Consider the following 60,976-nt stretch of genomic DNA (forward strand, 5'->3'; position numbering starts at 1 on the left):
AAGTCTGGGTCCAATCAACACCCCCCGCCTGAGGTTGCTGAGTTGAGTGATCAGATCGTTGACGTAAAGGAGGAATATCCAGGCAGATAACACTTCCTTGCCCCACTCCTTGTCTGATTGGGACAGTACGACTCGTGATGCCGTTGTATTGAACACAAGCAGACGCTTCTTTGTACGAGTGTCTGATCAAGTGCCACGCCTGTCCGGTAGCACCTGTATCAAACAATTTGAATAACAGACCATTATGCCAAATCCTGTGGAATACCTTTTCATTATCCAGGAATCAAAAAGATATTTGATTCTCTCTCCATGCAATATGCTATTGTCTCTTTCAGTATATGAACAGCTATGTTTGCACCGTGTTCTTTTCTAAATCCAAATTCAAGTTTGTTGGAAAGTCAGGATTAGCCGCGTGGCGATAACATAAATTGATCTTCTTAACATTATCCATTAGTTCGAAATATAGTGATTTCATTGTGATCAGAAAATGACAAGTAACGGAAATAAATAAAACTTTTAAGAAACTGTCTTATTGTCCTTCAACTACTTCAACTAGAAGAGCAGACAGTAAGTATATTAGCTAACTTTGTTTTCATTCGTTTATAAATTTATAACTTTCTTAGTCACGATATGGCTGAAATACTGCCGATGTGACTTTAAATTATAATTCACTCACTCACTCACTCAACTAGGAGAGTCCACTTTTACATCATAGGAGTGACACAAGTTCATCATTGCGTAATCAACAGTTAACAGACCATAAAATGTTCTAAGACAGAAGGCGAATTGGTACAGCTTGTTCAGCTTGACCTGATCAAGTGAATACTAATGCGTTACGTGACCGTGTCACAACTGGTTGGGTCTATTATTGTGAAGGGTTGCACCTCTGTCAGTTGATTGTCAACATGTTCGAACAGCCGAGACAAGGTCGCCGTTTAACATTCTCTGCTCCCCTATTTAATGAGGTTAACTCCACCTGCCGTTTATGCCATTTGACCTCCTGGGTCATGCATATGTAGAGTAGCTCAGGTCAAGCTGAACACGCTGTATGTAGGCGAGTACAGAACACACCATATCAGATTTAACAGTCTGGGTAATGCAATGGCAAAATATAATCAAGAAAACAAATGATGTCACGGGTACTTCACTTCCACAGACTCAAGGCGGCTGAATTTGATGTAAAGTTTCGCGGCCTCCTGCACAGAAATCCGTATTGGGGCTTCATAGAAGTTGTTGCCATCGATGAAAATCTGAAATTAATAACAATAATAATAATTAAAGTTGCAAGCAACATTGAGGGCTCCTTGGCTTGGATATTTTCTAGGCATTTGGTACCTGTCATGCAGATGTCGAAAGCAGTAAAGGCTGTAGCTGATATGGATTATATCATTGTCAGTAATGATAAATACTTCAGCAGTAAACTTTGAATTCTTATGTTTGAGGGTTAGATACAAAGGATTGTGTTGTATGGTATGGGTAATTACACTTATGGCTTTGGAAACAGCTGTTGGCTTGATTAGAAAATCGAAGAAAAAAGAATAATGCACGTTCAATTGCTAATAATTTATTTCTTTTTACTGAAAATGTGGTTGTTTTTGGTGTTTATTTTCGGGTGAGTGTAGATAACATTTCCATTTAAATACGTATCAACAACAGCCAAGTTGAAATGTGACACGAAGCGCCCGTACTCTGTATTTGTGTAGCATGTACCAATATCCACAACGCTGTTTCTCTCACGTTGAGCTTGGTGGACACATGTCATCGGTTCACAATTGCGCAAATCAATATTCATGCTGATAACCACTGGATTGTCTGGTCCAGACTCGATTATTTACAGACCGCCACCATACAGCTTGAATATTGCTGAGTGTGGCGTAAAAACTAAACTCACTCACTCACTCACTAACACGCTGACGCAAGTGAACTTGTGATTTCACAGCAATTAAGGTACTTCAGTAGTTTGTATCAGTATCCATTACACTGTTACACTCGGGCTGTTCGAACTGAATTTGTGAATCGAGAGCAGGTTTATATACTGGAAATACACGTAACACCTCGATACAGGTCACTATGAAGTTTTAAAATCCATGCAAACTGCAGAAACCCCAAATGTTACCGAAAGCGCATTACTCTTTGGGCATTGCAAAGCCGGCGAGTTGGTGGTCTTGAACGATTTTACTAGCGCTTCCTTCAGCTAGACCAGGGTTACCCCCCTTAGACCACAGCTACAACTTTTACTATGACCCGGCACGCTCATTCATTGACAGTCTTTAAAAGCTGCCTAAAAACATACCCCTTACAAAGGATTGAATTACAATGAAGATATAAAACCTATACTGCACTGTATTTTAATTTTGTGTAGCGCTAGCCCTCGTCATTGTCAATTGAAATTAACATCGTCTCCCCATATCTGCACTTAGTCCACGCTTTGCAGTGGTAGTCTCTTTATAGGAGATATTTGTTCTCCCGCGTGAGCGCTCATCTGATAGTGAACTACCTGAAGGAAGTCTGTATCATAAATTGTAAATGTGTAATGTGACTAACAAATTGCCTGCTTTTAAATTTATTGCTATGACTTTTTCTGTTTTTAAATGACACTGTAATGAATATATAGGTTTTGAAATAAAACACATTTTGACTGTGTACTTACAATGTCTATTAATGCAGACTTGTTTTCGTCACTATGTGGCTGAAATAATGCCGATGTGACGGAAAGCCCAACTCAACTTATAGGAGATATCATAAGGGGAAAAATTAATTTTGCAAAGTGGCGCCAAGGAATCCCATGCACATGTTGAGATGTAGATATAGATGTAGATGTCATGAACATGTGACTGAATACTTACGTATTAGTTTTCCATTACTATCCGTGCTGTCACGGTAAATAAACGTGTACAACTTGCCTGCGTCTGTGGGGAATCGATAACAAACAGCGCGAGAACCTGTGAAGGAGCAGCCATAATCGTCTTCGCGCTTCCTACAGACTGTTGCATGTTTTGCACGGGTAATCTGCCGTGTGTCGTAAATGTGTGAGAAACTTTTGAAACATTCGGCAATGTATCCCTGGGCCGTCGGTGATATAAAGTACTGCCATATAGCTTGAATATTGCTGAGTGCGGCGTATAACTAAACTCACTCATTCACTCACTCTAACGCTGACGCAAGTGAACTTGTGATTTCACAGCAATTAAGGTACTTCAGTAGTTTGTATTAGTATCCATTACACTGTTACACTCGGGCTGTTGCAAATGAATAGTGAATCGAGAGCAGGTATATATACTGGAAATACCCTAACCGCTCGATGATGGTCACATATGAAGTTTTCAAATCCATGCAAACTGCACAAGACAGAATTGATTGGCAAACGCGCGCATTACCCTTCGGGAATTGCAAAGCCGGCGAGTGATGGGTGTGGACATAATTTTACTAGCGCTTCCTTCAGCTAGACCAGAGTTACCCCCCTTAGACCACAGCTACAACATTTACTATGACCCGGCACGCTCATTCATTGACAATCTTTGAAAGCTGCCTAAAGACATACCCCTTACAAAAGATTGAATTACAATGAAGATATAAAACCTCTACTGCAGTGTATTTTAATTGTGTGTAGCGCTAGCTCTCGTCATTGTCAATTGAAATTGACATCGTCTCCCATATCTGCACGTTGACCACGCTTTGCAGTGGTAGTCTCTTAAAAGGAGATATCGTCCTTGCGCCTTCCTTCCGACTGTCACATGCTTTGCACGGGTAATCTGCGTGTCGTAAATCTCCGAGAAAGTTATGACACATTCCAGTCATCACAAAGTCGGCGAGTGAGTGGATATTTAGGATTTTCAGGGCTGCCTCTAACCACGAAACAGTGATACCTTTAACATGTATGTTAGAATAAAAAGTGATCAGCAAACCATACACATATACACTGACAATTTCCATAGCCCTCAGTAGAAAACCAATCAAGATTAGCAACTGTAGTGAGGAAAATAGGATATTATTTGTACCTCCGTTGTCTTTGCAGCTATGTTGCTGCAACTGGTACAAACAAGGTGCACTGGCGGCATAAAGGCATATCCAAATTTTGGTCGAAATCGGACGGTTGGTTTCAGAGATACGGGTGTTTAAAGCTGGAAAACATGAGTTCCGAGGACAAGAAAACTTGACCCCTGGTCGCCGGTCGGCGGGGGTCATGTAAAACAACTTCAGAACTGTGGGCACCATGGTGATTTTTTTCAAGCGATTCTTCAAACGACACGGTGAATAAACGTGTACAACTTGCCTGCGTCTGTGGGCAGTCGATAGAAAAACAGCTTGAGTTCGTGTTTGAAGGAGCAGACATAATCGTCCCCGCGCTTTCTTACAGACTGTCGCATGCTTTGCACGGGTAACCTGCTGTATAGTTAATGTGGGAGAAACCTATGACACATTTGGTAATATAAACCTTGGCTGTCGGTGATATAAAGTACTGCCATATAGCTTGAATATTGCTGACTGCGGCGTAAAACTAAACTCAATCAGTCAGTCACACTAACGCTCACGCAAGTGAACTTGTGATTACACAGCAGTTAAGGTACTTCAGTAGTTTTGTATCAGTATCCATTACACTGTTACACTCGGGCTGTTGCAACTGAATTTGTGAATCGAGAGCAGGTATATATACTGGAAATACACGTAACACCGCGATACAGGTCACCTATGAAGTTTTAAAATCTATGCAAACAGCACCGAATTGTTAGCAGAAGCGCATTACTCTTCGGGCTTTGCAAAACCGGAGCCGATTTTACTAGCGCTTACTTCAGCTAGACCAGAGTTACCCCCCTTAGACCACAGCTAGAACTTTTACCCTGACCCGGAACGCTCAATCACTGACAATCTTTAAAAGCTGCCTAAAGATATACCCCTTACAAAAGATTGAATTACAATGAAGGAATAGCACCTCTACTGCAGTGTATTTTAATTTTGTGTAGCGCTAGCTCTCGTCATTGTCAATTGAAATTGACATCGTCTCCCATATCTGCACGTTGACCACGCTTTGCAGTGGTAGTCTCTTTATAAGAGATATCGTCCTTGCGCTTTCCTTCAGACTGTCGCATGTTTTGCACGGGTAATCTGTCGTGCTGTAAATGTCGATTAAACTTATGATACATGGGCATCTGGGTGATTTTTTTCAAGCGATTCAGTCCACTGGTGCTCTTTGTAGGAGTGGAACAAAATCCGGCGGAATAAGAAATAATAATAATAATAATAAAAACCGAACGATTACAATAGGTCTCCTGCCTAAAGGCAAAGGAGCCCTAATAATAAAAACACGAACGATTACAATAGGTCTCCTGCCTAAAGGCAAAGGAGCCCTAATTACAAAATCGTTATTTTTGAGTTTTTCGGGGTTTTGACCCCGGAACTTGATAGTATATCAAAAATGCTTTCTAATGGTCAAGTTCACCAAGGTCACGGGGGTCAAGGTCACTTGACCGGTCCGTCACAAGACAAAAACAAGTTTTTTGGCGAGCTAAGACGCCATTGTTATTGCCTCTAGGGTGAAAGGAATTAATGTTTCTGCTTTGCCCAGACCCGATGTATCATATGCGCTGGTCAGATTTAATGACAAATATGTCCGCCGTCTGTCCGTACGTCTGTCAGCCAAAATACTGTATAGTTAGTATCTCCGGAACTATTAAACGTACAGAGTTGGGATTTTGCACACAGCATCCCCTCGACTGTGCCTCATAATGCTGTAAAATTCAAGTCATTTGGATTTCAACTTCTGTTGCTATGGTCAACCTGAAAATGAAAACTTCAATCCAAGATGGCGGCCAAACGGCTAGAGATATCGAGCTGGGACTACCAGACAAAATGATCGGCATCTCATGACCAAGTCACATACCAAATATGGAAGCGATTTGGGCAATAGTGGTGGAGTTATAAGCTGTTTTATGCCGTTTTGGACACATAATGCATTTGTGCAATTTTCAATGCCATATGGCCGCCAAACAATCAAATTTTTGATATGCATGTAAGAACACGAAATGTTAAGCATCTTATGTTGATGCATACTGCCAAGTTTTACTGTCTTCCGTGCAGAACTTGAGCAGCTATGCTGTTTATAATGTAGTATCATCAGAATCTGACGAAATCCAATATGGCCGCCAAGCAATACACGTTTTGACATGCACCCAAGAACAAAAAATGTTCAACACACTTAGTTACTACGTACTGCCAGATTCTAGCTGCATAGTTGAAATAGTTATGACGCTGCGATTTTTTGAAAATACATTTTAGTACAAAATAAACAACAGAAGCAAACATCTAGATATCCGTAACTAATTAAGATATCGCAACATAGCTTATGGGCATCAATATTTGAGGTATATATTGTATATCTGCACATTTACAGCGTTCTGCAGTTCATACATTCAGAGTTATGGATTGCGAAAATGCCTACCCCAAAATCTGCAAATTTCCGATAAACATCTTCAATCCAATATGGCCGCCGCATCACGTGACTTTTGACATAGGACCAAGAACAGAAAATGTTCAACAACCAAAGTCAACTTCAGAACAATCGTTTAAAGTGTTGTGTGTGGTAAGTTTCGTTTGGCACAGAACAGCCAAGTAGCCCGTGAAAGTTTTTGAAGACAACTTTTGCCCAAAAGTAGCGTCCAATATGGCGGCCATCATATAAACATAGGCACATTTGACGATGCTACTGTGTAGAAACATGCATAGACACAAAGTATGCAAGGTTTGAAAGCCGTAGCCCTTGTAGTTTCAGTGCAGCACATTTTGGGAGAAAAGTAGTCAGGATTTTGCTGAAAAACATTACCAAAAACTTGAATCCAAAATAGCGGCCAAACGGTGCATTTTAGCGACTCGACCGGTCAAGGCGAAATTGTAGACATTTTGATTGCGCATCTGCTCAAGAAATTTTGGTAGTCATTGGATCAGTAGTTTTGCAGATATTTGCTGCTGAAATTGAAATTTTTTAATTAATTTTCAATTATCTGCCCTTTGCTATTGGGCATAGAACCTTGAGATTTTTGCACAAACAACTTCAGCACTGTGGGCATCTGGGTGATTTTTTTCAAGCGATTCAGTCCATTGGTGCTCTTTGTAGGAGTGTCACAAAATCCGGCGGAATAAGAAATAATAATAATAATAAAAACACGAACGAACGATTAATAATCAATGAAGATTGCCTAGATCGATGCTCATTATGTTGATCACTAATGTCTGGTCCAGACTTGATGTACAGACAGCCGCCACATACATGATTGCGGCGTTAAACAACAACCAGCTTACTGTTGGACCACTGTTCATGCTTGGTGAATATCATCCTTATTGCTGTTGTCACTGTTATTTAATAACATCTTTAGGCACCCGTGAACAGCCACCTCCTCGTGGTGGGTGCTGGAGGTAACGCTAAGAGCTCTTCAACCCACCGTTGTGGACCCGGGGGTTGGTCCACCAACCCGTTTGCCGTGGGTTGCGCCCCACGGTGGAGGACGAGAGTCTGGTGGTTGAGGGCACTGGTTCCAGGAACAGCGTTCCTTTGTACACCACTTCGCCCCTTACTTCACCTAGACGGATGGTTGAATGGGCCCGGTTCAACCAATCGGCTGGTCATGCCAAGTCCTGTTCATGTCTATTTTGCTGCAATTTCAATAAACTATGTAACATTTCTGTTAGATGCATTGGCTTGCGATTATTATGTTTGAATTTCCCTTTGTAATTTGCCCAGAGTCGTATGCTCAGAAGGCGGTGGCTCATGGGCCAATCTGGTAGAATAATAAATTTATATTATTCTGCTTGAGTATATCATCCCAGTATCCTTGGTGCTGCAAGTAGGAGGTCCACTTGTTTTTAACACTGTCCTTGTGATACTCTCGAAGAGGTGGGATTGAAAAGAGACTTTACACTTGAGTATTATTTAACGTGTATATATATATTTAAAGTCACCACTTTTGTTAAACGAAGTTTTGTTATTTTAAATATGGCTAAATATTCCCACAATCGCCAGCGGATGAACTAATTGTTCAAATCCAAATAGGGCCCTTGCAGGTAGCAAAAGCACTGTAAGTCCCCATTGTCCCTAGTATGGTGGTCTACCTTCAGTTCTTGGCGATCTATAGCCCGTGTTTTGTATTGTATTGTCTTCTTTAATTAAAAGGTTTTAAATTTAATTACTAGTTTTAAATTTATATCTGTGATGATTTAGTTGTTATACTGTCCTTCACTGACAGGGTTTTATAATTTACCTATAATTGTTATTAAATTATAACTTGATATATTCACGATATGGCTGAAATACTGCCGATGTGACTAAAAAATTTAACTCATTCACTCGTTTATGAAAAAAGTGAAAGGTTTGGTATCTAACGAGCGAAAGCGAGATATTTTTTTCTAACGTTGGGAGAGTAATAAATAAAACAATAAACGATGTCCTGTGTAATACCATATTTGTGAAACTCGTGAATGGTATTTGTGTCTAACGGATCCAGACGGGATGCAGGGAGGTTTATTAAATGACCACTGAAACTCGTGAAAACGGGTGAAAATGAACTGTGCACCCCACCTACCCTTTCTCAAAAAGCTGTATCCGCCCCTGATCTAACGAGCGAAAGCGCATACTTCAAAGTTTGTTTTGTTATGAGAGTGTGTTTTTTGTATAATTTGTAATATCACATTCATTAAGTGATAATTATTATGGGTCACAAGGTTTAAAGTTTTGAGTGTGGGTTTTGGCTCGCATCTCGCATCATAAATATATTCAATGGCAATAGTATTTGTAGGGGCACGCCTTTTTGATAGCACTTCAGAGTTGCCTCCCTTGGCTGGCTTGTTAATCTTGTTGACTTCCGGCTCTCCCGGCTTAGCCTCACAGAATTCCTAAACGTTCCGAGAGGCTAATGATTCAGCCAAGCTTTGCTAGAATGCTCGAGAACTTTGTAAGAGCTATATAAAGGTTGGTTGTTGAGTTGTGCGATGGGGCTTTCACATGACTGGATTTGTACACACCTGTCTGCCATCGTCAACTTGACCAACATTTCAAGATCGACCGCGCTTGTCTATTTAACTGCTGTCATTGTAAACAAATTCAATCAGTATATCTGTTCTGACTGTAAATGTCAAGGCTGGTGAGTTTATATTTTAGATTTGTGACCCAATATTTTAGATTTGTGTCTCAATTGCATTGTACCAGAAATCTGTCATTGTCATTCATTGTAGCTTGCTCATTGTTTCTTCAATATATTATTGAATATTTTAGACTTGTATGTGTTCTATTTTGCTGGTTCAAACGGGACTCTTAAACCTTTTGTCACGGCAAATTGCTAAACGTAACAGTTTCAAGAGGAAAAACATATACTAAGCCCCAAACATGGAGAAATAAATGACATAACGCAACTACATTTTGACCTTCACCTTCACTTCGTCCAACCCCTACATAAATTATTGCTATTTTGATAAGTACAAAGTGTATAAGCCCTGACGAAAGTTGAAGAATTTTTTACATCGCTCTTCGGTGAGTGAGTGAGTAAATGTTGCTTAAAGAACGAATAATCTTTTGTTGTTGTTTTACTCTTTTAAGCATTACATAAGAAAGACTGAGCGATTAAAAGTTGCGAAAAGTCGTCTGCTTCACTCTCACCCGCCAACGAAACCACAGACAGGTTACGTAACTCTGTCGCCAGAGCACTGCAGCGAACCGGAAGTGAGGAAAGATTTTCAGTTAGTTGTATATAAAGTGTGTATAAGCTCGTCATTTCTCGACGTCAATGAAGACATGCCGAATCGTTGCGCTGCCGTCCATTGCTCCCAGGGGTCGGGTGATGGTGTCACCATGCACTGATTTCCTTCAGACCCGCAGTTCGTGCTAAATGGGTTATGCTTGTGAGTGCGGAGCGGCGTTGTGGAAGCCTGTAGTATATAATAAATCGGATTGCTCGACCCTTACCGCGCTTCCAAGATAGCAAATGCTATTTAGATTTGTTTTCATCGAGTTAAAAGATCAAAACTACTTACTAGTTGTAGTAAATGATTGATGACCGAAAGGATTTTGCATGACACAACCTGTAACATAACGATTTGTGTGTGGTGGAAGTGACAATAATATTGTAAGTAGTATTATATTGACACCCACCTCGCTTCCAAGAGAAAAATTGTTATGTTATAAGCTATGTCATGCAAAATCCCATTGGCCATCAATCAATTACATATTTTACTACCAGTAGAAAGTAGTTTTGATTTTGTTACTAGGTGAAAACAAACCTAATCTAGCATTTATTCTCAGACTGGCGGATGTTCGCGACAGGGCACCGACATTTTTAAAAATCGTGACGTCACCGACTGAAGTCAGTTCGAGAATCAATTAGATTTTGGTTTGTTTTCATCAAGTTAGAAAATCAAAACTCCTTTCTACACGTACTTAAATCTGTATTTGAATCATGACCAAATGGATTTTGCATGACACAACTTTACGACAACATTACGATTTCTTTCACGGAAGCGAGGTGGGGGTCGAAGTGACAATATTGCATGATACATAACTTACTTGCTACATTCACGTGGTTAACGTCCACTCACCAATATGTAGATACTAGTTGATCGTTTTCACTATCACTAGCGTCTGGCTTAAACAAATAAGGCTTAGCGATTGTTTCATCATTGGTATCCGAGGAACAGTCACTGCTTGAGGACTGGCTATCCATGGGAAGGGAAAGATTGTCGCTGTCTGAATTACTTCCGGACATGTCAGAGTCTTTGTACCGAAACGCCAACCCACTTAATTAACCATATCTAAATCACTTGACATAAATGGTTTAACACCCGCGCCGAGTAAATTGGCGAACAAAAGCTAAACCTAGCCAACAGGTAACCGTTATGACAACAAGCGTTTTGAAAGAATCGTTGTTGTAACTCGGAAGCTAGGCAAAGCAGGTGACAAGATTAAATGACAGTAGATTGTGTAAACATACAGCTTTCATTTTCACAACAATTGTCACGATTCTACAGCGTGCCTCACTTGCATACCTCACATTACGTCACGGAGACGCGCCCCTCTGATTGGTTGAAATTTCGTTCGCGGGAGAGAATTGTGCACTGTTGTCAAAAAGGTCGATTTATGTTAATTAAATGTCGAAATGAGTAGTTTTAATGATGGGGTTTCATTTATAACGATGCCAGTAAATCATTTATGCATTTGTACCCCTAGAGCATATATGATCTTTAAAGCTGCTTCCGCAATTTTGCATCTATTCGCTGGAAGAAAAGCAAAGTTAACATTTTCCAAAAGGATCGAATATAGAATAAAGGGGATGGCGAAGATCACAAACACTTCAGTGAGCTATCACAGTAAACACTAACATTTAGAATTTAAATCTACATTTTATCATATAGTTTAATTTCATTCAAATACTCTATTTTTTCAAAACGGTTCTGAAAAGTTCAGAAAGTTTGAAAAGTATAAAATCGTTGTCGAAAGCCCAAAATCAACACAATCCAACAAAAGGTGATTGACAGTCAAGAACTAACACGGAATACATTGAGGGGGATTTTCTCCCTTCCATGAGTGAATGAGTGAGTGAGTTAAAATTTACAGTCACATCGGCAATATATGTGACTTAAAGGTTCTAAATTAACAATAAACGCAATTAAATTATAGAAAACCTGTCGACGAAGGACAGTAAAATATACTAGGCACATAAAGAAACTGTGCATACAAAAATTTAAAATCTAAATTTATCAAACCTGTGTAGACACATAAGGATTTAAACTCAGAGATTAGTGACATGTATCCAACATGCATGCACGTGCCACGTTCCGTGACGTCAGTGGGTTCGTCCTTGAGACGTGCAATACGTTGTTGCACGTGTATTCCGGGAAAGAGAAACAGAGCAAATGAATGCCACACAAAACTGTCACTTTGGAAAGCTCAACCCCTGCCCTTGCGATCGTTCAAAAAATTAAACGGCTATTGAAACGCATAGCATGCCAAGGCTCACGTCTGCACAACGTCATGAGGCCATTGGGATGGTCCGTGGGGGAATGTCTCAACGACAAGTGGCTGCACATGTCCACTGCCACCGGAACACCATTTCTGCACTGGTGAGACGCTACCAGAACACAAATGACGTCATCGATCGGCCACGTTCTGGACGTCCACGTGTAACAACGCCAAGACAGGACAGATGGATAAGGGTGACCCATCTTCGCCACAGGTTTCAGCCTGCAGTGATGACTGCCCGAACCATCCCAGGACTTCGCCGTATCAATCCCAACACAGTTCGACAACGTTTACGTCATCACGGGATCAGACCACGACGTCCCGCCATACGGCCTATCCTGACACAACGTCATCGACAAGCTCGACGAATGTGGTGCCGAAATCATGTCCGCAGACCCTTGTTTTGGTGGAGAAATGTTGTTTTTACAGATGAGTCCAGGTTTAACATTTCCCATAGTGATGGACGTCAACGTGCCTATAGACGCGTGGGAGAACGTTATGCACAGGCCTGTGTCTTGGAGTGGAATCGCTTTGGTGGTGGTTCCGTGATGATTTTGGGTGGAAAAACAGCACGCCAAAGAACTCCTTTGGTGATTGTTCAGGGCAATTTAACTGGTGTGGGCTACAGGGATCAGATTCTTCGACCTGCGGCAATTCCTTTTCTGCAACGTCATGGCCCTGGGTTAACATTCCAACAGGACAATGCCCGCCCTCATACGGCAAAGGTTGCTATGGATTTCTTGCAACACCACAACGTTGACTTACTGCCTTGGCCTGCAAATTCACCGGATCTCTCCCCGATAGAGCATGTCTGTGACGAGATGGATCGACGTCTACGCCGTCTTCCTCATCCGCCAGATAACGTCCTTGACCTTGCAACAGAACTTGAGAGAATCTGGCGTGATATCCCACAAGCCTTCCTTGCACGTTTGATAGGCTCTATGTGTCGTCGATGCACTGCTGTTCTCAATGCCGATGGTGGACATACCCGTTATTGAGCTTGTGACATGGTCGTTTGACCCCTGTCCCGCTTGTGGACTCGTGACGTCATTGTGATTGACTTTTCAATTGAAATTCTCAGGACTTGTTATGGTCTCATGATCCCTCCATTAAAGTTTATATGTACCTTTGACATTGTTATCGGTACTTATCAACTGTGATAATATTTTAACAATGCACAGTTTCTTTATGTGGCTAGTATAACTAGAGTATCACAGTTAGAGAATTAAAGCTAGCAAGTAACTTTTAAAAGTAGACAAATAGTGCAGACAATACAATATGAAAAACGGGCTGTAGATCACTAACAACTGAAGGTAGATAACCATGCTAGGGACCATGGTACTTTTGCTACCTGCATGGACCCTAGCTGGATTTACATCAGCCCTTCAGCGTTGGTGATTCTCCCTTCAATGAAAATGAATGAGTATAATGAGGGTGTCAAATGCGACACCTTCAGATGACCACTTCAGTAAGGGTGTGATACCCTAGCAAAGGTTGTATTATCTCTATTTGGAGGAGTCCCTAGTATGATGTATATAACTGTGTTGCTGGCGTCTTCTTGCCCCATTTTTTATGCCTGAGAGCCAAACTCAGTTTTAATTTTCTACAACTAGTTTTAAAAACAAATCTGTGGTATTTTAAAATACATTATCGTATAACTTTATCAAGTCACAATATGGCTGACACGGTCAAACATGTCCTACTTGACTGTATTGATTTTTTCCATCAAAAGGGATAAACATTTCAGTGTCAAAACAATTAAGGATTCTTTTATAATGTAAATTATCATTTAATAATTGGTTTTCAAAGAAATAAAAAAATTTATTAGATAAATTCTGATTATATGCTTTGTAAATGGAAATTGGTATTTTATAACTGGTAGATTAAATTCGTAACTGAGATTGTTAGTGGCTGTATCCTCAAAGGGGGTTAAAGTAGTGTAAAGTTATTGTCCCCCTGAGAGTGTATGTAAGACCACGTCTTTCAAAGTATATTTAATCTTACCGCATTTTATCGTATAATAAATGTATGGCTAGATTTGTCGAAATGTTAATATCTGAAGGGATGGTGTAAATCCAGCTTGGGTCCATGCAGGTAGCAAAAGTATGGTCACTATAAGTATGGTGGTCTACCATCAGTTGTTGGCAATCACTGGATTGCCTGGTCCAGACTCGATTATTTACAGACCACCGCTTTATACCTGATATATTGGTGAGTGCTCCGTTGTGTCCCTTGCTTACCATGACCGTTGGACAATAAAATAACTTTTCGCTAAAATGCATATTTGCTATACATAATATAAATGTTCAGAAATATATAATTGAATATCAAAATATCAACTTAATATGGGTTTATCGTCTCTTTTTAATTATTTATTTGGAATCTATACAAGCATCCATACACCTCCAGTGTGGAATTCATTTACTAATTCAATTTGCCAAGATGATACCAGTAAACCTGGGGTACATGTGAGTGAGTGGGTTGGGTTTTACTCCGCTTTTACTAATATTCCTCCGTCATATAGCTTGAATATTGATGGGTGCGTCGTAAAACTAAACTCACTCACTACTAATATTCTAGCAATATCACGATGGGGACACTAGAAATGGTCATTACATGTTGTACCCACGTGGGGAATCGAACCGGGTCTTCGGTATGACGATCGAACTCTTTTACCACTGTCCTACTGAGCTTTAACCTTTGTCAGTTTGCAACTTCATGGTAATCAGACGAAAATACCGTTATATGACGAGAAACCGTTCTAATTTGTTTGGCAACTTGTTTGATAGCCTGTTTACTTGTAGTCATTAAGAACAGTTCGCCTACCAGGAACTGGGTTGTTGTTATTCGCACGAGGACATCAAACACCACGTTTGGAGAAAAGATGAAGCCGGATGGCCCAAGTTCAGACCCCCAGGAGCCAGACGATTGCGTGTTGAAGATTGCGTCAGGTCTTGACCAGCGGATGGACAGAAGGAACACAGTGTTTCCAGCCTCAGTCCCTCGTACGTGAATATCTGTACTGTAAAAGTAAAGATCTGGGTTAGAATTGGTGCTTGGTTGATGCATGTCATCCCATTATTTCAATGTAGAAATAGACAAATAACAGTCGTCATAACACAATAACATTGGTTAATGCTCATAACATTAGTCATTAGTTCTAGATGCCAGGGACCCGTGCAGATCCGGGGTAGAATAGGTCTTAAGCAACCCATACTTGCCACAAAAAGCGACTATGCTTGTCGTAAGAGGCGACTTACGGGATCAGGTGGTCAGGCTTGTTTGACGTGGTTGACACATGTCATTGGTTCCCAATTGCGCAGATCGATGCTCACGCTGTTGATCACTGGATTGTCTGGTCCAGACTCGATTATTTACAGACCGCCGCCATATAGCTGGAATATTGCTGAGTGCGGCCGACAGATATTGCAAAGTAAAAAAAAAGTTATTTTGATAGGTCTCTACATACCACCCGAGGGGTCGACATACTACACATCGTGTGGGAAACCAACAAGTATAGAACTACTTGATCAGTGGTTCTCAGAGAGCCTGGATATTCTTTCTGACTGTCATATAGTTATCACCAGTGATCTGAACTCCAGGGTTGGGACAGGCAATGAACCACCTGAACCACAACCAAACTCTCTGGGAGATGTGTTCCCTGACGAAGAGTTAGTGCCTCTTGACAACAGACAATCTTGTGATAACTCAATCAATAGATTTGGTAGAATGCTAATGGAAATGTGTTATACGTACAAGCTGTATATTTTAAATGGTCGTGTGCAAGGAGATAAAACTGGCAGGTTTACGTTCATATCTAGCCAGTGTTCTTCGGTAAATGATTATTGCATTGCCAATATGGATGCGTTTGAACTGATTGAATCGTTTCATGTAGAGGCCCAAGTAGAGGAAGATCATATGCCATTAACGGCAAAACTTAAACTCTATGAGCAAAGCCACCAGCTAGAAAATAATTATAATACTGACAGAAACTGCTCTGACAGAATTGTATGGAACCATACTAAGCCATACGTGTACACCGACAGCATAAAACAGCTTGCTGACACCTTTGTTGAAGCAACAAGATTAGTTGATACAGATGTTGACCACGCTCTAGACTTGTTTGTACAAACAGTACTTGGTGCAGTGGACTGTATGAAAAAACGTAACAAAAAGTGTATTTCAAATGGGGTTTTATAAATATTGTAAAAGTAAAAAATACTTCACTCGCAAAGCCTTGCGTCGATTCCAAAGAAATAAATCTGAGGAAAACTGACGTAATTATTGCAAACAGAGGAATTTATATAAGGGTATCTGTAAGCGCACAAAGCTCCCGTATGAGTGCAACAAAGCTGATGCATTAAAGCAAGCAACCAGTAACCCAAAGACGTTTTGGAGTATAGATTCGGGAAAATTTCCAACAAGCTGGACAAAGTCTATCGTTGTCCCAATACACAAAAAAGGTGATAGAAATAACCCCGACAACTACAGGGGCATATCGTTGTTAAGCGTCTTGAGCAAAATCTATACTGGTGTGCTCAATAATAGACTGAAAGTTTGGACAGAACTAAAAGATAAAGTTCCAGAAACACAGGCAGGCTTCCGATCTCGTTATTCAACCACAGATCACATATTCACACTAAATTCTATCGTCGAAAAATGCTTTATGAAAAAACGAAAAAAGCTTTATGTCGCCTTCATAGATTTCGAAAAGGCGTTTGATTATGTGAAAAGAAATAAACTTTGGTTTTGCCTTAAACAGAACGGGTTAGGGGGGAAAATGCTGTCAGCACTCAAAGCAATTTACATATCTGTACAAGCTTGCGTAAAATGCTCTTCTTCAGATATTACCGATTTATTCAATTGCCCAAATGGAGTGCGCCAAGGATTCATCCTAAGCCCGTTGTTATTCTCATTATTCATCAGTGAACTGTCAAACTCTGTAAATGAATGTGGTAGACACGGCATGCAATTATTCCCTGATTTATATGAACTATTCCTACTTCTATTTGCAGATGATGTCATCCTCGTATCTGAATCAATTGTCGGCCTTCAAAACCAGTTAAATATTCTTGAAACGTTTTCAGACAATTTGGGGTTAACTGTTAATCTTGATAAAACACATATTATTGTGTTCAGAAAAGGGGGCATTCTTTCGAATAAGGAAAAGTGGTTTTATAAAGGAAACCAAATCGCCACTGTAAATAGTTACAAGTATTTAGGTGTCTGGTTTTCAAGTAACTTAAAAATGACGAAATGCATTTCAGGCTTGGCAAGCCAGGGTAAAAGAGCATTGATGGAAATCATTGTCAAACTAAACAAGATTTGAATGATTGACCCGAATATATATTTTAAAATCTTTGATTCTCAGGTGATGCCGATATTATATGGCTGTGAGATTTGGGGAGTCAAGCAATATGAATTATTGAAAAAGGTACATCTTCTAGCCTGCAAACGATTTTTAAGGGTAGGAAAACAAACTCCTAATACTATTGTATATGGCGAATGTGGTTGCTATCAAATATATATAAATGCTTACTTACGGCTTTTACGTTATTGGCTAAACTTGCTCAAAATGAGCGAGTGTAGATTACCCAAAAAGTGTATTATATGCTAAGATATTTTGATGACATTGGAAAAAAGATTTGGGTATCGTTCATAAAAAATATTTTGTTTTCTCATGGCTTTGGATATATCTGGATTAACCAATCTGTTGGTGATGAACTTTCTTTTGTACAATGGTTTAAAACATCATTGATAAATGAATTTCCTCAAAGTTGGACTTCCACTTTGAATAACAGCTCTAGATATGTGATGTATAGAGAATATAAATTCATATTTGAACCAGAAAGATACCTGTGTATCATATTAGGAAAAAAGGTGCGCTCTACTTACACCAAATTCAGATGCAATGTCTTGCTACTACGTTATAATGAAGGTAGGTGGCTATCAATCGAACCTGGTTTACGTTTGTGTCCCATTTGCAACACCTCTGTAGGGGATGAGTATCATTTCACACTTATATGCCACTTGTACAATGAATTGAGAATAACTTTTCTTCCGGAACGCTTTTGGAAATTCCCTTCTATCCATAAATTTAAAAGGCTGATATGTACAACTCAGGAGAATTTAATCAGACGTGTACAGTATTACATTGATCATGCATAAATAAAAGAAATAGGTATTTAGAAACACTTTAGACTTCACTTGTATGCTCTTGTTAACTATGTATAGTTATATCTGGTATATGGGCCCTTGGCCTCGTTACAAATAAACTCCTTTTGACTTTGACTGCGGACTTTGTGTGCCCCTCTGATAAATGTTAATTGGAACGGCTCCCACGGCCGAAAGCTGTGAAATACACAATGCCATTTTAGAAAGTGGTCAAATGTAACATATGCTATATTTGGGATTACACTTTCTCAGTAAAGTACAGATTCTAGTACTTTTTGGGGGGTTAAGTCCCACCCGGGATTCGAACCCACACCAATCCCAAATATAACATTTTACATTTGACCACTTTCTAAAATGGCATTGTGTATTTCATCCACTTGTTATAACTGAAAGTCCACAGCACCGATACAGATCTGACGACTTGTAGTTAACTTTCGAAAACTTACTTGCTCCCTCCATCACCAGAACCTCTCACTCTTATCTCCGCCCCAGTGGATAACGGTCCAGGCAGATCAGCAAAAAATGGATTCGCCTGTCATCAAGAGAAGATACCGTGTGATTAAGATATTCTTTCATATTTGCTTGTCTGTTTGTTTGTTACAACATTCCAGCCACACTCTTCACAAGAAAGAAACGCATAGGTGAGTTTGATACAAATTTGATCCAAATGTACTGTCTGTTTCTTTCCAAAATGTCATCTTTGTGTGAATTTAAACAGCTTCAGCGCCAAAGAGTAGCAATTTTAACGTTTTGCCTTATTTTAGAAACGTTTGAGGAACGTCACCAAGACAACATACAAAACAATATGCAAGTGCAAACAAGCGGAAGAGCATGGGGTATCATCACTATAAAAAGGCACACGTTGTGTTTAATTTTGTCATTCGTTTTTGCCTGGAAAAGAGGTAATCATCATGCCACGACTGAGTGGCGCAAATCAAAACATCGCCATAGGCCGCCTTGAAGCCTGGGAGTCGCAGTCTGCAGTTGCCCGACATTTGATAGTGGCTGTTCCGTTTCTGCGGTTTCAACCCGCCCCGACAGATAACAACTCTTGCGTTTTCAATGATGATAGTTTCTTAAACAACTTTTTTGGTGGTGTCCGGAAAATTTTCAAATATAAGAAAGCTGTTGGGTATTAGTAAATGATAAACATGTGCACTATTTATATTTATGTGGCAATTTTTGTACATTGATCAAATTTGCAATTCATTGGTCCGTTTCTGACTCAAACGGACTGTAGTTAAAATGTGGTGTACTGACGATAGGATTTTATAACCTTTAAATATATTTCATACTTTTTGATTGCTGTATAAGGTTCTCTCGTCACGATATGGCTGAAATATTGCCGATGTAACAATAATTTTTCACTCACTCACTCACTCACTCACTCACTCGTTTGAGTCAGCGTGGTTTTAAACCAGTGAAAGACCGGGTAAGAATTGGTCTATAGCGACTCATGCGTGTTGTAATAAACGACAAACGGGGTCGGGTGGTCAGACTCGTTGACTAATTGCGTAGACAGATGCTCAAGCTGTTGATCACTGGATTGTCTGGTCCACACTCGAGTGCGGCGTTAAACAACAAACCAATCATAACTTATAAGCCGATATTCGTCAGTAAACCGACTGTGGCCAATACACCATCGTCAAGTAAAGAAAACAAGACGTTTGTATTCCAACATTTGTCCATAATGACATAGTTTACTTACCGAATATAAAACTGCCTTTTGTCTATTCAGACTGCACATTATACCAAAATAAAATACCAACAGTTATTTCCAAAAGGAAAATATAAGTTGTTATAGAAATAGAAGCGACAAGACCCTTTCCACATCCATAGGAAATCTCGATTGTACAGTTCTGACTGTATCATGAGCAAGTATTTGTTTCAACAGTATTACAGCTGTACGATGTTTGTGGATGATTCTGGAAGACAAAGATACAAGTTCTCTTCTCCGTACCCCTGAGAGTAAGTTTTCATACAACATGTTTTCATTCGTAGAATATATATGTTCCTTTCATGTTTGGCTAATTTGGAATACGATCGCCAACGGCCGAGATCTGTAATCACGACTATTTCTTTCTGAGGCATTTTCCTACAATCGCCAGCGGTTGAAGGGATGGTGTAAATCCAGCAGGGATCCATGTAGGCAGCAAAAGTACTGTAAGTCCCCATCGTCCCTAGTATGGTGATCTACCTTCAGTTGTTGGCGATCTATAGCCTGTTTTTATATTGTATTGTCCAAATAGTGCTTTTAGTTTTCACTATCCAGTCTAGTTTCTACCTTCAGTTTTTGGCGATCTATAACCTGTTTTTATATTGTATTGTCCAAACAGTGCTATTAGTTTTCACTTTCCAGTCTAGTTTCTACCTTCAGTTATTGGCGATCTATAGCCTGTTTTTATATTGTATTGTCCAAACAGTGCTATTAGTTTTCACTTTCCAGTCTAGTTTTAGTTGTAATTTTGATATTCTACATGTAGTTGTTATACTGTCCTCCACATATTCCATTTCAATGTCAAATATGTTCTCGTCACGATATGGCTGAAATATTGCCGATATGACGTTAAATATTAACTCACTCACTCACTCACTAGTATGTTGATCTTCCTTCAGTTGTTGGCGATGCATAGCCCGCTTTTATACTGCATTGTCCAAAATAACGATGTATTTCATATGCTTCAAATGTATTCTCTCACTGTGATATTCTAGTTTTTTTACTGTCCTTCAAACTAAATTTATTATCATAACATGGCTCTTTTTTTGACAAAATGGCTGAAATAATGGCGATGTGACTATAAATGTTAACTCACTCACTCACATTCCTGTACGTACCGGGGGCGGTGGGGTAGCCTAGTGGTTAAAGCGTTCGCTCGTCACACCGAAGACCCGGGTTCGATTTCCCACATGGGTACATTGTGTAAAGCCCATTACTGGTGTCCCCCGCCGTGATATTGCTGGAATATTGCTGAAAGTGGCGTCAACCTCACTCGCTCACTCCTCTACGTACCTGATCAGTCCAAAGTGTCTGAGCACACTTTCCTATGTCAAGGACTTCAGTGCCAAGAGGGCAGGGTAATGGAGGAGACAGCAGGTAGGTGAACCCACTTCGACAGGCAACGTCCACAGTCTGGTTTACAACTGACAGCGTCAAGGCATTCTCCAAGCGAACCTGGCTGCATTCAGCTGAATATAAATGGACAATATTTGTGAGAAATCACATGCTAAATACAAAACATCAACATCACTGAATAGCCAGCCTGTATTGGACGAAACAGGTAACACTGGGCTTTCAGGTCCGGATAAGATTTCTCGAAATAAAGTTCAGTTTTTACTCAAATTTGAAACTGAGTTTGACACTTTGAAACAGCTGAATTTTTAATTCAACTGCATTTTTAAAATAAAAAAGCTCAAGCAACTTAAGTAATCTATCCACCAAACCAGTTTAATATCGATTTCATTTAATTCTGGAAAATGCATTTTCCTGCGTTTTCTCAAATTTGAGTAAAAGCTCAAACTTAGTCAAAACTCTGACTTAGGGCCTGGTCTTCAGCAACCAGTAAGAGGCGACAGACATGATCGGGTGATCAGGACCGCTCACTTGGACACATATCATCTTATCATATTCGAACTGCATAGATCGATGTTCATGGTGATAATCACTGGATTGTCTGGTCCAGAGGCGATTATTAACAGACCGCTGCCATGCAGCTGGAATAGCCAATAAAAGAATTGTGGTCAACGGGTTAACGTAGCATGGATGTCTCTCGTCCCCATGGAGTGGGTGAGTTTAGTTTTACGCCACACTCAGCAATATTCCAGGTATATTGCGGCTGTCAGTAGTGAGTGAGTGACTTAATGTCACATCGGCAATATTGCAGCCATATCGTGACAAGAACAGTTTATATCAATATTCAAATCAATAAATGTATAACGTAAAAACCTGTCATCGAAGGACAGTAAAGCCACTAGACTATCACAGCTCTTAATTTAAAACTAGTACGCTATCATAAAAATATATCACGAGAGACAACAGTATATATAGATCTATAGATCACCAGCAACTAAAGGTTGATCACCATACTAAGGACAATGGGGACTTACAGTACCTTTGCTACCTACATGGACCCTAGTTGGATTTACATCATCCCTTCAGCAGCCAGCGATTGTAGTCAAATTTAGTCATAATTAAAATCACAAAAATTCGACGCTTAAAATCCTGGTAGGTTTGAAATTTACTTTGAGAGTTTTGGGACTAACGTACCCTCTCAGTAGGACAATAAGTTTACAATACTTTAACCCCCCTTGAGGGTACAGCCACCAACAATATGAGTTATTAATTTAAACTTCCCATCATAAAATATTAATCTATTTACAAACCTGTTAACAAATCTAAATCTATTTAAAAAGCAATAATTAAATGAGGACTTATATCAGTAAAAGGATCCTTCATAGTTCGTGATTTGAAATAGATATCCCTTGTGATGGAATATTCAACACGGTCAAGCAGGACATGCTTGACCGTGATTCTTTCATCACAAGGGATACAAAACGGAGGATCCTCACCTTTCAATAGGTACTCATGAGTATATCTTGTGTGGCCAATACGACATCGTCGTATGATGACCTCTTCAAATCTGGACTGACAACCCAAGTAGGTGTAACCACTGTAGGGTTTTATTTCATGTAATTTATTGATACCTACTTGGGTGTCCCGCTTCTTCTGCATTAGATCACAGATATAAGATCTAATGACAGCTTTATAATCAGAGTATGGAATAAGAAGTGGTGTCACAGATTTGTTGAGTGCTGCCTTGGCAGCAAGATCGGCCATTGTATTCCCAGAAATGCCAGCATGACTGGGTAACCAACAGAGGACGATGTCGTATTGGCCAGTAGCAAGATCATTATATAATTCAATAATTTCTATTAAAAGTGGATGTTTGCAAGAAAGATTTTTAATAGCCTGAAGGCATGAAAGAGAACCGGAAAAGATTATGTATTGTTTGTACTTTGGGTGTTTTTGAATATATTTTAAGGCTGTTAGTATGGCGTTTCCTACTGCTATAAAACTAGGGCCGCTATTTGGTATTCGAGAAGATATTGTTTTGGATCCAATGACAGTGGCACAAGACAGCACCACCGTCCTTGGACCCATCTGTAAATAAGGATTTGTATGTATTATATTTACTTTTTAACTGATTAAATTCTTGTTTATATTGTAAGTCATTAGTTTCTGATTTTTAAACTTTGTCAGTGTTAGACAACGTCTGGTCTCACCAATTGCCAAGGAGGAGGAGAAAGAAGACGGGAAGGAGATATTGTTCAAGGTCAATGCCAGCAGCAGAAATAAATGGTTTAATTCTGAGCACAAGAGGCGGAACAAGGGAAGATTCTTGTTGTATAAATCCTCATAGAGGGGATTGAAGACACAGTTGAAAGCAGGGTTCGATTCGTTAGAATATGTATTTGTAATATATTGTAATGATAATTTCATACGGCGTTGTGCAAGAGATGGTTCATCTGCCTCGACATAGAGACTGTCAACAGGAGATGTTCTAAAGGATCAAAGTCTTATACCTTGGTGGTGGACAGATTCTAATAGTCTGAGGTTGCTGTTACCGTTACAGGCTCCACCATACACAATAGAGCCACAGTCAAGCTTGGAGCGGACCAGTGATCTATATAGTTGAAGGAGGGTAGCTTGATCCCCTCCCCGCTTTGAATTAGAAACGACTTTCAATAAATCGAGTGCTTTCAGGCATTTAGTTTTTAAGGATTTGATATGCGGAAGAAAAGTTAAATGAGTGTCGAAAATTAGACCCAAGAATTTGGCCTCTTTGACAACTTTGATGGGAGTGCCGATTAAAAACAGTTCTGGGTTTTGGTGTGGTTTATATTTACGGCAGAAATGTATGCAATTTGTTTTTGATTTAGAAAATTTAAAGCCGTTTTCAAGACACCATTTATTTATTTTGTTTAAACACAACTGCAGTTGCCGTTCAATAGTATGCATATTCTTACCGCGACAAGAATTATTACAATCATCCACAAAAAGTGATCCATCAATTGAATCATTTAAAACCTTGGATAAACTGTTGATCTTAATACTAAATAATGTTACAGACAAATTACTGCCTTTTGGGACACCCTGATCCTGATTGTAATGGTCAGACAGGGTTGAACCCACTCGGACTTGAAATTGCCTGTCTGTTAAAAACTGTGATATAAAAAGAGGTAAACGACACCTCAAACCGAAGTCATGTAAATCTTTTTAAATGCCATGCTTCCAGGTGGTATCGTATGCTTTCTCGAGGTCAACGAATATCGATACTGCATGCTGTTTATTTACTATAGCATTTTTAACAAAGGATTTTAAACGTACCAAATGATCCATGGTACTTCGATTTTTCCTGAAACCACATTGATTATTTGTATTATTGGTTTCAAGATACCATGTTAATCTATTATTTACCATTCGTTCCATGGTTTTACAGACACAACTCGTTAAAGAGATTGATCTGTAGTTAGACGGATCAGTATGATCCCGGCCAGGTTTTGGAATGGGAACTACAATGGCATTACGCCATGAAGTTGGGAAATTCTCTGAGGTCCATATCATATCAAATATATTTAGCAACGTTTCCAAACATGATTCGGGCAAATGCTTCAAGAGCTGATAGGGGATACCATCAGCCCCTGTTCATGTATCATGAGCTTGCTCAAGGGCAGTATGTAGCTCATGTAGTGAAAATAATTCATTATAATCTTCACCATTGTCTGGGTTAGAATTGATTGTTTTCTTCTCCTGTTGTTTCTGGTGTTTTGAAACTCAGGGACATAATTTAATGATGAAAGTGTTTGGCAAGAATTTCGCCAATTTTATTTGTTATTTCAACTTTATTAGTTAAGAGATTATCACCATCCTTCAGATGGTGTACAGTAGATTAGAACTTTTGCCCTTTATTCTTTGGACCATGTTCCACACCTTTGACATCTGTGTACGTGAATTTATGTTAGAAATATAGTTCCTCCAAGACTGACGCTTATTCTGTTTAAATGAGCGCCAAACATTGGCATTCAAAATTTACAGATAAGCGCTCCAATTTTACAACCGAAGCAAAGGGCATATTTACAGCTCTAAAATACATTAATAATCAATCAAAACAGAAATAAATTGTGATGTTTTTAGATTCTCTCCCTTGTCTTCAAAAGCACTAAGTGAACACTAAGTCACTCAACAAATCTGTGACACCACTTATGATACCTCATAGGTGTTAGAAGCCTGTGTTTGGATTAGATATGGGAGATGTAATACCAGTGAATCAATAAGTTACCCGAGATTCAACTATCGATTTATTTAAAGGTGAGGAGACAATATTTAGAATCCCTTGTCTCCATACCTCTATCTAGTATGGACGCCGTTAAATATAACATGAACAATTACGTATTTACACTCTTCAAACAAAGAAACACATACGCCAAACCTAAGGAAATGTATTAAAGAGATTGAGACAATACGATGTGCCGTTGAGATTGACATCCAGTGAACGAGGGAAAAACAAAGCGCCTTTGAGCTGAGCTGGATATCGGCGCTATACAAATGTGTGTGTGTGTGTGTGTGTGTGTGTGTGTGTGTGTGTGTGTGTGTGTGTGTGTGTGTGTGTGTGTGTGTGTGTGTGTGTGTGTGTGTGTGTGTGTGTGTGTGTGTGTGTGTGTGTGTGTGTGTGTGTGTGTGTGTGTGTGTGTGTGTGTGTGTGTGTGTGTGTGTGTGTGTGTGTGTGTGTGTGTATGTATGTATGTATGTATACATGAGTCTATTACTCTTGAACATAGATGAAGAAAATTTGACACACGGATGAACATATACTTTTCAAAAACATAACATGACAATTTGAATTTTAGGAAAATATTTGACACATACCAGTCCATGCTAAATCCCAGCATGTGGAGGAATGGTTGCCGGCGACAAAACGTTTAGAAAAAGAAACGTTGAACAAAAACGTAACGTCACACTCACGTCTGTATTGAATCGCTAAAACGCTCCCTACATGAAATGCACCCCGAGCTGAAGCCTATGGCTGTAGTCTGTAAAAAGCCACATCAACGGTACCTCACATCCATTGCTTTAATCCACTATTGACGCCAGAAGAATGCCAAGACTGACAGAAGTTCAACGACACATTGCCATCGGCCGTTTACAAGGTGGGGCATCGCAGCATGAGGCGGCAAAGCACTTCGGCGTGTCCAGACAGGCAATCTCAGACCTATGGACCCGATACAAAAATACTGGGAGTGTTACCGCCGCCAAGCATCGCTACATCCGGTTGAGACATCTTCGTTCGCGCACCACGACCGCAACATCCACAACAACCCAAATCCCTGGACTGCGCCGAACCTCCGACCAGGCAGTGCGCAATCGGCTACAGGAAGCCGGACTTTTTGCCAGGAGACCAGTTCGACGTAACGTCTTGACACAACGTCACCGGGCTGAACGTCTACAATGGTACAGACAAGGAGTGAGATGGCCGCGGGCAAGATGAAGGACAAGTTTGTTCCCGGATGAATCTCGGTTTCTTCTCAGACGTGCTGATGGACGTTCACGTGTATACAGACGTCAGAATGAACGTTAAGGCGATAACTGTGTAGAGCAGGTCGATAGATTTGGTGCAGGAAGTGTCATGGTGTGGGCAGGTATCCATCATAATGGCCTGACAGCTCTTTCCAGCATGACAATGCTCGACTTCACGTTGCACGTGTTTGCCAGGACTTCCTACAAAAATCGACGTTCAGGTGTTATCACGACCTTCTCGATCACCCGAATTGTCCCCCATTGAACATCTATGGGATATTCTTGACGATTGCGCCACCTCAGACAATACAGGAACTACACACAGCACGTCAGGAAGAGTAGCAAAACATTCCTTAAGACAGCATTCGGCATCTCCTTTCTTCTACGGGCCGCCGCTGCAGCTTCCAAGCTGTTGTCGATGCTCATGGTGGTCAAACCAGATACTAACATATTACTCTGACCAAGTGGCTTTAACATCCCTCTGTAGTTTTACCAAACACTTTCTCGATAATCTTGTTTTGAAATTTGTAAAGTGATGATAGTACTGCAATTGAACAATGATGTCACGGTTGAATCAGTTATAAGCACCCATTAAATAAACTCCAAAACAGTTTGTTTTTTAAGAGTATATGTATTGTTGTCACTGTCAGTATTAAGCCAGTTCACGGGGCAGTGGGGTATCCTAGTGGTTAAAGCATTGGCTCGTCACGCCGAAGACCTGGGTTCGATTCCCCTCATGGGTACAATGTGTGAAGCCCATTTCTGGTGTACCCCGCCGTGATATTGCTGGAATATTGCTAAAAGCGGCGTAAAACTAAACTCAGTCAGTCAGTAAGCCAGTTCACTCCCTGCATATTTGTGGACACAAGGGGGCGTTCAGGTCAGTACCTGGCGACACCATCCCTTGCAGCTGTCACTGCTCGACAGCGCCTTGGAAAGGATTGCACAAGTCCTCGGATTTTTCCTTGGGGAAACTTTGCCATTCCTGGTTGGCAAGTTCTGCACGTGTCTGAGGACGATGGTGACGTTTACGGACGCGTCGGTCAAGTTCGTCCCACAGATGCTCGAACGGGTTCAGATCAGGAACCGGAGGGAAGGACACTGACGTCTGTATTGACGAGATAGGCACCTGTTACACGAGCTCTGTGTGGTCGAGCGTTGTTCTGTTGACACAACTCCCTCTTGCGGTTACAAATAGGAGATGAGGTCGCAGGATTTGGTAGATGTAGCGATTTGCTGTAAGAGTTGAACCCCCACTAGCTCTGATCTACCTGTGTAGGACATGGCTTCCAACACCATGACGCTCTCTCCACCAAATCTGTCCACCTGTCAAACGGAGTTCGGCGCAAAACGTTCGTGTAGACGTCGATAGACACGTTGTCTCCCATCCCATCGTTGCAGGAGGAGATGCGATTGATCGCTGAACCAAACACATTCCATGTGTTCCCCGGGTTCCATACCTGTATACTGTTGCACCATTGGACACGTCCTTGTCGGTTTAGTCGTGACAGGACAGGACCAACTTTTGGTCGATATGCTCGAATTCCCACTTCTCTCAGACGATTTCTGATGGTTTGGTGAAGCAAATCGGGGACGAAGGTGAAACACCGGATGAATCGGTCCTCAGCAGGAGTGGTCACTCTTAGGTCGAATTGAAGAGGGTATATCGATAGCATATTCGAGATATGGTGCTGTGGTGGACATTAAAGTGTCCTGGGAGTCCCCTGCTTCCAAACGTCCAATGGAGATATTCCGGAAAGTAGCATTCAATCTACGCATTTTTGTTATCTCAGTTTGTCATAAATTGCGTAATGAAATGATGAATTTGATTTGGCATTTCATAGTCAATGGTTCTACTCATGTGTTCGACACACTGCTCGGGCATGACGTGGAAAGCCTTTTCTGCCAACAATTTTTCATATATCGTTTAAATGTTTTTATGACAAACGTTTACAAAGACATTTTGGGATGCGTTTGCGCGCAATATATTATATTTATTTTCGGTACTGAAAGGCCACAGGCCTGTAGTACAGTGCATTTATAAATCAATATTTACACGCACGGATAATATACATGAAGAAGGGAAAATAATCAACTTTAGGTTACATTGTGTTCTGAGATATATTCTGTCCTAAACAACATGGCATAGTAAGCAAACATGGACAAGTTTTGAAGTATAGTATGGGTTTTGTTGTTCAACAATGCTGAGAATTTATAAAGGTTTGGATGGGCACAATAATATTTCTTAATATACAACTTTCTGATGGAATTATAAGCAGGGCAAATTAAAAGAAAATGATATTCATCTTCTATTTGGTTCAGATCACATAGTTTGCAAGTTCTATTTTCTTTTTTGACATTTTTAAATCTTCCACTTTCGATAGATAAATTATGCGAAGAACATCTCAATCTGCTTAACGCTATCCTATACTTTTTTACGTTTAGACATGACAGATAAGCTTCGGAGTCAAAAGTACATTTAAACATCTTATAATACAGACATTTACTGGAAAGTGATATCTTTTCAAACCATTCTTGCAAATAGATATCTTTTAATCTTTGTGTTAGTTCTAAAATAAACTTACCCTCAGAATCAACATACTGATCGTTCCATACAAAACCAAACCCTTTCGAGAATAGAAAATGTCTAACAGCAGAAACCCAATTTGTGTGTCCATTTTTATCGAATAGCATCATCATATTGTAACATTTCTTTGGTAGCCTATAAGAAGGCATCTTCAGTAATTTTAACCAGTATTTTATAACTCTGATATTTGTAAATAAGTGCATCGGGTATTTACCACATTCTCCATACACCACTGTATTCATCGTATTGGATTTAACACTAAGAAATCTGGACCCGTGAAGATCCGGGGTAGAATAGGTCTTCAGCAACTCACGTGCTTGCCATAAAAAGCGACTATCTTGTCGTAAGAGGCGACTAACGGGATCTGGTGGTCAGTTTCGCTGACTTGGTTGACACATGTCATCGGTTCCCAATTGCGCACATCGATGCTCATGCTGTTGATCACTGGATTGTCTGGTCCAGACTCGATTATTTACAGACCGCGGCCATATAGCTGGAATATTGCTGAGTGCGGCGTAAAACTAAACTCACTCACTCACTAAGAAATCTTTTACATGCTTTCAATTGAACTCTTTCAATATCACTGTAATAATTCAAACCCCATATTTCGGCTCCATACAATAAAATTGGCTTCATTTTGGCATCAAATATTTTAAAGTATGAACTTATATTTATATCACCAAGTACATTTAATTGTTTAAAGATACTTATCATGACCTTTTGTGCTTGCAAACAAGTGTAATTAACATGTGTTGTCCAAGATAAACAATTACTAAAGAACATTCCCAAATATTTGTACGAACTGGTGCAGGAGTGGTCACTCTTGGGTCGAATTGAAGAGGGTATATCGATAGCATATTCGAGATATGGTGCTGCGGTGGACGTTAAAGTGTCCTGGGAGTCCCCTGCTTTCAAACGTCCAATGGCAATATTCCGGAAAGTAGCATTCAATCTACGCATTTTTGTTATCTCAGCTTTTCATAAATTGCGTAATGAAATGATGAATTTAACTTTGGCATTTTATAGTCAATGGTTCTACTCATGTGTTCGACACACTGCTTGTGCATTACGTGGAAAGCCTTTTCTGCCAACAATTTTTCATATATCGTTCTAATTTTTTTATGACAAACGTTTACAAACACATTTTGGGATGCGTTTGCGCGCACTACACAACAACCACGACATGATTAACAGGATTCAAATATAGGAGTGAGTGAGTGAGTTAATATTTAACGTCACATCGGCAATATTTCAGCCATATCGTGACGAGGACATTTGATATTGAAAAACAATATATATATATAGATATTATAAAAACCTGCCGACAAAGGACAGTAAAGCAACTAGAGTATCACAGATATATATGTAAAACTAGTAATTGAATCTAAAACATTTTAACTATAGGGGACAACACAATATAAAAATGGGCTATAGATCGCCAACAACTGAAGGTAGATCACCATACTAGGGGCCATGGGGACTTATATTACTTTTGCTACCTGCATGGACCCTAGCTTGATTCAAATATAGGAAATGTCGATTGCTGTCAAAATATATCTGAATGAACAGCTGAAAACGCCGATGCGTGTCTTTTTGGAAGAGTGTATTTGTTTCACACTAGTTTGTTTTACATGCATATCAGTGATAATCTTGTTTGTTTAATGTTCGTTGTCAAAAGTGTTATGAAGTCAGAATGGCTTATTTATTACTGTTTCAATTCTTCCATACTTATTTTAAAATAAATTTACTTTCCAACAGATGCACTTCTGAAAGTTTAAGTTTACCTGCATAGTACTGCCAGCCCGTGTCCTCTGTTCCTCCTGTGTTGACGAACGACTTGTACATGCGGCATCGTTTGGACGTTGGGTTGTACAGCAGCATGTTACAAAGGGAGAGAAGATGACAACGTCCCGCGCACAATAACAGTCTACCTTCGACATGCTCAGAGACAAAAGCTTCGGTAAACAACAGACCGTCCAAACTTACATGACGCCGAAGATGAAGTCCACAAAATGATGAAAAGACAGATATCGGTTGACACAACACAAGAGTCAACACATAGAACTTCTCTTTGTACATAGTCATCATCATGTGATACAAGACCGGAGAAAGCCACAGCAAAGACTGACATCAGAGTCAAATCTGCCTCAGAATATACATGGCCACTGCACTTATCGTCCAGAGGAGTGCGTGATTCATTCACACGTACACTACACGGCTTTTTGAGCATCAACGAGCCATCCACACAGGTGGTGTGTTACTTCCACTAAGATTCCACTGGAGTACAAGTACATGAAATCATATCATTTGAATTCATCGATTCCTTATCACATCAATACCAATACGTTCCCTACCGATATCATGACTCGTCCGTTCTCGCGTCGTCTGTTTTGTTTCCGAATCAATAAATACATTTGCGCATAACAATGCCCCTATCCAAAGGTATCAGGTTATAGTCAACATTCTCCTGTAACGAGTCCATGAATGAAACATGCGCCCTGGTGCAAGGTATAGAGGCATACCTTTAATTTTTCCAGCCTCTAATTTTTTAGAGACAGGGACGAATTCCCAAGCGAATTTGAGAGGCAAAAGAATATCCAACAGCACATTCGTCATTCACATTTATGTGTATCATTCTTATTAATAGGCTCTAAGCAAATAGTCAGGCCAGAATGTATTGAAGCCACAAGATTAGTGACAATGGGTTACTGATCGTGTAATGTCGAGTGGAGTGGCGCTTCCTTTCATATACAGTGGTGGAATCAATAAAATCGACAAAAACATTTTCTATCTCCATTGTATAATGCGGACGTAATCACAACAGCAAGGAACATCTAACATTGAGAAAGAGGCAGTACATTTCGTTATAGAATCTCTAGAAAACAATAGAACAAGTGCCATGAAAGGGCAACGCACGCACACTAACAGATTCAGTAACAGGCCACCTTAGGGAAATGGGTTTGGTTAAATTTGCCACTGTTCACCCAGCAGAAAATGGGTACCCGGTGGCATAAGTCATATGTCTACTAACCTTCTAGCGCCTCACAGGCAGCTTGGGTTAACCCGGGTAATAATGTCCTTCATCTTGTATGCACTCAGGGCATGCCCCTGCGGCATGGAGTTCAGCGCTATGTAAGTGCCTATATTATTATTATTATGTTTTACAGATTAAACATTGTATGCAGCAGAGAGGGTTCGGGTGATCCTGGCACAGTCAGGCTGGTAAGGCTCATCATCAGCTCAGGGCCTTTGCCCCCTTCTACACGCAGCCCAGACAGCGAATGGGACTTCTCCCAGGAAACGCTGCCTAGACGAACCCACCAAGAACTTTCCGGAGAATATGAAGGCTCCCCAACACTGCAGCCTTCTGCATTACCCAGAGTGTCAGAAGGGCTGTACTCCCGGTGGAGAACCCAGGCACTCTCCTGATCATCGCCAAGAGATCAGGAGGTACCAAACCAAGGGCACCGAGAACAATGGGGACCAAGGCGACAGTGTACTTGGGATGCAAGCGAGACATTTCAAAGGCGAGGTCCGCATATTTATCATGCTTTTCCTGAATCTAGCCAATCACATTGGTGTCAAAAGGGACAGAAAATTCAATGATATAAATAAATTCATTGGCTTTATCAAAAAGGACAAGATCCGGTTTGTTGGCAGGAATTCTTCTGAGGCTGTACATGGGCCTATTCCACAGAAGTTTGAATGCATCATTTTCCATGACGCCCTGGACATGTTCAGGGTCGTACCATGGATGGACCTCGGAGTCAAAGCCACAGGCATGTCGGAGACGGTAGTAAAAGCAACGAACCATGCCATCATGTCGTTTAAGATATGCTGTTTGTGCCAAGGAAGGGCATCCACTGACAAGGTGTTGGACAGTCTCTGTGAATTCATTGTAAAGCCGACATTTCATAATGATATTTTCTTTAAGAATCACATTTAGGCGATTGCGAGTAGGAAGTGACTGGTCCTGAGCAGCAAAAAGGAAGCCCTCAGTTTCACATTTAAGACCAGCCGACTTCATCAAGGTAAAGGAGTCGGTGGGATTGCTATTCTGTTCAACACACTGCATGTACACACGATGCAATGGCTTCTCAGAAAGCTTATCCACAAAAGACCGACTCTGGGCAGACTTGGTGAAGGACTTCACCTGGTTTACTCCCATCACTGTACCGTCCAGCAGTACATCGCCATCAACAAAATCAACCTCAAATCTCAGATTCTGTCCAACAACCTTGGCACGCTTAAAATAGCTGTGGAATTCCTTGCTTTCATGCATCACTAGAGGATCATCCGATAAATAAATATATGCAAAAGTACACAATAAAATTCTATCATGAAGAGCCTCCACATTAATCAAACCCCGACCTCCAGAATTGATTGGCATGTATAAACGGTTAAGAGAGGAACGAGGGTGGTGGGCTCTGTTATCAGACATGATCCTTCTGGTCACGCGGTCAAGACTCTGGATGTCTTGTTTCGTCCAGTCAACTACTCCAAAGGAATAGGAGAGGACTGGCACAGCAAACGTATTGGTGGCTTTGTCCTTGTTACGAGCATTTAGCTCTGAGCTCCAGATTTTCTTTAAACGAGATTTGTACTCAGCCCGAAGTTTTTCTTGAATTTGCGCATTCTGGAGCTCGTCTGGAACTTGCATTCCAAGATAGGTGTAGGCCTGATCTTCCACAAGATGCTCAATAACTCCTCCTCCTTGTAACTTGACCGATCCATCATTAACTACCTTGCCACGTTTCAAATGAAGAGTATTACATTTGTCAAGTCCAAATGTCATGCCAATATCATTAGAAAAGGACTCGAATTATTATTATTTTGTTTGTTATAGTACATAGAAAATATAGACCCATGTCCTCATACATACAAAATAGCATCAGCACTGATTGCAGCGCGTATGAAAAATATACTACCAACTATCATTAGTGATGATCAAAAAGGATGTATGAAAGGGAGATATATACTGAGAGAAACAAATAAAGGATCACCGGAAAATTCAAGCGTTCCTTAAATATTTTCCTGTTTTCATCACCAGCTTTGAATAGCGCTGTGGTGATGAAAACTGGAAAATATTAAAGGAACGCTTGAATTTTCCGGTGATCCTTTATTTGTTTCTCTCAGTATATTGGCGACTGAACTTGACTGGTAGCAGACATAATGGAATACACCGAACAAATGAACATACCAGGCTATCTTATACTAATCGACTTTGAAAAAGCATTTGATTCTGTTGAATAGCAAGTTTTTGAAAATTGAAGAATAATATAATTTTGGACCCTCTATTACACATTGGATTAAAACATTGTACAATGATATAAAGTCAAGAGTTCTAGTAAATGGTTATTCCAGTGAATATTTAGAGAGGATGTAAACAAGGTGATCCACTTTCACCAAACCTTATCTGTACAGAAATTCGGGCACACATGTTGAGGGAAAATAAAAAAGTAAAGGGTATTAAACTTTTTGAAAATGAATATTTACTAACGCAATTTGCAGACGACACAACACTTATTCATGATGGAACATGGAAAAGCTCTTGGATCTTGGATATACTTAATATATATGCAGAAGTTAGAAATAGAAAAAAAACTAAGACAATATAGATTGGTTCGATACAATACTCAGGCATTCAAACCTGCAAGACTTGCAAACAAGTTTGCTCTCAGAGACCCTTTACTTTAATCAGTATTCAGTTTCAACACAACCAGGCTGAAATGGTTGAAAGACAAACTAAAACAGGTTGATAAGACAAGGCAATGTTGTTAAGAAGAGACCTACGTATCGAGAATCGACCTACGAAGAGACCTACGAGATGTTTATGAATTATGGGCAAATATACAATCTTTACAATCAAATGATGACATTGATACTGAACCTTCACAGCAATATACATTGGCAAAGGACAATATCATCGTAGATCAAATACCAGTTATTTATAAACATTACTTGAAGAGAAATTTTAAATTCATTAATGTTCTACTGCAAAAAAAAATGGTAATTTTCTGACCTATAACGAATTTACTTCCTTATACAAAATCAAGACAAACTGTTTAAAATATAGGGATACCATCAACTCCATCAAATCATATTTACGTTTTTTTAGACTAACTCTTAGTAGCCATTTATTGATGATAACATACATGTTCTTTACAAAGAACGTGAAGGATGCAAGATTTTCTTCTCTGTCCTGCTAAGGAAACATACATTACAAGAAAAGCTAAATCACCAACTTAAAAGGAACACGGATATCAAAGTAGATATATCAGAACAACTCTTGAAAGTTTTTAACTTTGTACCTTTTAGAACAACTTATAATACACAACAATGGCTGCAATATAAACTTGTCCATAGAATCATTAATTGAATACAACGGACTTCTTGTACATTTTGTAATGTTGAGATTGAATCAATTATTCACATATTCTGTGAGCGTGTATGTGATAGATACAGATGCAAGGTTAATTCTCGATACATATCATTTCTGGATATAAAGAAAACCGAAATGAGGTAATAAACCTTGTTACCATCGCAACAAAATACTAAATATGCGCAAAGAGATGTTCTAATTTGCATCCATAGTTTGTTGGATTAAAAATTACTTACATGCCCTGTATGATATTGACAACTGTACTGCCTTTTCGCACTGTAACTACGGTAAAGTCTTCACCTATAGGTCATCTTGCCATAACCTCTTCACATAAATTACAATACAAATTTGTTCTTCTGGCCTTGTATCACCCTACGGATTCTCTACCACCTGTGTCCATATTCTACATATAATACTCAAAAGAAGTTAAGGGTCAAACGAAATGGGTACATCAAAATTACAATAGGCAATTTTGAGACTATTAGGACAGGAAACTTTCTGTATGGGTGTTATTTGGACTGAAGACGTCGTAAGTGTATGAGAAATGTTATCATTACCCGTTCCCTTAGGTAATTGTCAAATTTAACAGTAAATTCGGACTTCTTGATTTGAGCCATGAACTCGGCCACACTAAACTGACCCTCGTCCTCGAAACAGCCAGTATGCCACCTAATGCACATTTTACACGTGCTGTCCATGGCTGTCATTTTATTGTCCCCCGCCGCAGCGCGGAACGGGGGACTATGTATTCAGCGGCGTCCGTCCGTCCGTCCGTCCGTACGTACGTACGTCCCGATTCTTGTTAACACGATATCTGATGAACTGTTGTACCCAATGTCTTCAAATTTGGTGACAGCCTACATTGGGGGATTTCACAGACACCAGTTTATTTAGGTGGCCTTGACCTTATTTTCAAGGTCACCATGACACTTTGAACACTTAACTCTTGTTAACGCGATATCTCATGGACTGTTGTACCCAATGTCTTCAAATTTGGTGACAGCTCACATTGGGGTATTACACAGACACCAGTTTACTTGGGTGACCTTGACCTTATCTTCAAGGTCGCCACGATACTTTGACCGCGTTTTAAAGGCGATATCTCATAAAACACTCCCTTCAATGTTTTCAAGTTGGTTGACAGCGTACATTGGGTGATCATGCAGACACCAGTCATTTCAGGCATCTTGTATGTGACCCAAACATAAAAAGTACTAAATATAGATATTCCATTCTTTAACGGCGGGGGACATTGCAATATCAGTGGCAAACACTTGTGAATGCAAATTGTCACAATAAAAAGACCAAGCATTTTCAAATTGGCCTCATTTGAAATTTGAAGATGGTCAGACGCCAGCTCAGCATCCAAGACAGAGAAAGGGCAATAGGTTGGCTTCAAGATGGTCAAACCAAAGGAAGTGTTGCTAGGCGACTAAATGTAAGCCAGAGTGTTATTGGGAGACTATGGCAAAGGTTCAGGACAACAAATGCTGCCCAGAATCGGCCCGTTCCGGAAGACCTCGATCAACAGCCTGTGATGGTCACTACTTGATGATGATGGCTTTGCGACAGCGATTTGTTAACCCAAGACATCTTCGGGTTCAGCTGAGAGCTGGCCGTGGCACCAACGTATCCGATCAGACAGTTCGAAATCCACGGTTTGCGTTCTCGACGTCCTGCAGTGCGACCACCACTACTTGAGCGGCACAGAATAGCTCGCAGAGATTGGTGCCGACGGCATGTTCGTTGGAACCGTGGACAGTGGGCACAGACAATCTTTTCTGATGAATCCCGCTTCACACTCCAGGTTTATGATGGTCGTGCCCGTGTTTATGATGGTCGTGACGTAAACGCTGCCCAACGTTTACCTTTCGGAGGCGAAAGTTTGTTGGTCTGGGTGGGTGTCTCAGTGCACCACAGAACTGCTTTCTACATCGGCAATGGGAATTTGACTGGTCTTCGATATCTCAACGAGATTAACCAACCTCTGGTAATGCCACTTCTTCGTCAATTTGGACCAGGGGATGATAGCGCTAGACCCCATCGTGCCAGGGTCGTGACAGACTTTCTGCAGCAGCAGAACGTTCAGCACATGGTGTGGTCTGCTTATTCACCCGATTTGTCACCAATTGAGCATGCCTGGATGAGTTAGGACGAAGAATTCGAGCTTATCACGTCCCTGCCATCAATCTCCAGGAACTGGGTCAACGACTAGTCACAGAATGGGCAGCAATCCCTCAACAGTATTTCAGACGCTTAATGAACAGCATGTGTCAAAGTTGTCAGGAATGCATCCATGCTAACGGTGGCTACACGAGTTACTAAAGATTTCTGGCATTGTGTGAACTCTGATTTTGGGGTACTTGACTTCGATGACTTTTGAAATAAAGTTGAGGTTTTGTTTTTGTCATTGGTTGTCACAATTCCATGTCCATATCTTATACGTATATTCCAAAATACTTGTGACCCTTAACTTGTTTTGAGGAGCATATATAGATATAATATACATGTACCACAAATGCAACAATTATCCGACAGAGATCCAATATTGATCGAGTTAATCGGATGAAAGACTGGTAGTGGCCCGATGTCTGTCCTCAATATTCATCGGCGGCGTCTGACTGATCCGATTGCGGTCGGATTGTAATTCGAGGGTGATCTGACACTACCCTGACACTTCCAACACTCTCCCTACACCAATCCGACAAATCGGTTACTGTGGGTAATGGGACACTGACCCAATACTGGTCGGATTTGTCGCCACAATCGACAGTCCAGTATTAAATGCGGGCTGCACCTCCTCACGGTACTAGTCATGGATCAACTTCCTCGCAACGCTGCAGCCCTGGACTTTGTTTTATGCTATGCAACAAGATGCAGTGACCCTTGAGGTCCTGAGAAGGAGGCTGAGAAGAAGGCTGAGAAGACTACGTCGTTCTTGGGTTCGACCACGGCTGCAAGCTGATAGAAGGCTGTTCTGTGGGCACTACACCAGACTCATGAATGAACTGAGAAGGAGGATACAATGGCACTCTTCAAATACTTGAGAGATACGCCAGAAGTCTTTGATGAACTACTCCTGAGACAAGCACCAAGACTCACGAATGGTGATACCAATGCCAGGAGAGCCCATGAACCTGGTCTCAAGTGAGCCTGCAACCTAAGACACCTTGCAGCTGGCGATCGGTATCCATCACTGTCATACAGCTTCAGGGTTGCTCGAGAAACCATTTGCAAGTTTATCCCCCGAAGTCTGTCAAGTCATAGTGGATGAGTATGCTGATGAAGTGATAGTGTCCCACCACTGAACAAGAATGGCATGCAATTGCTGAGGAATACGAGAGGCGTTGGAACGATCCACATGTAATGGGGGCACTTGCATGGCCCCCATGCATGCAGTACCAGCTCGCATAAGACCCTTCCGCGACACAGCAGAGGCCAAAGCACAGCGTAAAACCCTAAGATTGTACTTCAACAACCCTCTTGGAGGAGCAGTACCTTGGCAGGTGAGGATGATTTGGGATAACTGATTATAGACTGTTTAGTTACCCGGAGTGGACTTAGATGACAACGGATAAACTGTATTGTTACCAACAACTGTTAGCATACTCCAAAGAATATTGAGTCTTGACATTACTAATTTTGAGCAGTGTTCATGATTTATTGTTTATATGTACGGAATATTTTAAAAGTCTCAACGGCGACTCATGTGTGTGTAAGAAAATTTCGATCAAAATGTTGTGAAGTCGCAATTGCAGCAACTGTTATAGATTTTTTAAAATTCAATAAAAAGAAACATCAGTTAATGAAAATTATGTGTTTCTGAGTTAGCAAAAACGTTATATGCTATGTTAAAGTTGCATCAAGTATTATTGCTAAAACATCAGTTATTGTACCTGGATATGATGTGTTTCCGAATTGCCAAAGAAACTTATAGCCAAGGCAATGTTCTTAAAAAGGAAGTTGTATGCCGTTCAATAAAGTGATAATTGAACAGTGTTAAGTTCGGAATGGTCATTTCTAAATTCATTCTTCGTTCCAAAACTTCAAATTTGAATTTAGTAATGGAGTCGAATGTAAGTATAATTCATTCATTTCATAACCAAAGCTTGAAAGAGAGATTGATGGGGAGTAATAATTTGTTTAACAAAAAAATGACAAATTTACCCAAGATAATTTTAAACATTAATGTGGAAAATGTGCTTACTTTATTCAACAAAAAAAACAAACAACTTCATAAACATGGCAAAACACAGAATGTCACTGATAAAACTGGTAACTGATAAAAGTCTAACACCTAAAAATTAAATCAATAAATCGAAAAACACTTATGTTCGCTTCCTTTTCAGTAATGTCCTCGTGTAAAACTAAAATAATTTACATGGTCTTCCTGGCTCACTCCTCATTAATGATAAGTGTGACAAAGAAAAGTCAAAAACCTGAAAATGAAATACAACATAACATTTGTGAAAATGACACACACACACACACACACACATACATACATACATATGTCGCCGGATGTATTTCCCTATACATTTGCGTATCTCTTACGTTATTCCTCTCTGCTCATTTACGAGCGCTTCTTCTATCACTCTTACTCTGGTTGTAATACCAGTAGTATCTCGTGCATTACCTGTTCCGTGACATCTCGTGCATTACCTGTTCCGTGACGTAGGCATCTTCATATTTGCCACTTCATGTCACTCAACGGCCGAGGTGAGTTGATACACCCCTCGGCCATACATCATATTATATTGATGTCCATGTGTATTTTACAGGTATGTACCTTTTGTGTCTACTTTCTTTATCATCCTCTAAACGTATTATCGTAAAGGTGCGCGATATACTATAGCATTGATATAATATCTATTATATTGCTATTATAAGGCATCGCGTTCCACGAAATTACTAATTAAACACTGGCACCAGCACGTAAGTAAGTGTGAGTGATGTCTGCTTCTTTCAATTTGCGCATAATATTCAAAGTGCAATATTACATAAAATGCTGTAAAGACCATCTTATAAATGGTAACATTCGTGCGATCTTCATATTTGGACTTCATGTCACGCCACGGCCGAGGTGAGTTGATACACCCCTCGGCCATGCATAATATTATACTGATGTCCATGTGTATTTTACAGAATAAACAGATTTTAATCAACCACGCCTCAGTCCGCCTCATACATACATACATACATACATACATACATACATACATACATACATACATACATACATACATACATACATACATACATACATACATACATACATACATACATACATACATACATACATACATACATACATACATACATACATACATACATACATACATACATACATACATACATACATACATACATACATACATACATACATACATACATACATACATACATACATACATACATACATACATACATACATACATACATACATACATACATACATACATATCCTTTTAAATCATGTCCTCATTGGTATCATATCAAGTACCAAACTATAATGGCTCACTCCTCATTACTATTCTTAAAGGCTCCATTGGCCATCCCTGCTCGACCTTTGGTAACCCTAATCACCCTGTCTCTGTGAAGATTGCTGGATCTGCTGCTGGGGCATCTGAGAAGCATCGTTCGCCATGTAGGGGTTCCAAACACTGGTGGAAATTGGATTGGTAGGCCAAAGGTGGGGTGGTGGCTGCCAGCCAACGCCGCAGGGGGGGTTCCTGACCCCTAAACTGGTACCGGGCCTTGCTGTTGGAGGATCCGAGGGAGGTTGCAGTCATGTGTGTTGATGCTGCGTGAACTGAGAGTCTTGGCGTCTGGTGCTGGCTTCATCTTGTATGTCAAGGAGAAAGTTGCTCAGCAATCGGTTTGCCTTCATATACAAGTCATCAGGGTGTTGCTGCAGCACCGAACCCACGTAGTTGCTGAGCTGCTAACGGTCTGGATTCTGTGACTGGGGCCTGTCAAGTGTACGCACCACCTGGACAGAAAGGACCATCAGGTGCTCGCTGTTTTATGATACGATAATCTAGCACATCCGTCTCCTGCTGTCTCAAAGACCTTTGCGGTGCCTTACCCTTGCTGCAACTGCTGCATCTGGGTAATGGAGTGCTGTCTTTGTTGGCTCCATGTGAAGACTGCTGTTTAGTGGCAGCTTACCCCTGGTCCTCTGACTCTACCTGTCTTTCCGCCCCTCCCTCCCGAGTTACTGTTCCTCTGGCCTCAATATGTCCCTGTAGCTGAAGAGATACAAAAGCAAAGAATGTATGTGGATGTGGAAATATGAAAAATTTATCAAATATTATATAGAATAATTCAAAATAAAATGTTTTTAAACATTTTATTTTGAATATTCTATAATATTGATAAATTTTCAAATCATATCAAGTACCAAACTATAATGGCTCACTCCTCATTACTATTCTTACACCCTATGGTAGCAGCCTTTATTCCACATTTTTACAATATATTGTATTTCACACATATTTTGTCATATCTGTATACTTCTACTAACAACGTTCCCCTTTGCACCACGTACATGTGATAGGTGAGGAAGTCACAAAGCTGCAGTAGGCGCCTCCGCTCCAGATCCACTCTTCTGTGCTTTCTTCTTTAGCCGTCCAAGCTTTGTCCTCAAAGTCTCGTACCGCTGTTGCAGCTCTAAACCCGTCCTGTTCATGGCCTGTCCATACTGATCCCACAGACGTGCTCTGGCCTGGGTGTCGCTCCTGAGATCTCTTGATTTGTTTACAGGCTATCGTTCTCCTTGAGGATTCAGCCATCTCCATCAGGGGCGAGCTGTCTGAGGCAACAAACTAGTAATCCAGCTTGAGGTGCCGGGATCGAGCCAACCTGTGACTGGGTGTAAAAACCGTGGAGTCAACATTGTGAGCAGTTTCTTTCCGTGTTGTCACAACCCCTAGTGTACAGTACACAACCCTGTGCACTTAAAAGAACCCACGAATCCGTTGGTATATGACCAGATGGTGGCCACATGAATACGGGCAAACACCACGGGTACAGCAACGTGCAGTAAACTTGGACAAAGTACTGTTACTATATGTCCCAGTCCACCCAGCCGTGGATGGGTACCTCGTATGGATGGGAAAGACTCGGTGCAAGAGTTGTATGTGTTGAGATTGATAATACGAAGTGCCGTTGAGACTGACATCCTATGATCGAGGGAAAAACAAAGCGCCTGTGAGCAGCCTAGCTCGAACTCGGCGCTATATATATAGATTATAATAAATAGTAAATAAATCTTTGATTATAAACATCGAAATGTTTGTACTCATATCGAAATTTAAAATAATGCAACTGGATCCATCTGGTCCATCAATCACTTGATTGTCTGGTTTGTTTGGTTGGAAAACTGCTGTGCGGCCTGAGGCAAAATATTTTCCCCTATTTTGGCACATTTTGTGAATAGAGGGTGCTGTGGATATGCTTACCCTTTTCGCAAGCACCTGGTGTCATCTGTTATTTTCAGTGGTCCAATCATATCATTTCCACAGCTATTTTTCCCTTTTGTGAGGCGACCCGTGAAGATCCGGGGTAGAATAGGTCTTCAGCAACCCATGCTTGCCACAAAAGGGGACTATGCTTGTCGTTTGAGGCGACTAACGGGATCGGATGGTCAGGCTCGCTGACACATGTCATCGTATCCCAATTGCGTAGATCGATGCTTATGCTGTTGATCACCGGATTGTCTGGTCCAGACTCGATTATTTCCAGTCCGCCGCCATATAGCTGGAATATTGCTGAGTGCGGCGTAAAACTAAACTCACTCACTTTTGTGAGTCCAACTACATTATTATATCCTATTTGTCTAAAACGTTATTGACCCGTGAAGATCCGGGTTAGAATGTGCCTTCAGTAACCCATGATTGTCGTAAAAGGCGACGAACGAGATTGGGTGGTCAGGCTCGCTGATTTGGTTGACACATGTCATCGTATCCCAATTGCGTAGATCGATGCTCATGATGTTGATCACTGGATTCCGGTCCAGAGTCGATTATTTACAGACCGCCGCCATACAGCTGGAATATTGCTGAGTGCGGAGTAAAACTAAACTCACTCACTCACTACAAAGTTATTATAATTTACACAACGGCATAACCTAACAGCAATAGTTTATTATTGACTGCATTTTAGACTTCATCAAAAGTTTTCTTAGTAAATCATTTTCTGTAAGTGTCGATGCAAGCCATGCTTGTAGAAGCAACCAACGGGATCTGGTGGTCAGGCTCGCTGACTCGGCTGATACAAATGCGTAGATCGATGCTCATGGTGACAATGACTGGATTGTTTGGCTGGTCCAGACTTGAGTAGTTATGGACTGCCGTCATATAGCTGGAAAATTGCCACGTATGACAAAATGAAACGAGAACCCCAATCGTCTAGATCGATAATGCTAGATCGATAATTGAGTTTGGTGTTGAACAACAAACATTGTTGTAAGGCTTCAATATATGTTATCAGATGCTCAGGTGAACAGACAATGCCATATAGAAAATTCACAAATGTACCTTGTTTCCATTAACTTCTTTGAGAGGCATTTATAAGTTCGATCAGTAGTGAGTGGGTTGAGTTTTAGAGTCACATCGGCAATATTTCAGCCATATCGTGACTAAATCAAGTATAGAATGAATACATGTAAGTTATTTTAACCTGTCATCGAAAGACAGTAAAACCAAACTGGCATCTCTCTCTAAACTTGGAATAAATATTATGACAATAGTAGTGTACAACGTTACCCTGGGGTCTTTTTCAAGATGGCGGCACATCCGGTCCCCCTGGGCGCCGCCATCTTGGATCAAGATGGCGACGCCCAGGGGACCGGATGTACCACCATCAGGGGGAGATCACTCGGGTTCCGGTTCCGGCGGGTGCGTACGCATCGCGATGACGTCACGACCGGTTCCGCTGGGTGCACGCATGACGATGACGTCATCTCCGGGCCAAGATGGCGGACGGGTTTCAAGAGGGCGGCCCATCTGGTGAGATCGCGTGGATTCTCGTGGGATCTCGCGAGCGTAGACGCCTTTCAAGATGGCGGAACGGGCGAGCGGCGGACGGGACGGAGAGGGAAGGAGAGGGAGAGGAAAGGAGAGGGAGGGAGGGAGGGAGAGGGGGTGAGGCGGACGATTGCGTGGCTAGAGAAGTGTGTGTGTGTGTGTGTGTGTGTGGTTAAAAGCTTTTGGCACTCAGGTTTTCTTTCGAGCGAGGTGGGTGGCCCTGAAAAGGGCCGTTGGTATGGGTGGGTGAGAGATCACCGAGGTATCTATTGTGGTGATGGTGGTGCACTGGAGGCAGTGCTGCTGGAATCGTCCATGGGTTCAACAAACTCCAAGATGCGTTGAAGTAGAGAGTACATGGTGTCTATGCGATCTTGAACAAGGAGGACCTTGTCATGGAGTAGAGCCAGTAGATGTTTGCTTTCAAGTTTACTCACTTTCTTTGGCGGTTCTCTTGACTGGTGGGTGGATGCCAGTCTTTTCTGGGTCTTGTTAGAGCAGTTCATACTCTTATGGTCCTCTTGACCACAGTGACGACAGGGATGTGGACAGGCGTAACTGAGAGATGACCTTCTTTTTCCACAGTTGTAGCAGGTGTTGTTATCGTGCTTGTTGTTGTCCTTAGTCTTCTTGGGACATACGTAATGGCGATGACCTTGAGCACCACACTCGGTACAGGTCACCTTGGGACAGTGTAGATAACTGTGGTCATCTGTTTCACACAGACGGCAACGGAAGGAGGCGGAGGCGGAGGTGGGCTTCTAGTTTCAGTGAGCAACTGATGGGGAGAGCTGGAAAACCTCGAGTTTATATAGCTGGGTTGATGACGTCACTTTGACGCATCTGGTTCGCACCAGTTGCATCCGGTTCGCACCACTCTCATCCTGACTCAACAGGTCGATAGGCTAGTGTGACGTCATGGGGTATGTCATCATTCCTATAAATAACATATGAGCTCATGGTGTGCACTGCCACGCTTAGGACGACCTATTTTGACGTCATAGGGTGGCGTGACCTATATAAACCAGGCTCAGCGTGGGTCTTACCAGTTCTCACCATGCCGTCACCACGAATGAATGAAGATGAGCTTGAAGAGGAGCCTGTGCCTTACCAGTTGGAGCGGACGATCCAAAGAACCACCAAGAAATTCCGGACTGGTACCCAGCGCTACAACCTGACGTTCAATCCAGCTTGGCTGCAGCGTCAACAGCCTGAAGACCTTCCCGTCGTTCTCAGAGAACAGTTTGATGCAGTGTTAGCAGATTTGAGGGACGATGTGGACGGACAGGATGGTGGTCGTGTGGGATTGGCCCTGGAACACCCAGCCCTGGATTCAGACATCCGAGTCCCATTTCAGCGGATGGGTGACCTGCAGGGGAACACATCATGGCCCAAGTGGAAAAAAGTACAACAAAGCAAACCACGATTTACATATCGATGACACCATGGACATTTTCTTACTGCATGTAGAGGATCCTGATCGTATAGGTGAGGGACACGGACGGCCAAGGCACCTTGTTGGCTTAAACACTTTCCTGGAAAAGAAACAATGCATCGTTCAAATCAAGAATGAGGATCAGCTCTGCTTTGCCCGTGCCCTGGTCGTGGCCAGTCACCACGAACACAAACCCGATCCTGTGACCAAAGAATGGACGAAGGAATGGCGATACATACGTGACAAACGAAGACCAGCGCAGCTGAAGGCTGCCAAGGGTTTGTTTCGGCAGCTCAAGATCCCCGAAGGGCCTTGTACAGGGCGTGCCACGTGGGAGTTGATCAGTCAACGTTTGGCCCCTTACTATCAGCTCAAAGTCTACTCCCAAGATGTGATGAATCGCCTCCTGTACAAGAGTGAAGTGCCTCAACCCACCAAGATCCTTCACTTGTATCACCACCATCACCATTACGATGTCATTACATCCATGACTGCCTTCACACGTTATAGTTGCTATTGTGAAACTTGTGACCAAGGATACGACCACGCTGAAGATCATCGCTGCACCCGAGAATTTCAATGCCATTGGTGCCAATGTCTTGGATACTGTGGCGACGTGGACAATGAAGGGCTCTCCTGTCTCCAATGTGGCGGATGGTTCCGAAACTCGTACTGCTTTCAACGTCATCAGATGGCCTCTGCCAAACATCCCAGCACCTGCTCCACCATCCACACGTGTCATCGATGTCTTGCCAAAGTCAATGTGAGAAAAATCCAGGTAAATCTTTGTAAGATCTGCAAAGAACCCTTGAAACCCAACCACCAGTGTTACATGTCCGTCATCGAACCACCGAAACAAAATGAAGACGGTGAAAAAATGGATGAAGACAAAGAACGACAACAGCGTCAGTTCATCTTCTATGACTTTGAATGTACTCAAGATCAAGGGACTCATTTTCCCAACTTGTGTGTGGTGCATCTGGGATGTGGACAATGTATTTCCAAGGCTTCGGATCAGTTGTGTGACAAGTGCCCCTTGCGTAAGGAAGGAGAAGGGCCTAGCCGTATCAAAGTGTTTCGGGGATCTACGACCTTGAAGGACATGGGCGACTGGCTGATGCGTCTGGCGGAAAAGAAAGAGAAGCAGAAGAGGAAATGTAAGGCATCCCAGCAGCAACCGTCAGGCCGTGCCTCGAAACAACCCAAACTGTCATCACCAGAACCCGATGATGATGATGTAGAACAAGACAACAACGACAAAGAACAAGACGACGAAGACGACATTTCCCCTACCATTGATGATGACGACGTTTTGGTCATTGCTCACAACTACCGTGGGTATGATGGACACTTGCTCCAACAGTACTTTCATCAATATCTCGTGAAAGCACCCCAGGTCACACTTCGAGGGAATCACATCTTGCAGATGACCGTGGGACGCCTTGTTTTCAAGGATTCACTCAACTTCCTCACGATGGCTCTGAAGCAGTTTCCAAAAACGTTTGCATTGACGGAACTCAAGAAAGGCTACTTCCCTCACTTCTTCAACACCGAAGCTCACCAAGGCTATGTGGGTCCTTATCCTCCCATGTCTACCTACGATCGGGTTCAGCTGAGAGCTGGCCGTGGCACCAACGTATCCGATCAGACAGTTCGAAATCCACGGTTTGCGTTCTCGACGTCCTGCAGTGCGACCACCACTACTTGAGCGGCACAGAATAGCTCGCAGAGATTGGTGCCGACGGCATGTTCGTTGGAACCGTGGACAGTGGGCACAGACAATCTTTTTCTGATGAATCCCGCTTCACACTCCAGGTTTATGATGGTCGTGCCCGTGTTTATGATGGTCGTGACGTAAACGCTGCCCAACGTTTACCTTTCGGAGGCGAAAGTTTGTTGGTCTGGGTGGGTGTCTCAGTGCACCACAGAACTGCTTTCTACATCGGCAATGGGAATTTGACTGGTCTTCGATATCTCAACGAGATTAACCAACCTCTGGTAATGCCACTTCTTCGTCAATTTGGACCAGGGGATGATAGCGCTAGACCCCATCGTGCCAGGGTCGTGACAGACTTTCTGCAGCAGCAGAACGTTCAGCACATGGTGTGGTCTGCTTATTCACCCGATTTGTCACCAATTGAGCATGCCTGGATGAGTTAGGACGAAGAATTCGAGCTTATCACGTCCCTGCCATCAATCTCCAGGAACTGGGTCAACGACTAGTCACAGAATGGGCAGCAATCCCTCAACAGTATTTCAGACGCTTAATGAACAGCATGTGTCAAAGTTGTCAGGAATGCATCCATGCTACCGGTGGCTACACGAGTTACTAAAGATTTCTGGCATTGTGTGAACTCTGATTTTGGGGTACTTGACTTCGATGACTTTTGAAATAAAGTTGAGGTTTTGTTTTTGTCATTGGTTGTCACAATTCCATGTCCATATCTTATACGTATATTCCAAAATACTTGTGACCCTTAACTTGTTTTGAGGAGCATATATAGATATAATATACATGTACCACAAATGCAACAATTATCCGACAGAGATCCAATATTGATCGAGTTAATCGGATGAAAGACTGGTAGTGGCCCGATGTCTGTCCTCAATATTCATCGGCGGCGTCTGACTGATCCGATTGCGGTCGGATTGTAATTCGAGGGTGATCTGACACTACCCTGACACTTCCAACACTCTCCCTACACCAATCCGACAAATCGGTTACTGTGGGTAATGGGACACTGACCCAATACTGGTCGGATTTGTCGCCACAATCGACAGTCCAGTATTAAATGCGGGCTGCACCTCCTCACGGTACTAGTCATGGATCAACTTCCTCGCAACGCTGCAGCCCTGGACTTTGTTTTATGCTATGCAACAAGATGCAGTGACCCTTGAGGTCCTGAGAGAAGGAGGCTGAGAAGAAGGCTGAGAAGACTACGTCGTTCTTGGGTTCGACCACGGCTGCAAGCTGATAGAAGGCTGTTCTGTGGGCACTACACCAGACTCATGAATGAACTGAGAAGGAGGATACAATGGCACTCTTCAAATACTTGAGAGATACGCCAGAAGTCTTTGATGAACTACTCCTGAGACAAGCACCAAGACTCACGAATGGTGATACCAATGCCAGGAGAGCCCATGAACCTGGTCTCAAGTGAGCCTGCAACCTAAGACACCTTGCAGCTGGCGATCGGTATCCATCACTGTCATACAGCTTCAGGGTTGCTCGAGAAACCATTTGCAAGTTTATCCCCCGAAGTCTGTCAAGTCATAGTGGATGAGTATGCTGATGAAGTGATAGTGTCCCACCACTGAACAAGAATGGCATGCAATTGCTGAGGAATACGAGAGGCGTTGGAACGATCCACATGTAATGGGGGCACTTGCATGGCCCCCATGCATGCAGTACCAGCTCGCATAAGACCCTTCCGCGACACAGCAGAGGCCAAAGCACAGCGTAAAACCCTAAGATTGTACTTCAACAACCCTCTTGGAGGAGCAGTACCTTGGCAGGTGAGGATGATTTGGGATAACTGATTATAGACTGTTTAGTTACCCGGAGTGGACTTAGATGACAACGGATAAACTGTATTGTTACCAACAACTGTTAGCATACTCCAAAGAATATTGAGTCTTGACATTACTAATTTTGAGCAGTGTTCATGATTTATTGTTTATATGTACGGAATATTTTAAAAGTCTCAACGGCGACTCATGTGTGTGTAAGAAAATTTCGATCAAAATGTTGTGAAGTCGCAATTGCAGCAACTGTTATAGATTTTTAAAATTCAATAAAAGAAACATCAGTTAATGAAAATTATGTGTTTCTGAGTTAGCAAAACGTTATATGCTATGTTAAAGTTGCATCAAGTATTATTGCTAAAACATCAGTTATTGTACCTGGATATGATGTGTTTCCGAATTGCCAAAAGAAACTTATAGCCAAGGCAATGTTCTTAAAAGGAAGTTGTATGCCGTTCAATAAAGTGATAATTGAACAGTGTTAAGTTCGGAATGGTCATTTCTAAGTTCATTCTTCGTTCCAAAACTTCAAATTTGAATTTAGTAATGGAGTCGAATGTAAGTATAATTCATTCATTTCATAACCAAAGCTTGAAAGAGAGATTGATGGGGAGTAATAATTTGTTTAACAAAAAAATGACAAATTTACCCAAGATAATTTTAAACATTAATGTGGAAAATGTGCTTACTTTATTCAACAAAAAAAACAAACAACTTCATAAACATGGCAAAACACAGAATGTCACTGATAAAACTGGTAACTGATAAAAGTCTAACACCTAAAAATTAAATCAATAAATCGAAAAACACTTATGTTCGCTTCCTTTTCAGTAATGTCCTCGTGTAAAACTAAAATAATTTACATGGTCTTCCTGGCTCACTCCTCATTAATGATAAGTGTGACAAAGAAAAGTCAAAAACCTGAAAATGAAATACAACATAACATTTGTGAAAATGACACACACACACACACACACACATACATACATACATACATATGTCGCCGGATGTATTTCCTATACATTTGCGTATCTCTTACGTTATTCCTCTCTGCTCATTTACGAGCGCTTCTTCTATCACTCTTACTCTGGTTGTAATACCAGTAGTATCTCGTGCATTACCTGTTCCGTGACATCTCGTGCATTACCTGTTCCGTGACGTAGGCATCTTCATATTTGCCACTTCATGTCACTCAACGGCCGAGGTGAGTTGATACACCCCTCGGCCATACATCATATTATATTGATGTCCATGTGTATTTTACAGGTATGTACCTTTTGTGTCTACTTTCTTTATCATCCTCTAAACGTATTATCGTAAAGGTGCGCGATATACTATAGCATTGATATAATATCTATTATATTGCTATTATAAGGCATCGCGTTCCACGAAATTACTAATTAAACACTGGCACCAGCACGTAAGTAAGTGTGAGTGGTGATGTCTGCTTCTTTCAATTTGCGCATAATATTCAAAGTGCAATATTACATAAAATGCTGTAAAGACCATCTTATAAATGGTAACATTCGTGCGATCTTCATATTTGGACTTCATGTCACGCCACGGCCGAGGTGAGTTGATACACCCCTCGGCCATGCATAATATTATACTGATGTCCATGTGTATTTTACAGAATAAACAGATTTTAATCAACCACGCCTCAGTCCGCCTCATACATACATACATACATACATACATACATACATACATACATACATACATACATACATACATACATACATACATACATACATACATACATACATACATACATACATACATACATACATACATACATACATACATACATACATACATACATACATACATACATACATACATACATACATACATACATACATACATACATACATACATACATACATACATACATACATACATACATACATACATACATACATACATACATACATACATACATACATACATACATACATACATACATACATACATACATACATACATACATACATACATACATACATACATACATACATACATACATACATACATACATACATACATATACATACATACATACATACATACATACATACATACATACATACATACATACATACATACATACATACATACATACATACATACATACATACATACATACATACATACATACATATCCTTTTAAATCATGTCCTCATTGGTATCATATCAAGTACCAAACTATAATGGCTCACTCCTCATTACTATTCTTAAAAGGCTCCATTGGCCATCCCTGCTCGACCTTTGGTAACCCTAATCACCCTGTCTCTGTGAAGATTGCTGGATCTGCTGCTGGGGCATCTGAGAAGCATCGTTCGCCATGTAAGGGGTTTCCAAACACTGGTGGAAATTGGATTGGTAGGCCAAAGGTGGGGTGGTGGCTGCCAGCCAACGCCGCAGGGGGGTTCCTGACCCTAAACTGGTACCGGGCCTTGCTGTTGGAGGATCCGAGGGAGGTTGCAGTCATGTGTGTTGATGCTGCGTGAACTGAGAGTCTTGGCGTCTGGTGCTGGCTTCATCTTGTATGTCAAGGAGAAAGTTGCTCAGCAATCGGTTTGCCTTCATATACAAGTCATCAGGGTGTTGCTGCAGCACCGAACCCACGTAGTTGCTGAGCTGCTAACGGTCTGGATTCTGTGACTGGGGCCTGTCAAGTGTACGCACCACCTGGACAGAAAGGACCATCAGGTGCTCGCTGTTTTATGATACGATAATCTAGCACATCCGTCTCCTGCTGTCTCAAAGACCTTTGCGGTGCCTTACCCTTGCTGCAACTGCTGCATCTGGGTAATGGAGTGCTGTCTTTGTTGGCTCCATGTGAAGACTGCTGTTTAGTGGCAGCTTACCCCTGGTCCTCTGACTCTACCTGTCTTTCCGCCCCTCCCTCCCGAGTTACTGTTCCTCTGGCCTCAATATGTCCCTGTAGCTGAAGAGATACAAAAGCAAAGAATGTATGTGGATGTGGAAATATGAAAAATTTATCAAATATTATATAGAATAATTCAAAATAAAATGTTTAAAACTTTATTCCACATTTTTTACAATATATTGTATTTCACACATATTTTTGTCATATCTGTATACTTCTACTAACTACGTTCCCCCTTTGCACCACGTACATGTGATAGGTGAGGAAGTCACAAAGCTGCAGTAGGCGCCTCCGCTCCAGATCCACTCTTCTGTGCTTTCTTCTTTAGCCGTCCAAGCTTTGTCCTCAAAGTCTCGTACCGCTGTTGCAGCTCTAAACCCGTCCTGTTCATGGCCTGTCCATACTGATCCCACAGACGTGCTCTGGCCTGGGTGTCGCTCCTGAGATCTCTTGATTTGTTTACAGGCTATCGTTCTCCTTGAGGATTCAGCCATCTCCATCAGGGGCGAGCTGTCTGAGGCAACAAACTAGTAATCCAGCTTGAGGTGCCGGGATCGAGCCAACCTGTGACTGGGTGTAAAAACCGTGGAGTCAACATTGTGAGCAGTTTCTTTCCGTGTTGTCACAACCCCTAGTGTACAGTACACAACCCTGTGCACTTAAAGAACCCACGAATCCGTTGGTATATGACCAGATGGTGGCCACATGAATACGGGCAAACACCACGGGTACAGCAACGTGCAGTAAACTTGGACAAAGTACTGTTACTATATGTCCCAGTCCACCCAGCCGTGGATGGGTACCTCGTATGGATGGGAAAGACTCGGTGCAAGAGTTGTATGTGTTGAGATTGATAATACGAAGTGCCGTTGAGACTGACATCCTATGATCGAGGGAAAAACAAAGCGCCTGTGAGCAGCCTAGCTCGAACTCGGCGCTATATATATAGATTATAATAAATAGTAAATAAATCTTTGATTATAAACATCGAAATGTTTGTACTCATATCGAAATTTAAAATAATGCAACTGGATCCATCTGGTCCATCAATCACTTGATTGTCTGGTTTGTTTGGTTGGAAAACTGCTGTGCGGCCTGAGGCAAAATATTTTCCCCTATTTTGGCACATTTTGTGAATAGAGGGTGCTGCGGATATGCTTACCCTTTCGCAAGCACCTGGTGTCATCTGTTATTTTCAGTGGTCCAATCATATCATTTCCACAGCTATTTTTCCCTTTTGTGAGGCGACCCGTGAAGATCCGGGGTAGAATAGGTCTTCAGCAACCCATGCTTGCCACAAAAGGGGACTATGCTTGTCGTTTGAGGCGACTAACGGGATCGGATGGTCAGGCTCGCTGACACATGTCATCGTATCCCAATTGCGTAGATCGATGCTTATGCTGTTGATCACCGGATTGTCTGGTCCAGACTCGATTATTTCCAGTCCGCCGCCATATAGCTGGAATATTGCTGAGTGCGGCGTAAAACTAAACTCACTCACTTTTGTGAGTCCAACTACATTATTATATCCTATTTGTCTAAAAACGTTATTGACCCGTGAAGATCCGGGTTAGAATGTGCCTTCAGTAACCCATGATTGTCGTAAAAGGCGACGAACGAGATTGGGTGGTCAGGCTCGCTGATTTGGTTGACACATGTCATCGTATCCCAATTGCGTAGATCGATGCTCATGATGTTGATCACTGGATTCCGGTCCAGAGTCGATTATTTACAGACCGCCGCCATACAGCTGGAATATTGCTGAGTGCGGAGTAAAACTAAACTCACTCACTCACTACAAAGTTATTATAATTTACACAACGGCATAACCTAACAGCAATAGTTTATTATTGACTGCATTTTAGACTTCATCAAAAGTTTTTCTTAGTAAATCATTTTCTGTAAGTGTCGATGCAAGCCATGCTTGTAGAAGCAACCAACGGGATCTGGTGGTCAGGCTCGCTGACTCGGCTGATACAAATGCGTAGATCGATGCTCATGGTGACAATGACTGGATTGTTTGGCTGGTCCAGACTTGAGTAGTTATGGACTGCCGTCATATAGCTGGAAAATTACGTACGTATGACAAAATGAAACGAGAACCCCAATCGTCTAGATCGATAATGCTAGATCGATAATTGAGTTTGGTGTTGAACAACAAACATTGTTGTAAGGCTTCAATATATGTTATCAGATGCTCAGGTGAACAGACAATGCCATATAGAAAATTCACAAATGTACCTTGTTTCCATTAACTTCTTTGAGAGGCATTTATAAGTTCGATCAGTAGTGAGTGGGTTGAGTTTTAGAGTCACATCGGCAATATTTCAGCCATATCGTGACTAAATCAAGTATAGAATGAATACATGTAAGTTATTTTAACCTGTCATCGAAAGACAGTAAAAACCAAACTGGCATCTCTCTCTAAACTTGGAATAAATATTATGACAATAGAAGTGTACAACGTTACCCTGGGGTCTTTTTCAAGATGGTGCACATCCGGTCCCCTGGGCGCCGCCATCTTGGATCAAGATGGCGACGCCCAGGGGACCGGATGTACCACCATCAGGGGAGATCACTCGGGTTCCGGTTCCGGCGGGTGCGTACGCATCGCGATGACGTCACGACCGGTTCCGCTGGAGTGCACGCATGACGATGACGTCATCTCCGGGCCAAGATGGCGGACGGGTTTCAAGAGGGCAGCCCATCCGGTGAGATCGCGTGGATTCTCGTGGGATCTCGCGAGCGTAGACGCCTTTCAAGATGGCGGAACGGGCGAGCGGCGGACGGGACGGAGAGGGAAGGAGAAGGAGAGGAGGGAGGAGGGAGGGAGGGAGGAGAGAGGGTGAGGCGGACGATTGCGTGGCTAGAGAAGTGTGTGTGTGTGTGTGTGTGTGTGGTTAAAAGCTTTTGGCACTCAGGTTTTCTTTCGAGCGAGGTGGGTGGCCCTGAAAAGGGCCGTTGGTATGGGTGGGTGAGAGATCACCGAGGTATCTATTGTGGTGATGGTGGTGCACTGGAGGCAGTGCTGCTGGAATCGTCCATGGGTTCAACAAACTCCAAGATGCGTTGAAGTAGAGAGTACATGGTGTCTATGCGATCTTGAACAAGGAGGACCTTGTCATGGAGTAGAGCCAGTAGATGTTTGCTTTCAAGTTTACTCACTTTCTTTGGCGGTTCTCTTGACTGGTGGGTGGATGCCAGTCTTTTCTGGGTCTTGTTAGAGCAGTTCATACTCTTATGGTCCTCTTGACCACAGTGACGACAGGGATGTGGACAGGCGTAACTGAGATGACCTTCTTTTTTTCCACAGTTGTAGCAGGTGTTGTTATCGTGCTTGTTGTTGTCCTTAGTCTTCTTGGGACATACGTAATGGCGATGACCTTGAGCACCACACTCGGTACAGGTCACCTTGGGACAGTGTAGATAACTGTGGTCATCTGTTTCACACAGACGGCAACGGAAGGAGGCGGAGGCGGAGGTGGGCTTCTAGTTTCAGTGAGCAACTGATGGGGAGAGCTGGAAAACCTCGAGTTTATATAGCTGGGTTGATGACGTCACTTTGACGCATCTGGTTCGCACCAGTTGCATCCGGTTCGCACCACTCTCATCCTGACTCAACAGGTCGATAGGCTAGTGTGACGTCATGGGGTATGTCATCATTCCTATAAATAACATATGAGCTCATGGTGTGCACTGCCACGCTTAGGACGACCTATTTTGACGTCATAGGGTGGCGTGACCTATATAAACCAGGCTCAGCGTGGGTCTTACCAGTTCTCACCATGCCGTCACCACGAATGAATGAAGATGAGCTTGAAGAGGAGCCTGTGCCTTACCAGTTGGAGCGGACGATCCAAAGAACCACCAAGAAATTCCGGACTGGTACCCAGCGCTACAACCTGACGTTCAATCCAGCTTGGCTGCAGCGTCAACAGCCTGAAGACCTTCCCGTCGTTCTCAGAGAACAGTTTGATGCAGTGTTAGCAGATTTGAGGGACGATGTGGGCGGACAGGATGGTGGTCGTGTGGGATTGGCCCTGGAACACCCAGCCCTGGATTCAGACATCCGAGTCCCATTTCAGCGGATGGGTGACCTGCAGGGGGAACACATCATGGCCCAAGTGGAAAAAGTACAACAAAGCAAACCACGATTTACATATCGATGACACCATGGACATTTTCTTACTGCATGTAGAGGATCCTGATCGTATAGGTGAGGGACACGGACGGCCAAGGCACCTTGTTGGCTTAAACACTTTCCTGGAAAAGAAACAATGCATCGTTCAAATCAAGAATGAGGATCAGCTCTGCTTTGCCCGTGCCCTGGTCGTGGCCAGTCACCACGAACACAAACCCGATCCTGTGACCAAAGAATGGACGAAGGAATGGCGATACATACGTGACAAACGAAGACCAGCGCAGCTGAAGGCTGCCAAGGGGTTTTTGTTCGGCAGCTCAAGATCCCCGAAAGGCCTGCCAGCCACTGGGGCGTGCCACGTGGGAGTTGTTCAGTCAACGTTTGGCCTTACTATCAGCTCAAAGTCTACTCCCAAGATGTGATGAATCGCCTCCTGTACAAGAGTGAAGTGCCTCAACCCACCAAGATCCTTCACTTGTATCACCACCATCACCATTACGATGTCATTACATCCATGACTGCCTTCACACGTTATAGTTGCTATTGTGAAACTTGTGACCAAGGATACGACCACGCTGAAGATCATCGCTGCACCCGAGAATTTCAATGCCATTGGTGCCAATGTCTTGGATACTGTGGCGACGTGGACAATGAAGGGCTCTCCTGTCTCCAATGTGGCGGATGGTTCCGAAACTCGTACTGCTTTCAACGTCATCAGATGGCCTCTGCCAAACATCCCAGCACCTGCTCCACCATCCACACGTGTCATCGATGTCTTGCCAAAGTCAACGTGAGAAAAAATCCAGGTAAATCTTTGTAAGATCTGCAAAGAACCCTTGAAACCAACCACCAGTGTTACATGTCCGTCATCGAACCACCGAAACAAAATGAAGACGGTGAAAAATGGATGAAGACAAAGAACGACAACAGCGTCAGTTCATCTTCTATGACTTTTGAATGTACTCAAGATCAAGGGACTCATTTTCCCAACTTGTGTGTGGTGCATCTGGGATGTGGACAATGTATTTCCAAGGCTTCGGATCAGTTATTGTGACAAAGTGCCCCTTGCGTAAGGAAGGAGAAGGGCCTAGCCGTATCAAAGTGTTTCGAGGGGATCTACGACCTTGAAGGACATGGGCGACTGGCTGATGCGTCTGGCGGAAAAGAAGAGAAGCAGAAGAGGAAGTGTAAAGCATCCCAGCAGCAACCGTCAGGCCGTGCCTCGAAACACAACCCAAACTGTCATCACCAGAACCCGATGATGATGATGTAGAACAAGACAACAACGACAAAGAACAAGACGACGAGAGACGACATTTCCCCTACCATTGATGATGACGACGTTTTGGTCATTTGCTCCACAACTACCGTGGGTATGATGGACACTTGCTCCAACAGTACTTTCATCAATATCTCGTGAAAGCACCCCAGGTCACACTTCGAGGGAATCACATCTTGCAGATGACCGTGGGACGCCTTGTTTTCAGGATTCACTCAACTTCCTCACGATGGCTCTGAAGCGGTTTCCAAAACGTTTGCATTGACGGAACTCAAGAAGGCTACTTCCCTCACTTCTTCAACACCGAAGCTCACCAAGGCTATGTAGGGTCCTTATCCTCCCATGTCTACCTACGATCGGGTTCAGCTGAGAGCTGGCCATTAGCACCAACGTATCCGATCAAAGACAGTTCGAAATCCACGGTTTGCGTTCGACGTCCTGCAGTGCGACCACCACTACTTGGCGGCACAGAATGGCTCGCAGAGATTGGTGCCGACGGCATGTTCGTTGGAACCGTGGACGGTGGGCACAGACAATCTTTTCTGATGAATCCCCGCTTCACACTCCAGGTTTATGATGGTCGTGCCCGTGTTTATGATGGTCGTGGCGTAAACGCTGCCCAACGTTTACCTTTCGGAGGCGAAAGTTTGTTGTTGGTCTGGGTGGGTGTCTCAGTGCACCACAGAACTGCTTTCTTCGCATCGGCAATGGGAATTTGACTGGTCTTCGATATCTCAACGAGATTAACCAACCTCTGGTAATGCCCTTCTTCTTCGTCAATTTGGACCAGGGGGATGATAGCGCTAGACCCCATCGTGCCAGGGTCGTGACAGACTTTCTGCAGCAGCAGAACGTTCAGCACATGGTGTGGTCTGCTTATTCACCCGATTTGTCACCAATTGAGCATGCCTGGATGAGTTAGGACGAAGAATTCAGGCTTATCACGTCCCTGCCATCAATCTCCAGGAACTGGGTCAACGACTAGTCACAGAATGGGCAGCAATCACTCAACAGTATTTCAGACGCTTAATGGAACAGCATGTGTCAAAGTTGTCAGGAATGCATCCATGCTAACGGTGGCTACACGAGTTACTAAAGATTTCTGGCATTATTGAACTCTGATTTTTGGGGTACTTGGCTTGATGACTTTTTTGGAAATAAAGTTGAGGTTTTGTTGTTTTGTCATTGGTTGTCACAATTCCGTATCCATATCTTATACGTATATTCCAAAATACTTGTGACCCTTAACTTGTTTTGAGGAGCATATATAGATATAATATACATGTACCACAAAATGCAACAATTATCCGACAGAGATCCATATTATTTGATCGAGTTAATCGGATGAAAGACTGGTAGTGGCCCGATGTTCTGTCCCCAATATTCATCGGCGGCGTCTGACTGATCCGATTGCGGTCGGATTGTAATTCGAAGGGGTGATCTGACACTACCCTGACACTTCCAACACTCTCCCTACACCAATCCGACAAATCGGTTACTGTGGGTAATGGGACACTGACCCAATACTGGTCGGATTTGTCGCCGCAATCGACAGTCCAGTATTAAATGCGGGCTGCACCTCCTCACGGTACTAGTCATGGATCAACTTCCTCGCAACGCTGCAGCCCTGGACTTTGTTTTATGCTATGCAACAAGATGCAGTGACCCTTGAGGTCCTGGAGAAGGAGGCTGAGAAGAAGGCTGAGAAGACTACGTCGTTCCTTGGGACCGACCACGGCTGCAAGCTGATAGAAGGCTGTTCTGTGGGCACTACACCAGACTCATGAATGAACTGAGAAGGAGGATACAATGGCACTCTTCAAATACTTGAGAGATACGCCAGAAGTCTTTGATGAACTACTCCTGAGACTAGCACCAAGACTCACGAATGGTGATACCAACGCCAGGAGAGCCCATGAACCTGGTCTCAAGTGAGCCTGTAACCTAAGACACCTTGCAGCTGGCGATCGGTATCCATCACTGTCATACAGCTTCAGGGTTGCTCGAGAACCATTTGCAAGTTTATCCCCGAAGTCTGTCAAGTCATAGTGGATGAGGCATGCTGATGAAGTGATAGTGTCCACCACTGAACAAGAATGGCATGCAATTGCTGAGGAATACGAGAGGCGTTGGAACGATCCACATGTAATGCGTGGCACTTGCATGGCCCCCATGCATGCAGTACCAGCTCGCATAAGACCCTTCCGCGACACTTGCAGCAGAGGCCAAAGCACAGCGTCAAACCCTAAGATTGTACTTCAACAACCCTCTTGGAGGAGCAGTACCTTGGCAGGTGAGGATGATTTGGGATAACTGATTATAGACTGTTTAGTTACCCGGAGGACTTTATAGATGACAACGGATAAACTGTATTGTTACCAACAACTTGTTAGCATACTCAAAGAACATTGAGTCTTGACATTACTAATTTTGAGCAGTGTTCAGGATTTATTGTTTATATGTACGGAATATTTTAAAAGTCCTTAACGGCGACTCATGTGTATTGTAAGAAAATTTCTTGATCAAAATGTTGTGAAGTCGCAATTGCAGCAACTGTTATAGATTTTTAAAATTCAATAAAAAGAAACATCAGTTAATGAAAAATTATGTGTTTCTGAGTTAAGCAAAACGTTATATGCTATGTTAAAAGTTGCACCAAGTATTATTGCTAAAACATCAGTTATTGTACCCCTGGATATGATGTGTTTCCGAATTGCCAAAGAGAACTTATAGCCAAGGCAATGTTCTTAAAAGGAAGTTGTAGTGCCGTTCAATAGAAGTGATAATTAAGACAGTGCTGGAAGTTCGGAATGGTCATTTCTAAGTTCATTCTTCAGTTCCAAACTTCAAATTTGAATTTATTAATGGAGTCGAATGTAAAGTATAATTCATTCATTTCATAACCAAAGCTTGAAAGAGATTGATGGGGAGTAATAATTTGTTTTAAAAGCAATACATGAAAGA

General features: G+C 41.9%; 1 protein-coding gene across 1 annotated transcript; it reads right to left on the reverse strand.

The window, feature by feature from the left end:
• Positions 1 to 594: 594 nt before the first annotated feature.
• LOC124264023 (galectin-4-like) lies at positions 595 to 31,209 on the reverse strand. The gene is made up of 5 exons (XM_046698743.1): positions 31,113 to 31,209; positions 21,180 to 21,355; positions 18,616 to 18,701; positions 14,822 to 15,017; positions 595 to 1,250 (listed from the first exon to the last, which is right to left on the reverse strand). The coding sequence occupies exons 1-5, from the start codon at positions 31,207 to 31,209 to the stop codon at positions 1,134 to 1,136; spliced, it is 672 nt and encodes a 223-aa protein (XP_046554699.1). The 3' UTR covers positions 595 to 1,133.
• Positions 31,210 to 60,976: the final 29,767 nt, after the last annotated feature.

This window comes from Haliotis rubra, unplaced genomic scaffold (genome assembly GCF_003918875.1).
Source record: "Haliotis rubra isolate DU_JTF1 unplaced genomic scaffold, ASM391887v1 Scf902, whole genome shotgun sequence".
Taxonomy (NCBI): domain Eukaryota; kingdom Metazoa; phylum Mollusca; class Gastropoda; order Lepetellida; family Haliotidae; genus Haliotis; species Haliotis rubra.

Bases quoted from the DNA above. Each gene is read 5' to 3' on its own strand.
- LOC124264023 (XM_046698743.1), bottom strand. From the start codon at position 31,209: ATGCTGCTGTACAACCCAACGTCCAAACGATGCCGCATGTACAAGTCG. The intron at 21,356-31,112 runs GTAAACTTAAAC...ATTTATATTCAG, and splicing joins GGGCTGGCAGTACTATGCAG to CTGAATGCAGCCAGGTTCGC. The intron at 18,702-21,179 runs GTACGTAGAGGA...TCTTGATGACAG, and splicing joins AGACACTTTGGACTGATCAG to GCGAATCCATTTTTTGCTGA.